General features: G+C 39.7%; 1 protein-coding gene across 1 annotated transcript; it reads left to right on the top strand.

Annotated features, from left to right (window-relative positions):
- Window positions 1-13,218: 13,218 nt before the first annotated feature.
- Window positions 13,219-65,745, top strand: TACR3 (tachykinin receptor 3; the record flags this gene model as incomplete). Its single annotated transcript, XM_081959974.1, has 5 exons — window positions 13,219-13,652; window positions 39,194-39,382; window positions 40,858-41,008; window positions 60,459-60,655; window positions 65,436-65,745. The coding sequence occupies 5 exons, from the start codon at window positions 13,219-13,221 to the stop codon at window positions 65,743-65,745; spliced, it is 1,281 nt and encodes a 426-aa protein (XP_081816100.1).
- Between the last annotated feature and the right edge of the window lie 6,344 nt (window positions 65,746-72,089).

Here is a 72,089-nt window from a genome sequence, read left to right as displayed (position 1 = left end):
ACACAACAAGATGATTTGGAAAGAATAAAAAAGAGACTGTTACATACTAACAGACAGTATGGTAGTTTCCACCAAGGTCCTCTGATCTGGCTGGAAAATACTCAAAGGTGGTTGGTATGACGTCTGACAGCTCCCTAGGAAAGGGCTGCTGCCAGACAGAGTCTTTGCTGGATTGTACATAGTTGTCACTTAATAAAGAACTGTTGTTACTGCAAGCCTGAGTCTGCCTCTTCCATTCACTCAATCTAACAGAAACATTGCTAATAATTCTTTAATCAAATCTCTCTGCATCTAATCAAATATCCCAGCGATATTCATCTTAGCATATTTGAAGCTAAATTCTAAATTAATGGTTTTAGTCCTTCACGATAGATAAACCCTGCCTGAAAAGAATTACCAGGCCTTACCATTATCTTTTTCAATCTCTTAGCAAAAATCCCAGATATTTTAACATCCATGTACATTCATTAAATAGGCTTATAATTAGCACAATGAGTATGACTTTGTGTTTTAGAAATTACTACAAGATAAGCTTCATTACTTCCACGCGGCAGCCTTAAGTTGCTTTTCTCCTGTATCACTTCAGGCTGCTTTATAACTCAACCTCAGAAATTCTGGGCCAGTTGCAATGAGCTGGCAATAGGGCCAGGGTAATGCTCATTAAGGGTTATGGCCCCTACAAACCCTGGTAAGTCATTTGCCTGCTTCTTATTTTTCCCACCCATGCAGGGAAGGCAAACTTTTCTGGCCAGGTCATATTCAATGCCAGATTTCAATTTCAGGATTGTTGCCTCTTAAATCTCTATATCAGTGATGGCTAACCTTTTTGTCCTCACATGCCAAAAACATGCCCATGCCCACACACATAATACAATGTGCATGCCCCACGCAACCCCCATGTGCGTGTGCACATGACCACCACCACCCGTGCCACATTTTGGGCCTAGCAGGCCTTCCTGAAGCCTCCTGGGACCAAACATGGGGCACAGGGGGAGGCGCACCGCCCGCGTTCTCCACCTCCCCCCTCCCCGTGCATTCCTAGGCTGTTACAGGAGTTATGTCCGCCTTGTATGCAGCTTTATACCTCTCTAGCATTCATCTCCATTGTTCAGTGATGCATTTCCTGCCTCTCTAGGATTTACCTCTATCTGTTCCTGTGAGGCACTCCCTGTTCCTGTTGGATGTATATGGCTTGTATAGTGTTTTGCAGAGAGCCGAAAATCAGGCTTGCAGGCTTGGTGGAGCTCAGCTGGGGTTTGCGTGCAGGCAGAGAGGCCTCCACATGCCACCTGTGGCACAGGTGCCATAGGGTTGCCGTCATGGCTCTATATTATACTTTCTCTTTGCTTTGCCACGCTTCCTCCCATCTCCCTTGAGACTTAAGCAGATTCTGTCTACTTATAATTACATTAGGATACACCAAGGCTCTGGAAATTTTTCCCAAGGGGAAGCCAGATGGACATTTTAGCAAATTGTTTTAGACACACTCTCTGTATATCATTCTCTGGCTGGTTTTATCCTTGGCATTTTCATAATTTATATTGTTGCTAGGCTGAAAGACATTATCAAAAGGAAATAAAGAGAAGGGGGTTTCTAGAACGATGAAACTAAAAGCGAAGGAGTACGGATTACGCAACCCAGCTTTGGGCTTGGGCCTGCCCATTGCCAGATTAGCTCAGTGGGAACGAGCCACTACTGAATGAAAGGATCAGTCCTAGAGGCTGATTAGGCTGCTCAGATGCCTTGTGCTGATCTGGGTTACTGATTTGAGTGGAATTTAAGATACCTGATTAAGAAGTGTTAAAGTAACTGGCAACTAGAAAATGATTGCTTGTGCAGATGGCAACACAGGACCTTACACTGATGTTGATGACTTGTCACTCTCTGCTGAGAACATCTTGCTATGTGGGGACAGCCAGAGAATTTCAATAGCTTTGCCATTTTTCAGACTGCTAACCATACAACAAAGCTGATGTTACATTGTTTAGAAGCAAAAGGAACTTCGGGTTTGTGGAATGCATAAAATAAATAAAGCACTATTGCTTTTTTTTCAGCATCAGTAAGTGCTGATACCTCTTGGTATTTCTTTTTTTAATTTTATTTGCCAGATTTGGAACTAATAAACCTCGTCGTCCTCTTCTTTATCTGGCGCAGTCACCATGAAATCAGCATGCTGGTTATAGCATCTGTATAATTAGATGTTTCTCTTTTGTAGAGTGAAGTCTTTATTTCATATAAAAAAGATACAGATTGGAAATATGGTCTGATAAGATAAACACAGCCTAGCCAGAGTGTATGTGCTGTGTTTACACAAACAGCCTATTTTTTAGTGGCAGTGATAGCAGCATAATTCGGTTTCTTTACTGATTAAAAAAAAGTTTCTAATCCTTCAAGTGAATTTGCACTTGAAAGTGTTACAACTGCAAAATACAGATAGGTCACTGAGTAAGTTTTGTAACTATTAGAAGACCTTCAATGTACTGGACTGCCGTTTTCCCTTTTCCGGTAATTGACAGTAATAGAATAAATGAAATATAATAGGAGAGCAAGGTAGAGGTTTGTGCTATGCATAACTGCTTTGTAGAATTTTAATTGCCTAGACTAACATTTATACAATCCTGAAAACATTTGCCATTTTTAATGCAAATTAAATACATTTGCACCAGCCAAATTCATTGAGTGCCAATATTTTCATGAGGTAAGCAAGAATTTTTTTCAATGTTTAATTGAACTATCCACAATGTTTATGGAGATTCTCAGTCATCCAGAATCATGGTTGTCCCAATGGTGTTTTTTTCAGTCAGAAATGAAGAAGCTTCTTGGATGAGATGTGAAACATCTTCAAGGAAAAACAAAGTCTAGTTCTCTTTGGAAAATCATCTTTGTGAGAACTATCCACAAGCACAACCTAGCTGCAAGTTTCAAAAAACAAATCAACCCTAACTTAACTGCACCTTCAAGTATACTAGGACAAGGCTACAAATGAATTTGCTCAGTTCTTGAACATAATAGATGGAGAACTGCTGCAGAATGAGAGAGCTTTCAGTGCAAGGTAGCTTTTATTCCTAACTATGAATTTATTCCCTTTAAAATTTTGATTGGGTCCCTTGATTTTTAGAAATAATGTCAAAATGCCTCTACAACTTAACCTAAAAATATGAGTAATAATCACACAATCTTCTCCAGCCTTATTTTTCTCTGTTGTTTAATCAAATCAAGTTTTAGTGCATAATCTTATTGAGGGAAAGGATCTGACTCCTTTTATTTTATAACATACCATGCATACTCAGAGGGTTACAGAAATAATAATAATGATATATTTTATTATTTCCACTTGTGGTCTACAAGCAGATATTTTAATTCAGTCCAATAAAACTGCTAGCCGACTTCATGCTAAACATAAAAACTGAGTGAATTGCTCTCCATCCACCAAATATTATTGATATCTGGCAGTCAGAGTGTTTCTTTTAATTCAAGAATCAAGAATAATGTATTTCGCTTTTTGAAGATACCTTATATGTCATTCATTCATCTATCCAGTCATTCAATTTATATAGCCACCCATTTAACCCATATAACTCTGTTTTCTCAAATTTACACAAAATTAAGCAAAATCATACTAACAAAATGCAATTAAAGTAATAAAAATTATTAAAACCATTAAACACATACTATAATCAGTGGGAGACATTATTAAAATGTATCTAAAAATTAAAATCCCTATATAGACCCAAATATAAAATAGGATACAGATTTTACATAAAATTTAACTCCTTATGTAAGCTCATCAATATCTTTGGCGTGTCATAGTCAAAGCAACAGCTTATTGTTGTCTTCCTTAATCTGAGATGTCTGATGACTACTCCCCATTATCCTCCAGATAACATCACTGTGAGTGGCCAGGTTGAAGTGAACTATTATCCACCAAAGATATAGCTCTTGGCTTCAGCAAATTTGGAAGGTGGAAGGTGCCGATCCATTTTTAATGGTGTTCTTAAATACTCTCCTGTTATGCAGTAGTCAATAAATGAAGAATGGCTTATTATGAGATTAAAAAGGATGGCATGAACAGCACTGTTTCTAAACATAACATTCTGGTGACATAGAGTATTGCAGTGGGATGGCTTACCTAATCCCCAATATTTATTTTTTGTATGAAGTACAAAGTTCTTTCTAGTATAGCCTAGAATATAGATCAAATCCCATTTTATTTCAGAACCTTCTGATCTCTTCCATTTCCTGAAATAAATTCACAGCTTCAGTTCTAATCAAAAATGTTTTAATAACAGATATTACCAGATTTTTATGTTATGATCAAAGAGTCATAAAATAAAAGTGCACAATTTGTAACCCTAGTAATGCTTTAGCAGAGATGGATTCTTTTCACTGAACTTTAAGGGCAAAAATGACAGCTGTGGAAAACTGAACACAATTCTGGAGAAAAAAAAAATTAGGGCTTAAACTTGGCAAGACATCTTTCCCTTAAACTGTGGTAGAACAAAGAGAAATTATGAAGGGCTTACTAATCCTGAGCTTAGTGAAAGCTTGAGTGAAAAGAAGCTCCAGGTGCATAAAATTTCCCATACTGGAACAAAGCACTCTCTATGCACCTTTGATTATATTAAATATTAGGATTGTATAAATAGTATATAATACTATTCATAGTATTCAATTGTATACAATATAAACAATTACCAAATATTTACCACTTAATACCATAGCAAAAATCTTATGAAGAGCATTCAAAGAAGAAGCAAAGGGCTATAATTTGTAAGTAGATTTCACAACAGTTTCTTACACTCAACAAGAGTCTGTAAAACTTTTTTTTTCTGTTAACTAGATAAAAATTGCACACCAGGGAATAAATTGTAGCTGAGGCTCCACCAACCAATTCCAATATAGTTTTCCACTCTAAGGATTTTTTTTCTCAACACAAAGGTTGACTTTTATTGGAACCTCTTGTCCAACAACTCATGTTTCCAATGAGAGGTAGCTCAGTATTGCAAGTGGTTCTCTTAACTTACAGTTTCCTACAAAAACAATGTATGACTTTTTCATTTTCTCACTGGGCAGGAGGAAAAAGAGTAAAAGGGGAAAGGATGCAAGACAATGTCAAAACATGAAAGAGAAAGAAACGAAGGAGTGGCAGGGAGGAAGCAACTGAATACTTTAATCTTTGGCTCCAGTCATGCTGGGTTTGGCTAACTTACTGATGAAAAGCAGTCCTTGAATGATTATCTGCAGAAATCAGAAAACTGCCTTTGCTTTATGGAAAAATCTGGGCAACCTTTTATTGGGCAGGTGTCATGTGTGAGGTTTTGCAGCAGCCAAGGGGCAAGAATTGAGTGGAGCCTCCAGGTCAACAAAATCATAATGGCAGGTGCAACCAGACAAGTCCTGTTCCTTTTTATGCTACATTCGTGGTGCATGTTATGAGGTGAGGCTTCAGCTACCCAATCACACCCACCATTTTGACTCCCTTTGCAGGTGTCCTTGGGAGCTATTGGTCACCAATGACAGGATGGAATGTTCTATGTAGGATTTATTTTCTTTGTTGATTAAATGGGACATGCCTATTTTAAAACTTAGTACTGTGTCCATGGGACACAGTGGCTCAGTGGCTAAGATGCTGAGCATGTCGCCCAGAAGGGTCGGCAGCTCAGCTGTTCCAATCCCTAGTGCTGCGTAACAGAGTGAGCTCCCATTACTTGCCCCAGCTTCTGCCAACCTAGCACTTCGAAAGCACGTAAAAATGCAAGTAGAAAAATAGGGACCACTTTGCAGCGTTCCGTGTGCCTTTGGCATTGAGTCATGCTGGCCACATGACCATGGAGACATCTTCGGACAGCGCTGGCTCTTCGGCTTTAAAACTGAAATGAGCACCACCCCCTAGAGTCGGGAATAATTAGCACATATGTGCGAGGGGAACCTTTACCTTTAGCTTTATACTGTGTTCACATATTTTCCAACACAGAATGATAAGAACATTTCCCATGAGATTTCAGAATTTATGGGGGCTTACTTTCAGCCCAGGCTGTTTACTCTATTCCAAGGCAAGAGCAAGGGAAAACAAGCTACAATGGAACTGATTAATTCATTTCTCAGGTTAACTGTACAGGTTGCTGTAATTATAATGAATGCCCTGACATGTTCTCTTTCTTTTCATCAGGTTATTTCACACGCATCACAGTTGTTTAAGCATTTTGAGAAGGGCTTTAAAAAATACACATGCAAGAAAAGAAAAGAAAAACCTAGGGAAAATAACGTCCATGACATCTTGCTGTTTTAGAGAACAGCTCCACAGTGAGAAGCAAGTTAGAGCTAACAAGCTCAAGAGAATAATTTCACACAAATAAGGTGCCATAACAAATAAGGTCTCATAGGAACATTTGTGAAGAAAGTAGATAAGCCAATTCTGAAAGCGAAGCAGTGCAAAAACATCCCCAAATGTGTGAGAATATTTTCATCAATCAATTCTCCTGCCAAGAGAGAGATCGTATTTCAAATTCTCTAGCCTGTCATTTGGCCAGAGGATAGAAGACAAGGGATTTAAAGCAGCTTACATGAGAAAAACTGAACCATAAATAGGTAATTTGGCAGGACAAAAGCTTGGAATATTGTCAAAGGCAAGCCAGTCCAAAATGGCAAGTCAGATAGTGAATGGTTTAAATTGGGAATTTATCCTTCAAATCTTATTTATCTGCTTTGGCTTACTATTCAATCATTTAACGCTTTACCCTTATCCTTTGCTATGAAGAGAGTGGGAAGATGGCAGGTTATTTTTCCATGCAACATACCCATTTGAGTCATGCACCTAAGAAGAATTATACTGCACTTGCATAGATTTAGCAATTTCCTGGAAACAATTAGTTCTTAATTATAAATCATTTTGCCCAAATTGATACTAAATTACATTTATATTGTGCTTTTCCTTCTGGAACTCAAGGCATCGTGTAGCCTAGGGATCATCTCTTTTTTAGACACTTAGTGACAATCCCACAAAGTTGATAGATAATGGATAATGTTGATAGATAGATTGAGAGATAATGACAGGCCCCCAATCACTCTGTGAGCTCTGAGATTAAATTGGAATTCAAACCATTCTCAATCCACTAAATCAGGAGTATCAAACTCAAGGCCCATGGAGTGCTTAGATCTGGCCCACGGGACCTCCCTGGAAACAGCAAAGGACCGGTCCACCGTGCCTTTGCTGGTGAAAGCGGATCTTAGGAGGTGTGTGTGTGACCCTTGCAAGCTCCGTTTTCACTGGCAGAGAGTTGCAGGAGGCTGTGGTAGCCGAAAATGGAGCTCGGGAGCCTATTTTCACTGGCAGAGTACTCGGGCCAACGCAGGTGCACCCAACAAGTGTGACGTGAAGCTGGCCACACCCACCCTAGCCACGCCCACCCTGGCTCACCAAATTCAAATAGAACCTTGATGCAGCCCTCAATGAAATTGAGTTTGACACCCCTGCACTAAACCATTCCTGTTTCTGAGCCATGAAAACTGTGTAGTAAAACTAAGAGTCTGGGAGGCCTTTATTTACCCAAGTTTTTTTTTCTTTTTCTTTTTTTTAGCTCTGCCTTCAAATTTGGCAATGTAGAATGGAGTAATTGGTATAAAATAGCAAACATCACCTCAAGGGCAATTAGAAACTTGTAGCTGTATAAATGAGGCCTAGGATTTTGAAACATGGTTATTACCTTGATAAGATTCACTTAGGAACCTGACCTAGAGATTAGGAAAGTGATCCAAGGCATCCTGGACTGAACCAAAGAATGAAAATTCCAGGCAAATTTTAATGTTAAAATCAAATCTAGTAAATGAGCCACAAGTATAAAATGGCCCCTGAGTTTAATTTTTGGTAGAGGGTTGAAAATCCATAGAAAGATCTGTCTGTATAATGAATCCCAAACAGGATAAATCTAAACTCATGTTGCTACCTACTAATCAGTATAAATCAAAATCAGTGGTTTTTGAGATATGTTCATTCTCTCTCTCTCTCTCTCTCTCTCTCTCTCTCTCTCTCTCTCTCTCTCTCTCTCTCTCTCTCTCCCTCTCCCTCCCTCCCTGTCTCTGTCTCTGTCTCTGTCTCTCTGTCTCTCATTTTGATTCATTTTCAGAATGGTCTTTGAAGAACTTTTGTGGCACTTTTAAACTGATAGAAGTCTATGAAGCCAAAGGAAGATTATTTTGGAAGGAAAAACTGTCTTAACTTCCTGATTTGTCATTGTTGGGACTTGAATGTATGAATATACATCATGTAAGAATATAAAATTGAGTACTTGTTTGGGACAATTAGCAACTATAACTATAAAAGGCAAAAGTAGTATAGAATTATAGAAAAGAAAACATCACAATTCATAACCAGCAAAAGAGTTGTAAGGATACTAGCTCAGGTACAGAATGAGGGGGGAAAGAAAGGTCAAAGAAAAAGAATTAGCACAGCAAGCTAAAAAAGCTAACTTTCAGAAAAATCGTTCATGAGATTTTCCTAAATCAGAATTAGCACAGGCTTTGCAGCGGACTGTATCACAATCTACCCCTACAATGTTGGCATTGATTTAGTCCCATTTCCCTGATTGCCAAGCACACCATAGCTTGAAAAAGCATTTGCCACTTATTGAAATCCAATATTGTGCTCATTGCTGCAGTCTATCTCAGTTGTTCAAGACAGGAGTTTTCATAAGCTGCAGAGGTGTAAATCTAGACCAGATATCTCTGACAGGCCAGGTTCCAGCCACACCCATATTGGCTTGGCTTTATTTTTGCCCTGGGACACCGAACAAATTGCCTTAAATTACTTTGCTTCTCCTTTGGATTTGCTCCAGACTGGTGCTTGCTTCTAGAATGGAGGGAGAGGAAAGAGCTAATGAGAGCTGGAAGGAAAACTTGCCAAGAATGATAGAACATGTGTCAGTCAGTTAACATTAGTAGATTAACTATAAACATTCATTGCACACGCACACACAGACCCAGAAAGGGACAATAATTTAAAGAGTTGCAAGGATATTAGCTGAGAAGGAGGGGGGGGGTTGTGCTGCTGCGATTTGTTTCGTGTTCCTTTTCCTTGCTGTTTTTAAATGGCCACATTAGATTATTGAACCTCTGTACTATTGTCTAAACAGCTGTTTGAGTTTTATTGATAGTTATAGATACAATCACTGCATATCTATTTACTATATCACTATAATATTTATAATTATAATAAATTATTATAATTTGCTCTAAAAGAATAGTAGAACCATTCCATATCGAGGCCCAACCCATTATAGAAACTACTTGAGTGATATGATTGTGAAGTACATTTAGCCAACCCAGTCTCAGAAATCAGTCATTCTGTTCATCTTGATGGCCACAATTAATTACTGATTAGTTTGAAATGCCTTCTAATTACTATTTGTCTTATAATTGGTAGCCACCCTTCTCTCATTACTGCTCAAATTAACGCGGCAGCTTGAACAGTACTATTTCCCTTATTACTTGAAATATTTCAGATGCCAACTGAGACAGCCAACTTTTGAACACATTCTATGTCTTCAGATGCTAATTGCCAATCATTTAAATATATAATGCCTTTCTACTTGTCAAGTAGTATCAAAAGTAATGCATGACAATATGAGAAAAATCAAAATACACTATCTAAAAAGTTGTGGTTTTTGTTGTTAAATAAAAAAAGGCAAAGATCCTTAAAAAGTATGATAGTAAAGGAGTAGAAGCTTAGCTGGTGCTATTTCTCTAATCTCTATAATATGCTAAACTATTTCCATAATACACTACAGTGGACTGGTTTGTATGTCAATGTGCTATGCGAACCCAGTAAATGCAATTTGTTTATGGCTTAGTGTGTTCTGTGAATGCAGACTCTTGATTTGGTTAAGTAAATATGGATAAATTAATCACGGATGTGTGTGTGATATGAACACAGTAGATGTGAAGACGATGGGAAAACATACTTTAGGACTCAAGTTTGCTTCCCTGCCCTAGAAGTAAGATTTATTTATTTATTTATTTATTTTATTGAACTTATTAGTCGCCCCCTCTCCCCACAGGGACTCGGGGCGACGTACAGAGCAATAATCAAGATAGCACCATAAAATCGTGCAGAGGAGGTAAAAAAGTCCATAAATAAGCATACTTACAAAGTTTAAAACCCCAAAAATATTAAAAACAAAATTTCCCATTGTAAAATGACCTGGGGTGGCAAGATAGTAACGTTATGCCAGGCCGGCTTGACAAAACAGGTAGGTCTTCAGCTTCATACGGAAGGAGCGAAGATCGGTTGTTGTCCGGATGTCTGGGGGGAGGTCATTCCAAAGGGTAGGGCCCACCACAGAGAAGGCCCTACTCCTGGGCACCGTCCCCAGGCACTCTCTAGAGGACGGCACCCGGAGTAGCCCCTCCCTGTGTGAGCGAGTGGGTCGCAGGGATGTATGGGGCAGGACGCGATCCCGCAGGTAACTAGGCCCTGTGCCATGGAGCGCTTTGAAGATGGTAACCAGTACCTTGAAGCGCACCCGGTAGGCCACAGGAAGCCAGTGCAGCTCGCGCAGGATAGGTGTTATATGGGAGAATCTCGATCTCCCCATAATAACCCGCGCGGCTGCATTCTGGACCAACTGCAGTCTCCGGGCGCACCTCAAGGGGAGCCCCATGTAGAGAGCGTTACAGTAGTCCAGGCGGGACGTCACCAGCGCGTGAGTGACTGTGCGCAAGGCCTCCCGGTCCAAAAGGGGCCGCAACTGGCGCACGAGGCGAACCTGGAGGAACGCCCCCCTTGCCACGGTCGCCACGTGATCTTCTAAGGTCAGCCGATCGTCAAGGAGGACGCCCAAGTTGCGCGCCCCTTCCACCGGGGCTAATTGCTCATCCCCGATGGTCAGCGATGGAATATGCTGATTGAATCGGGAAGCCGGGAACCACAGCCACTCTGTCTTGGAGGGGTTGAGCCTGAGCCTGCTGTCATCCATCCAGACCCGTACGGCTTCCAGACATCGGGTCATCACTTCGACAGCCTCGTTGGGGTGGTTTGGGGTGGAAATGTACAACTGAGTATCATCAGCGTACAGATGGTAACTCACCCCAAAACTACGGATGATCTCGCCCAGCGGCTTCATATATATGTTGAACAAGAGAGGCGAGAGAATCGACCCCTGTGGGACCCCACAAATGAGGGGCCTTGCGGTCGACCTCTGCTCCCCCGTCAACACACATTGCGTTGTAATGTAAAAGAACAGACTACATTTAACACAGGGAAGATTAAGATGAGGCATGACTATCTCTCTTTAAAAGTCATCAAGTAGAGCAGTGTTTCTCAAACTTGGTGACTTTAAGTCCTGTGGACTTCAACTCTCAGAATCCCCCAGCCAGCTGGCTGGGGGATTCTGGGAGTTGAAGTCCACAGGACTTAAAGTCACCAAGTTTGAGAAACACTGAAGTAGAGGATGATATAGACCAGGGCTGTCAAACACCTGGCCCACGCTCTGGCCACACCCATGCCCAGTTTAGTGAAGGGGGGAAGTCACAATACGTCACGTGATGCCACCATGATGATGTGAGTTTGATACCCCTGAAATAGACTTACAGTATTCTGTTTTAGAGCAGAGCAAAAAAAAAAATAGTGTTGAACTACATTTCCAATTTACCTAAGCCAACAAGACCATTATGAAGAGATCTTGGAGTTGTGTATAGCAATATCCAAAGAGCCACCAATCCACCTTTCTGCTCTGGGGAACAAAATTTCCTGGGCAGCTGGATCATCCTGCTCTTCCCAGAGACAAATCAACCTGGGTTTTGAATTTTTTGTGAGATTCTAGAATTTCATAAATGTCAAATAGAGAGCCTGTTCTATAGAGAGCCTGTTCTATTAATGATTTATTATCTTTTTGCTCTGAAAAGCTTCACTTGCTGATACTTACATTCAAATTTAAACACGGGAGAGATAAAAAGCCGCTTTTGTCCCTCTTTGTAATATTCTCATGAGAAATAAGAGATAACCTTAGACACTGAAGCAAATATTCACTGACATTTGATTTCCCGATGATTAGCTGAGGAACTGAGGGTGACGAGGGTGAAATGTATCATCCATTAAACACCTAATACACCAGAACTCGGGTGTCAAAAGCTTGGAGCTTTCCTTCTTCCTTCAGAAATTCTGCTTGAATTCCTAACTTAGCTTCTGCCTCTCCCAGTGGAATATCACAGGTGCCGTTTTTATCTCTATCACACTGATGACTTCTGACTTGAATTTAAAGGAATTTTAGGAGAGTGCAGTAGGAGGTTCCCCCGTTCGATTTTATAGGACACATTTTAGAAGGATCACGAAGAACAAAAAAACAAAAAGAGAGAAGCTGTTATTCAGGAGAATTAAACAATATGCTTGAGAAAAGCAGAGCAACTGTAAATGGAAAACTTACTTGAGCAAGAATTCCATTGAAGAGAGCAAGAGAGAATGTGTTTGTGGGGGGGGATCTGTCTTGGAATGATCAGAGTTATGTAAAATAAAATCTCCTTCAAGTCCTACATGACTCTTGGACCTTTCATGGATTGGCTTCTAAAGGAAAGAGGGGCAGATTTTAATCAATCTCTAGCCCAAACTTCCCATCCAGGTACCAACCAGGTGTTTACTCATCTATGTAGGTGCATTTGACCAGAATCCACGTTCCCTCTGTGAAGTTTGAGTATTTTTAGGTGGAATTTGGGAACATCTTGAGCGGTTAGCCAATCTTTCCTCCTTGGATCCTTAGCCCCGGAGTCCGGGCGAGGGGCTTTTAAGAGTCGCAGGAGAGTTCAGACGGGCGAAAGGTGGGAGAGAAGGGGAGCAGCTGCGTTGCGCCGGCGGTGGGAAAGACGGGCGCCACGGAGGGGGCTTCAGTTAAAGGACCCCCCCCCAAAGCGTTGTTGGTGGGCTTTCCTCGAAGAGACATCCGAGCTCAAAGCGCCAAAGCCAGCCAAGGGGAGGGACCCAACAAAGGAGGGAGGGGAGAAGCCGTCCCAGCAGCCTATGGAGGCGATCATCCTCAACTCCGGATTCCACCAGGCTATATAAGAGGCTTCGACGGCCATTCGCCCCTTTCTCCCACCGGCATTCCGGGGAAGAGCAACCGCCGCGGCGCCCACTCGGGGGGAGGGGGAAACCCTCTGACTTCCCAAGCAGACGCTTGGCCAAATTTCCTGGGTCGGGAGGTGGGGGAAAGCCGGCTGTCCCTCCGAGCCAGAATGACTTCCATCCCCGCGGTCAACTGGAGCGGCGCCGAGCTGGGCGGCTGGAACGAGAGCCTGTCCGCCCCAGCGGGGAATAACTGGTCGTCGCCGCGGGCCAACTTTTCCAACCAGTTCGTGCAGCCGGCGTGGTGCCTGGCGCTCTGGTCCTTGGCTTACAGCGTGGTGGTGGCCGTGGCCGTCTTTGGCAACCTGGTGGTGATCTGGATCATCCTGGCCCACAAGCGCATGCGGACGGTGACCAATTCCTTTCTGGTCAACCTGGCCTTCTCCGACGCCTCGGTGGCCGCCTTCAACACCCTGGTCAACTTTATCTACGCGCTCCACGGCGACTGGTACTTCGGGGAGGCTTACTGCCGCTTCCAGAACTTCTTCCCCATTACCGCCGTCTTCGCCAGCATCTACTCCATGACGGTCATCGCGGTGGACAGGTGAGAGCGGGGCGGCGGGGGAGGGTCGGGGTGACCCACGGTCCGCGCACTGGGTGGGTTGTGGGGGGGGGAGAGGACGCGAGCGATTCCGGACCTCCAGCGTGTTTGCTGGCATCACGCCGCCTTCTCTCTGCCTTTCTTTTATTTATTTATTTTTTGCCCTGAGTTTGCATCAACCTTGGCGCCCCAAAGCTTAGGAAAAAAAACTGAGTGCGTTCAGTAAACAGTAACAGAGTTGGAGGGGATCTTGGAGGTCATCTAATCCAACCCCCTGCTCGCGTAGGAGAGCTGTACTAGGGATTCGAACCGCCGAACTGCCGACCTTTCTGATCGATTCGTCGGGTGGGCAGCTGGTTTTTGCGGTTGGCCATGTGGGACCATGAAGAGGTGCGAAGAGGCGAACCTCCCCTTCCCCTCTTAGGAGGCTCTAACTTAGAGCCTCTCTCCCTTCCCATCCTAGGAGGCTCTATTTAACCATCGCGACAGTTGGCCCATCAGATCTTCTTCAAACTATGCAAGTATGTTCAGCCGCTTCTCCTTCCACCCGGAGCCTTTTCAACACCTTTTCTCCGGACCGATTAGTCCTCACTTGCTGTTGAAGTACCCATAAAGACCGACCAGTTCATCAGTTCTAGGAAACCAAAGCCAAAATCGAAATAAAGGATTCAAATTTCCCTCTTGTCAATGTCATATTTCTTAGCAGAGCTGGAATCCACCCTCTTGAAACTATAGAGGGGACATTGTTGATTTAAACTGAATTTTAAAAAGCTTCACCAACATAGTTTTCTATGTACGCTTTTTCTACCACAGTTCTAATTTCTGTTTTCGTCCCATTTACCCCACTTGGAGATCTGCTGAATTAGTGGTTCCTCCCCCCATAACTGCTTGCAATTATTGTGATCCTGGTGTTTGTGAAAATTGCAAACAGAATAATACCTTCCCTTGTTTTAATTGAAGATAAACATATTGTAATTATATCTAAGTAATAAAGGAGATGCATTCCTTATAGACCAAGGAGCAGGCATTGTTACCTTGCAAATGCATAAATCAGGATTGCACATAGTGGATCAGGTGAGAACTACTGTATGACAATGACTATGGATTTCTCTTGGAAATGAGAAATCTCATTGTTTAAAACTACCTCTCAGGACTATTGTGCTGGTAAAAGGAAGTAAGCCTGATCCTGGTTGGAGGAGTTGAGGAAGGACTGAATAAGACTTGTTGTTCTTGGTAGCCACTTATATATTACATCTTTTGCATTTGTGCTTATTATTTCCTTTTAAATCTAAAGCAAAAGGGCAGTAAACATCATGATTCAGGAAATTCTGTTATCTTTGATATGAAGAAATAATTCTATTTCCTAAAATGTACTGCTAACTGATAAGTAATCCTGTTTGTACATGTCTATTTCTGGGGAAGCTAGAGAGACATAGACATTTATGACTGGGTTTTCCATTCAGGCACTTTCAAGTTCTCAAAAGTATCTTAGTTTTGTTTGTTTGTTTGTTTGTTTGTTTCACTTGGAAATGATGATTAGGACTCTGCAGTGCTTTGAATTTGATACTTTGAAATGCTGAAAATTAGCCCCTCTTTGGAACTCCATACAGCAGTCTAAAAGATATCTCATGAATGACTCACTTCCCTTGGGAGATGCAAAGCCATAGTATATTTGCACACCTGTATCTTCTGAAGTCCCCTTATGGGACTTGAAATAATACCCAGTAATACTGTGGGATGCTGGATCTTGGACTCTTCCTCCCTCCTCCCACTTGCAAAAAAAATAGTGCTGAAAATGAAAATGTCAGGTCAGACAAAAATCCACCTTATTCCACAATCTCAAATATAGTTTTTCTAAAAGTGGTTTACTCTATGAAGTTTTATTAGATAAGCAGAAAACTGCTGTAACTCGGTCTTATAGTTGGAAATGGAGGACATTCAAGGGCATCTGCATATCTAACTCAGGCTAATTTCTAACTAGCGGATCAATGCAAATAATGGATTGCTTATGAATAGGCATATGTTTTTCTTTCAAATGAATGCATGGTGATTGCTAGCATCAGTGCCTGCTGATACTGTTCTGAATTAATCATTTGTATCAGTTTGGTGGCTAGAAAGAGGGAGAAATAACCAAAAACTCACTTGTAATTCCCTTAAAATTTAATCTAAAAGTAACACATTAATTTGCAAATAAATGTCTATTTTAACATTATATCTATCTACCGTATCTATCCATCTATGTATCCATCTATCTATTCATCCATCCATCTATTCCTCCATCCATCTATTCCTCCATCCATCTATCTATCTATCCATCCATCTATTCCTCCATCCATCTATCTATCTATCCATCCATCTATTCCTCCATCCATCTATCTATCCATCCATCCATCTATTTATCCATCTATCTATCTACACAGAGAGAGATTCATTTCATGTTGTGGAGGGTTTCTTTTCCTGTTTTTAAATAATAAAGTGGAGCTGGAATTGAATGCTGAAAACCTGAAGAACATTACAGATGAAGCGACAAGACAACAAACGCAATTTTGATTACATAATCTCAGAGTGTGAGAAATGATAAAAAGATCCATTATTAAATATATTCCATTATTCAGTTTTTAAAAGTAGTAGAATAGGTCTGTCTAATGTTCACCCTGAAGACAGGAAGATTCCATTGAGCTGTGAGATGGAACAAAGACACAATATAATAAAATATATTAAAATAATGTTCTTGAACTGTCCCAGATTTTTATACCAAGACATATTTCTATCCCTTGTATGCTACTTTGAGTTCCAGGATGAAAGAAACTTGTCAGAGAAGAGTCTTAACCAATTGCTCACTTTTTAATACTGATGCAATACAATAGCAACATAATTTAAGATTCTGGATTAAAAACATAAGATATGCATATGCAAAAATAGCTGCAGTCAATGTCAGGATGCTAAATAACTTGCAAACCTAACACTGTCTTATTTTTGGTTTGAAGGAAAGTTGAAAGCAAATATAATAAATAATTTGTAATAGTCATTAACTCAACCAATGCAAGAGATTTTGAAGTCAAGCACAAAGAAAGTGCTTCCACCTGGATTTCTACATCTAGAAAGAAGCTAGAATGACTTTTGGTTGGTAGTGGGTAGAGAGTGTAGGTTAGCTTTTCTCTTATATATAGTATATTATTTTATTCTTTAACATCATCCCCATATCCCTCTTTATAGTATTTGCTGCTCAAGGCATTAGGTAGTTTGCCTAACGGTAGGGTCAATTTTACATCAATTGAATTCCCTTCCTGACCCATTCTGGCTTTACCACTCTTGATGCATTTGAGAAAGATTTGAAAACTTATTTAATAAGACAGACTGGTTATGAGCAGGTGTTCAGAATGGTTAGTAAATGAAGGTGTTGGGGCTGTTTTGCTATAAATATTTCTAGCTGGCAGGGAGAATTGGGTGTATAGATTGAGGATTTCATCACTATATAAGGGTTGTTTTTATGTGGGGGGGGGTGTTTCCCCCCAAATAAGACAGGGTCTTATTTACTGTTAACCCCCAAAATAAGCACTTGGCCTTATTTTTGTGGAAGTCTTATTATTTTTGAGGTGCAGGAGGTGGCGAGTATAGTCACCTCGTGGCTACTGCTGTGTTGCAATATTTTTGGGAAGGGCTTATTTTCGGGTGAAAGATTATTTTAGTGCATGCCCTCAAAAGCTTGATTGGGCTTATTATGCAAGGAGATCTTATTTTGGGGGGAAACTGTGTTTGTGTGTGTATGTGTGTATCAGGGTGTATATAAATTTTGTAGCTTTGGGGCCATTTTGACCTTAACATTCATTCAGTAGTTTGGGTTGCAGTTGGACGGTGTCTTGGAGATATGCACGTTAGAGATACAGTTTTTGTCGTTTGCTGTAATAAATGCTTTAGGTAAAGCAATCAAGAGATTTACACTCGTAAGAAATTCAGTATATCTGTAGCAGCAACTGTTCATTCGTGTTTTAATGGAATGGTGTTTACCATTCCTTCCCTCTGAGCCACTTCATATTGGTGATAGCAGAAATTGAAGTAGGAATTTTCCTAATGCAAAAATGTGCTCTGCATCATCACTCTAGCTCAGGGGTGTCAAAATCAAGGCCTGTTGGCCAGATCTGGTCCGCAGGGCCACCCTGGAAACAGTGAAGGACCGGCCTGCGGTGCCTCTGCCAACAAAAACAGGGCTCAAGAGTCAATTTTTGATGGCAGAGTGCTCAGGCCACCACAGGTTCCTCCCCCCAAGGTGAAACACAACCCTGATGTGGCCCGCAATGAAATCACGTTCGACACCTCTGCTATAGTTGAAGGAAATTAATTAATTGCATCACTTTGGTCTATAAGTGGTGAATAAATGATGAGCAAATACAGACGGCCCACATTTAGCAACTGCCTCGTTTAATGACTGGTGACAGTTATGACAGTGTTGTAATAATAACTGGCCAATCTTTGCATTTACTGTAGGACTTTCACAGGTCTGTAAAGCAAAGGAAAGCTGAAGTAAAGTCATAAGCACAGTCCCAGATTCACTTGGTGACCACTTCACTTAACGGCAAGTTGCAGGTCCCAGACTTGGGGTCTACATGATGACTCTCCACAAGTCAGTTCAGCAGTACATTCCCGTCAGTCACCTTAGCTGCCAATGAAGAAGGCTGAATGTAAATCCTTGTTTGACGCTAAGATGAATGTTGTCTCTTTCAAATATTTAGCTGATTCTGCTATATTTCTATAATCTTCTTGCAAAGCTTACTCCATCAGAATAACGGAAAGGATTATGAAGCATGCTTCATTAAATTAATTATTCTGTAATCATGCTGAGAGATGTGTTTATCCAGGAATAATTTTTTTTTCTATGCAGATGCAATGTCATATGGTCCATTAAGCTTACAAACGGACTGATTTGTTCTGCTACATTGCCACTGATTGGTGTTAAAACAGGGAGTGTTTTTGCTGGAGATGCAACCACAAGCCTGGAACATTCTATCACATGTGGTGGACGTGCCCCATCACAAGGAAGTACTGGTGCAAAATTCGGAAGTGGTTAAAAGAAATTGCTGAGCGAAAAATAGAACTCAAACCAGAAACATTCTTATTAGGACTGCTGGATCAAAAAATGGACAAACAATCTCAATACATAATCATACACATACTCACTGCGGCCAGGATTGCCTTCGCACAAAACTGGAAAAAAATCAATACACCCTCAGATGAAACTACAATCAGGAAAATACTCGAATGCGCAGAAATGGATAAAATGACAATAGAACTAAAAGAAAGAGAAGAATTGGACTTCTATAAAGTATGGAATAAAATGTACAAGTGGCTAGAAAACAGAAGCCAAGACAGAAAATAGAGAATACATATATATGGATATAAATAATGAATACTATTATAAGTGTTAATACTATGTTTGTTAAATCATAGGACAAGGTTATAGTGAGAGGAAGGCAATGCAGAAGGGAGAATTATAAAAGCTAAGAAGGAAAGCCTATAGAGAAAGCTATAAAATTATTGTATATTGTTATGTATGTTCTGTGTTTTGTTTTGTCTTATTGTGTTTTTTTCCTCTGCTGTGTCTTCCCTATTGTTTTTAAAGATCAAAACATTTAATAAAAATTATTTATAAAAATAAAATAAAATAGGGAGTGTTTTTAATGGATCAAAACAATATTCTCAGAACTCAGCATATTGTTTGCTGAAAAAGCCAAACTGATGTCTTTATTAATGATATTTCCTCTGTTTTAATCCCTTATCTTGGTAGCAAGAGAATCAGCTGTTGTTAATGATAGATGATGCTTAAGATCTGCACATCTATAAATCTTTACATCCTTGGCTGCTTGATTCACTTGTGCCAAAGAGCCCTCAATTTCCCCCAAGTTCATAGAAGCTCATAAAAATAAAGTATCTTAAAAATGTAAAAGAAAACTTCCAATTAATCTATATTCAATTGGCTTGAAATATTGACAGAGAAAAATGGCGTTTGAGCCTTCTCCCTTTTTGTTGATGTTAAAATGTATACATTTCTGTAATACACGTGGAAAGGTGCATCCATAGCCTCTTGAAATTCTTTCTCTCAGTTGTGTGCAGAGTAAGGAGGAAGAAAAATTCAAATTTCTTCAGTGCTCAACTTTAACATTAATATTGATTGTTGTCTCCAACAATACATTTTTATTGATTGGCTACCTCTTTTTTTCATTGTCCTCCCAGCCATTAGGGAGGGGAAGCTCTGGTTAAAATTCCCCTTTGACTGTAAAGAATTCATTCTCTCTCTCTCTCTCACTCACTCACTCACTCTCTCTCTCTCTCTCTCTCTCCCTCCCCCCCTCTGTCCCCCCCCCTCTTCCAATTCTCAGAGACTACTTATATAGTCCTTGACTTGTGTCCATCTTATTAACAGGCATTCTGTTTGAATGGCATGCAGTAGATCAGACAATTGTTCTTATCTGCATGTAGTTGTTTAGCATATGCAACAACAACTTTGTTCTCCACCTTTCAAGTTATACTTCAGGTAATCATGAAGTTGGGCTAGTGATAGAATGATGAGATCCGTTCAGTATCCTGATTAAATTCCTGGACTTCTTTCATTGTTTGGGTATGCATCTATTGAACTGAGTTCAGTTGGTTGGTCCATCACTTCAAAGTAAAGATTTTTGACCAGCCAAGGGCTGACCAATCTCTGGTGATTGAGGCTTTCGAAATATTTTACAAGTGACAGTCAGAAAGCCAGCTGATAGGGAAAGTAACTTGCTAAACTTATCTCGAAATTCATTTCATTTTCCATGAAACTCTTTGGATACTTCATCTAAGGAGTGAATCTTCTTTTCACTTGCTTTGACTTTGCTGGAGGGAAGGTTTTGATATTCTATTTTCATAACTTGGGTGCAAAGCAGACTAATTGCATATATTTCTCCATTGTCATGCTGTCTTTTCCCCCCTCTGATATACTTTTTTTATAATATGTCATTCTTTATAGAGAAGGCTTAAGATGTTTTGACGCCTCAAGCACATTTTCCAATTACTGTTTTTTAAAATAAAAAAGACTACATTAAAAATAAAATTAAGATAGTGTGCTCTCATTTTACATATTTTAAAATGCTTTCTCTGAGACAGATGACTTCAATCAGTTTCTTTTATTCCTCATCACTTGATTATAATCCCTGGCTAAAAAAATAGCAAAGCGTTCTTACTATTCAACCAATCCATCCTTCCTTCTTCTCTCTTGTCTACTTCTGGCTACTAGTTATAGTCTAGGAAAGAAGAAACAGGGGAGCCAGTTGGGAGTACAAAATTATGTTGGACAAGGGAAGAGATGAGGTTAGGGAAGGAGAGTCCATTGCTATCCAAATTCAGAGCAGGTTTGAGTGCAGCTTTAAAAGAGGAGAACGGAAAGCAGTTCAAGTTGAAGATTTTATTGTATTTATTATTAAATTTGTACACTGCCCAATTTTATTTGTGGGGGCTCACAAATAAAAACATTTTTAAAAGGACACAATCAGAACACGTATGTATGTGTGTTTGTGATTGTGTGTGCTGCATTTTTGCTGATAAATAAATGATAAGGGAGGAGAGCTTGTGGCTTAGAGGTTAATATGACTGCCTAATATGTAAAAACAGCCCAAGTTCGAATCCCAGTAAGGGTATGGCTAGCTGATGAGAGCTAATTAGCTTGAAATAGATCTATACTAATCTCCCTTTATTTATTTATCAGCAAAAATGTCACACAAAAATAGTTCTTCTGCCTGGAAGGTTCCTGGAGTGGGGCTGAAAGGCAAAAGGGAAGCATCATGCTCCCTCCCATATTTGGGCATACCAAGTGCTTTGACAAACACACACACACACACACACACACACACACACACATATATGTGTGTGTGTGTGTGTGTGTGTGTTGTATAGGCATACCAGGGGTTGTAACACATATATATATATATATATATATATATATATATATATATATATATATATATATATATATATATATATATATATATATATATATATATATATATATATATATATATATATATATATATATATATATATATATATATATATATATATATATGTATACACACTTTACTTTACTTTACTTTATTTCGTATTTTTAGACCGCCCCCTCTCCCAAAAGGGACTCACACACACACATATACATACATACAGTACATACAATACATACATACAATACAATACAATACAATACATACATACATACATACATACATACATACATACATACATACAAAAATAGTGTGTATTGTTTGATGTTTCAGAAGGAGAGTGATCTAAGTAGATTTTTGTGGCTAGGGGAGGTAGCATAGAAGAAATCCAAGGAATAGGATAGGTGGAGATTCAGAAGGGAGAGAGAAACAAATCTTGGTGGATATATGTTTGTTCATGGCAGGTGACATGTCTTTAGGAGTTATCTTCAATTAGAAAAATGTACAAAGGGGCAGTTTTGTGATTTGACATCCAGAGTCCACTTTTGCTTTGGATTCATGTTTCTGAGTAAGTTATTTTTCATAACTTACTTAACCAACTTTTTGTGAAATGGGCATTTTTTATCTGGATGTCCCAGCACAGCATTTAATTTATGAAACAGCATTTTTTCATTCATGTAGAGTCGCCCTTTCATTATAACGTTCCCAAATGGTAACATTTGGAGATACTTCAGTTAGATGTGGAGAAAATTCTTCTGTGTGTGAGTTCAGCGGATACCTGTCTTTCTGAACAAGTTTTGAATTTCGGCATTCTGAAATGTTTTTGACCTCTTTTGATTCGTGCGACTGTCAAATAATGAGAGAAATGTATTACAGTCCTACTAGTGCAAGACAAATATTCCCAGTACCATTCAGCAAACACGAGATTGCTGTTACACAAGTTTAACCTTTAAGCATATTCTGTAAGCCAAAGTACTGAGAACTATTTCCAGCCTCGGGCCAGAAAATCAGAAATCATTGAAAACCACCTCCAACCTCCAGGAGTAATTCTTAAAGGCTTAAAATAACATTAGTGCAACTTCCAGAGTAAATGTTGCCATTCAATAATGCACTTCTCTCCCAGTCTTCCTCACTGTAATATATACTTACTTCCTTTTGATTTTTTTAAGGGTGTTTTTTTGCATGGTCAGGATTATACATGAACAAATGTTCTTTTATTATGGAGACAGTAAAGCTTTCCAGCTAGAATGGAGTAAGTCTTTCGCATCAATTTTATTGCTGGCTCTGGATAGTGACCTCAGAAATAGTATTTGGTGGGTCCTTGATGCTCTGTAAGCTTGGTTGTTTTCTTATAGATGTTCTTATAGATGTTCATATAAAAAAGATGTTGAGACTCTAGAAGGAATGCAGAGAAGAGCAACAAAGATGATCAGGGGACTGGATGATAAAACAAATGAAGAGCAGTTGCAATTAGTTATGCCTAGTTTAATGAAAAGAAGGAGTAGGGGTGATATGATAGCAGTGTTCCAATATTTCAGGGGCTGCCAGAAAAATGAGGGGATCAACCTATTCTTCAAAGCACCTGAACAAGAAGCAATGGATGGAAACTATTCAAGGAGAGAGCCAACCTAAAACTAAGGAGAATTTCCTAACACTGAGAACAATTAATCAGTGGAACAATTTCCCTCCAGAAGTTGTGGATGGTGTAACACTGTAGGATTTTAAGAAAGTATTGGACAACCATTTGTCTGAAATAGTATAGGATTTCCTGAGCAGGGATTGGATTAGAAAATCTTCAAAGTCCTTTCCAATTCTTAAATTATTCTCTTAAAATAATTCCTTTGTTTAAATGAAGGATCTTTGCCAAAGCCACCTTTAATTGCCTACAACAAAGATCCTTAATGGTCAGTTCTTAGCATCTGAGTGCTTGCCAGTACAAGTAGTCCTTGCCTTATGATCATAATTGGGACCAGAATGTCTAATGCTAAACAAGGCGGATGTTAAGTGAGACATGCCAACTTTTACTAGCTGTTTCCTTCAGCACAAAAACTGTAAAATTAATTCTGACACACTGCACAAAACACACAGGCTGGTAAAAGAACTCCCTTCACAGCAGTTCCTAAAATCACACAAAAACACTTGAAGACATCAGATGGAGATCTGGATTGAGCTGTAACTGGCATGCAAGCTACAGCACACTCTTCTTTCTATCACATCCTAGAGAGTCTGTTTCTATTCTGAATTACTACTGGTTGTAATTACAGCGTAATGAGGGCAAATTGAAGTTTAATCCAGATAAATTAGAGCTTTAGGCAAGACAAGTTTTCCAGGATACGAAGATTTTTGGGTGAGATAGCATTTACCTTTAGAATCAAACATCACAGCTTATTGATCCTTAATAATTGTTTTTTTATCACCGAGTTTGCAACTGGACAGATAGATTTTGTCCAGTTTTAGCCAATATGCCACCTAGCAGACCCTGCTTCTATTTAGCCTTGGTGGCACATTTCTTTTAGACTTGAGTTATTATTGTTATACATTTTCTAACAGGCTGCCTTTAGTTGGTCCAGATTGAACAGAAAGTTAGCTGATGCTCCCATACGTGAGGATATGATGAAAACAGTTGTACTGGTTACCAATTTTTTTAGTATAATTCAAGCCATGTTGGCACCATCATTGCAGAAGTGTCTTCAGACTATACAGATTCTCTCGACTAAGAAATAGAGATGAGTACCAACCAGAGATGGTATTCAGCAGGTTCTGACAGTTCTGGAGAACCGGTAGCAGAAATTTTGAGTAGTTCAGAGAACCAGTAAATACCACCTCTGGCTGGCCACACCCCCATCTATTCTCTGCCTCCCGAGCCCAGCTGATTGGGAGGCAATGGGGATTTTGCAGTATCCTTCCACTGGAATGGGGTAGGAATGGAGATTTTACAGTACCCTTCCCCTGCCACACCCACCAAGCCACACCCACCAAGCCACGCCCACAGAACCGGTAGTAAAAACATTTGAATCCCACCACTGGTACTAATCCCTAGAGTTGGACATGACTGGACAGGGGAAACCTTTACCTTTATAATTCAAGGTGGCTAGTGATTTCTGTTAAAATCTCCAACGCTGGTTACAGTAGAACATACTTTCAAGCCTCTAAGTTATGGAATTCTTACTTCTTGCCGCTCAAGCTCTTCCAACTGCCTAGCTAAGAAACTTTCCAAATTCAGATAAGTTTTTAAAGCCAAGTTTTGATGTTGTAATTGGTTTCCTTAACTGCCCTCTTTTATTGCTTGCTTTAAAAATAATGGGATTTATTTTCAACCATGTCCATCACAAATGCTGTTTTTATTTTTTTTTCATGTGACAGGGCAGGATAAAATATTTCTATAATAATAGTGTATTTCACAGAGAAGGAAGATAAAAGTCTGAATAACATTATTTCGTTTCCAATAGTAAAGGGGCAGAGATTTAAAGAGTTCATTTCAAGAGGATGAAGAGAATAAATATTGCTAGTCAATGTAAAACACAGCAGTTCTTCCAAATTATTGCTTTGCTTGAGCTGTAATGCATGAAAGGGAACAGGAATGACCACTGCTGCCGGTTGTAGCAAGAACACTAATTTTCTAGCAACTTTATTTTAATTGATTTTATGGTAAAAGAGCAAAGCATATGAACCGGAAAAAGAGAGAGATGTTCATATTAACATAGCTAAAGAACAATAAATAAAAACGTACATAGACGGGCAAATCAATTTTTTAAAAAAACATGCAAATTAACAAAATTGCTAGACAGTTAAATGTCTAACAGTTGCAGCAATTAGAACACACTGTATGATCCCTCTGGAAATACCTGGTGATTTGTCAGTGACGGGGAAGCTAATAATCTCCTCCCCTGAGCTAACATGACTGTAGATGGAGAATGCATGATTAATTCAGTTTGCTAAACTGTGCATATGGGGCATTGCAAGAACACACAAGAAACTCCCTTTCTTCCAGCAGACAAGAACAAAGCCAGTCTTACACAGGAATATTATGAAAGGTTCTTTCTTCCAGAAAAATTGGCAGGATGCTGTAACAGGCAAGGGCCATGATGGAGAACCTATGGCACACGTGTCCAAAGTGGCACATGAAGCCATGCACATTCTGTGCAGCCTTGCCTCTCTTCCAGGTTTCTGGCACGCGTGCACATGTGATGATCAGCTGTCCTTCACGTGCGCAGCAGTGCCGAAAACCAGCCTGTGCAAGTACACCAGCCAGCTGATTGATGGGTGTGCATGTGCACTAGAACCCAGAAGTTTGGCTTTTCCAGAGTGCGATCCCTTTGCATACATGGGAGTGCCAAAAACCTGCCTGCGCATTCATGCCAGCCAGCTGATCGTCAGGTGTGCATGCATGCTAGAACCCGGAAGTTTGGCTTTTCCAGAGTGTGATCCCTTTGTGCGCATGGCAGTACCAAAAACTGGCTTGCGCATGCACACTGGCCAGCTGATTGTTTGGTTTTTCCGGAGTGTGGCCCTGATGAACGTGCAACATTTCCACGTGAACTTTTCAGAACTTGGTGCTGCAAAGGTTCACCATCACTGGGCAAGGGGAAAGCTGTGTTCAAAAGATACTTGTTGAATAGTTAACATTAGATAAATAATTCCACTGCAATATTGGCACACATGAACAAAGTGGGAAGGGGCTTTAGTGAAACCATATCAAATTTCTGGGTGAAGGACTCATTGTTCCAATTCGGACAAGCATCTCCTGGAACTAAATGGTACCAAATAATGAAGTGAAAGTCTTTAAATATTTAAGTTTGCCGCAATCTGTCTATATCTATAAGGATATAAAAACATGCTGCACAATCGATCAGGTGAGGATGCTGCCCAGAAAAATTACACTGTAATTTAAATCAGTGCATCAATCCAGCAAAGCATCTAGTCGATATGCAGAGATAATCCTTAGATTTCGATCACAGCAGAGCATTCAGAGCAAAACTTAGATTTGGACTGGGCTGCCCTACTAGAACCTAAGTCATGAATGTGACAAGTCCTTGTGCCACATGGCAGGGGATTGATTCTTAGTTCTGAAACTGAGTTCATTGGTGACAGTTTAGAAATACTGTAGTTAAGTCCATTACGTTTAGCCAAATGCAGAATGGCCCTTGAAAGATTATGAGGTTAGTGAAATCAACACCCACCTCCAGTAATATAATAAACAATGGAGTATGATTATTGAAATAAATATTCAGGACACCTGTGGCTATCTTTGCATTTCGGTTAAATTTGTTGAAGGCCTTTGAGGTAGACCAGGCTAGGAAACAAAATTTACGAATGCACTACTTTTTTGATAGGGTTACAATAAAAGATTCTTGCAAAGTCTGAATGCACCTCTACTCTCCGTTCCTTCATCTGTAAAGGAACTAGAAAGGATCAAACCTGAGACACTTTCTCAAATTATCTTCTTTTCCTCTGACTCAAATGGTTTTTGTCTGACCATTGTCTTGGTTGTGCCTCTTTCTCCTATTCCTCAATGTTACTCTTAGAGCACATTACAACATGTCATATACAGCAGTACGGAGTACTACTCTTTAACTAAAGAGGATCATTTTTCATATATAGGTAAAGGTTCCCCTTGCACATACGTGCTAGTCATTCCCGACTCTAGGGGGCGGTGCTCATCTCTATTTCAAAACCAAAAAGCCAGCGCTGTCCAATGACGTTTCTGTGGTCATGTGGCTGGCATGACTAAATGCCGAAGGCGCACGGAGCGTTGTTACCTTCTCACCAAAGGTGGTTCCTATTTTTCTACTTGCATTTTTACATGCTTTGAAACTGCTAGGTTGGCAGAAGCTGGGACAAGTAATAATAAGTTTGAATTTAATAATAAGTTTGAATTTATTAGCCGCTCCCTTTCCAAGTAGGACTCGGGGCGGCGTACAATGGGGCATATAAAACACAGAAAATATATAAAACACATAGGCGTACATACAAAACATACATACAGATACACAAACACGGACTCGGAGGAGGTAAACAATTTACATCATATAGACAGTTAAAAGACCCGCATTAAAATACCCCAGTTGTAAAAACCCGATATAAAAATAAGATTTAACGTTTAAAATACAATTTAAAACAGTTAGGAGGAATAAGAATAATTACGATTGAGCCAGGCCAGATAATTGAAAGAGGTGGGTCTTCAGCTGTACACGGAAGGAGCGGAGATCGGAAGTAATCCTGATGTCACGGGGGAGGTCATTCCACAAGTAACGGGAACTCACTCTGTTACGCAGTGCTAGGGATTCGAACCACCGAACCACCAACCTTTCTGATCAAGAAGCCCCCGTCTTCCTTATTTTCATACACACACACACGAATGATATCAACGTCAGCGCAAAGCTCATCCCCTGATGGCTATATGAATATCATTCTCAAAGTTTTCTATTATTAGGACTTCTGATTCAGAGGTGAAAAGAAGTGTCAGAGAATATTGTGGTGTGTACATGGCACCCAAGTGCAACTCTTTAAAGCATTTGCAAGAGTGTCTGCAGCACAATTACAGGAATATATGTGTTGCGCTGAAGAATGTATAAGCCTGTGCTACATGCATTCTTATGAGGGCTCCATGCCATATTTCTACCGTCAAATCCTCATTGTGGCACATTATGTGCACTACAATATTTTGCTAATGTCATCAGAAGTTTTATGACTTTCAGAATTGTCCATCAGACAATTTTTCTTTCTGCATCCATTTCAAAGCTGGCGTCAGTATAAAGTCAGGAGGGAACTGCTGAAAATGCAGCTCAATCTTCTAATTTCTACTTGGAAAAGTTCTGGATTGGCTAGGCTCCATGGAGTATTGCATCTCTATATGAATAGCACAGTTTAAGGATTCAAACACATGCAATAAAGTTGATTTGGGAACCATCACATTAGTATCTCTTCACTTCCTTAGAGTTTATGCATCACTGAAGCTCTGTGAAGATGTGACGTGCTGTCGTTGCTCTTGATCTCCTAAGACAAATCCCAGGGTATCAATCTTGTGACATTGCTCAGCTTGTGACAATAGCAGAGAAAGAAATCTGTCTTATCTTTTGTTTTGGCAGCAATTAACAAGTAGCTATGAGGGATAGAATTGCAATCAGGTTTCTAATTTAGTATGTGATCACTAGTAAACCATCAAAACATTTGTCACCATCTTGTGTAGCTATAACTGATATAATTCCCTGCAACAATATATGGCAATGCCCAAGGATAATATGACTTTAAAGAGGTAATTATAAAAAATAAAGAATGGAAAATAAGGCCACTGGAGTTTATTCATTGTGATAGTTATTTAGTCATGTTTATAGGCAACATGAGTCTGAATTACCATAGCTAGCAACTATTCTATTAAGACATTGTAGTCCTTCTGTCTTGCTTTTCTTCACTAAACCATCAGTTGGCCAATGTCAAGAAACATTGCTGGCTATGATCCAAGTCATATATTCTTGGCTAACATAAGATGGTGGTGTTGGAATCCATTTTTGATACATCTTTGATACAGTGACGTGCGGTGAGCTTTACAGCTGGTGAGGCTGGTGACGTCATCAGCGTGAGCCGCGGTCCCCTTCATGTTGACTCAGGAGTCAGGAAGGAGGGGAATTCCCCTCCTTCCTGACTCCTGAGTCAACATGAAGGGGACGCTCCGCGGGACCGCGGCTCACGCTGCACGATCCCTCCAGCCTCCCTCCTGCGCACGTCCCATTCCCCACCTTCCTAAGTCAACATGAAGGGGACCACGGAGCGTGCTCCGCGGAACCGCGGCTCACGCTCCGCGATCCCTCCAGCCTCCCTCCTGCGCACGTCACATTCCCCGCCTTCCTAAGTCAACAAGAAGGGGACCGCGGCTCCGTGGTCCCCTTCATGTTGACTTAGGAAGGCGGGGAATGGGACGTGCGCAGGAGGGAGGCTGAGGCTAGAGGAGCCTCCTGCACACGTGGTCCCATTCCCCTCCTTCCTGACTCCTGAGTCAACATGAACGGGACCACGGAGCGCTCCCATTCCCGACCACGTGTGCAGAAGGCTCCTCAGCATCTTTTCCCTTTTCCCTTTTTTTTAAAATTTCCTTAATGAGAGCGGTGCGGCTCTGCCTCCCCTGCCTCCCCTGACTGCACGTCCCTGCTTTGATATATGTTTGTATATTTCAGTTTGTTTAATTAAAAGATCAGGAGAATGGAACTCTTCTGCTTTGGTTGCCATGCAGTATAAATCTCACTAGAGTACAAACTATATATTAAAAAAATACGATCCTGTTTGGATGGGTATGGAAGCTCTTTTGAGTTGAATTCTTTTTTCCTACATCTGGCTTATGTGCATTATTTTTAAGCTAGTGTTCAAGCCTTCCAACTGTGATATATTTTCTTCTCTTCCTTGCAGTTCTCTATTCCTTGCAAGTTGTATATAGATAGTAATGGACAGATTTTGAAAGAATAAAATTTGCCGAGGTCCCTGATGTTTGCATTACTAAAGCTGTGGGAAGCCTAAGTTGATGGTTTTTCCTCCATTTGGACAAAAGAGTATTCATACTTTTTAAAGTGAAGTGTTCCAAGACATGGGTGCTAAAGAAGATTAGTTCTTTCTCTTTTTAATATCCCCCCTTGAGATCCTTGCAATTGTTTTTGTTCATGAGAAATCATTTTATGGGTAATTAATTTTATATGCCTCCAGTGTACTCAATGCATATCATGGGTGTCTCTTTTGCTGATCTTTATAGTAATGAGAATGAGTTAACATTTGGGTTTTTTTTACAAATAGTAAAACTGAATGGGCCACTGACTGCTAGAATCAAAAAGGGAGGGAATTTAAAAGATAAGGGAAAATATATTTGATGCTTCATGCATAGAATATTGGAATGAGAATCTCTTCAATTAAAACATGTCCCAGTTGTGAGTTGTCTAATCAAAGGAAATGCTTCTTCAATAATTTATCTCAAATTCTCTTCAAATAAAATTCACCAGGGCAGAAATCTGCAGCTCACTTTGTTGTTCTATAATGCTTCACACATAATCATTTTGATGAGTATTAAAGTACCTCTGGGGAAGAAAATTGAAGTTTATTGCATTGTTGATGGTTTAGTTGCCTGGGAAAAGCAAAATGTTGCCTTCAGGTAAGTAACCTTTGGCTTAAGCTTCAAACAGATGCTTTATTCACAGACCTTTTCTGATTCCGTGCAGACTAATTCCCAGGTACCATGTCCTTTGCAAATGATTGTATTGTTACTGTTAGTTGCGAAGTCATGTCTGACCCATCACGACCCAATGGACAATGTTCTTCCAGATCTTCCTGTCCTCTACCATCCTCTGGAGTCCATTTAAGTTCATGCCTACTGCTTCGGTGACTCCATCCAGCCACCTCAATCTCTGTCGTCTCTTTCTTCTCTTGCCCTCAATCGTTCCCAGCATTAGGCTCTTCTCCAGTGAGTCCTTCCTTCTCTTTAGGTGGCCAAAGTATTTGAGTTTCATCTTCAGGATCTGGCCTTCTAAAGAGCAGTCAGGGTTGATCTCCTCTAGGGCTGACCAGTTTGATCGCCTTGCAGTCCAAGGGACTCACAGGAGTTTTCTCCAGCACCATAGTTCAAAGGCCTCAATTCTTTGGTGCTCAGCCTTTCTTATAGTCCAACTTTCACAACCATACATTGCAACTGGAAAAACCATAGCCTTGACTATACACACTTTTGTTGGCAAGGTGATGTCTCTGGTTTTTAGTATGCTGTCTAGCTTTCCTCCCCAGGAGCAAACGTCTTTTAATTTCTTGGCTGCAGTCCCCATCTGTAGTGGTCTTGGAGGCTAGGAAAATAAAATCTGTCACTACCTCCATTTCTTCCCCATATTTGCATCATTGTGACTTGTTCTAGAAACCTATTGTTATCTCCCTCACTATTCAGAATATACCGTAGTTTGTTCTGCTCTAATGCTTTTTCTAAGTGGAACTAAACAGACTCATAAAATCTTTAGGTGTTTAGGTACAGCGATGTTAAGTTTCATAAAGATCATCTCTCCTTCCCTCCACCTACCATCCAATGCTCATGATAATGATTACAGGTCTCTGAACATGGTAAACAATGTCTGTTCTCCTGTCTCTCTTCCTTCATTGTTTGAGATTTCTCTCCTTATGGAGAAATAGGAATAAGTTATTTGTGCTGTGGCAATTACAGCCTTTAAATTTCTGGTGTATTGAGGGAAAATACATACATACATACTGTACATACATACATACATACATACATACATACATACATACATACATACATACATAGAATCTTAGAAAGCATAGGTGGTATGTGACCCAAGCACAGGCTCCATATGCTTCTTAGCCTCGTTTAGATGGATCTGAGCCTATGTGTTTGAAAACATTCCATTCTTTTAAATTATGTGATGCAAGTGCATTCCTGTTTATCCTGTTTGAATAAATGGAGCTTTTAATATAGTAGTATTTAGCACTCTTTTAATGTCTCCAAGTATATTATTTTCATTAAACTGTAAGAATTGTCGGTAAGCAGGGTAACCCTATAATTTTGAACCTGTGGCTTGCCCTAGTTCTTGTAATGGATAGCACATACTTAGAAGGGTTCAGATTAAAGTAATATCCTAGAAATATCTCCCTGAGGGAAGTAAAAGTGGATTTTGCATAATAATAATAATAATTATTATTATTATTATTATTATTATTATTATTATTATTATTATTATTATTATTATTATTATTATTTCTTAGCCGCACCCTCTCCCGAAGGACTCAGGGCGGCGTACAATAAAAGCATGTACACACATATAAAAGGATAAGGAGGAGCAGCAAGCAAAATCAGTTGTAATCTTACATAGCTGTTGACAAAGTCACTAGATCCAATCACAGCACTCCAAATCTTCCAGAGACAGGTATCTATGGGACATACTTCCAAATTGTGAGATATGCGATTTCTTCTGAGAAGTATGTAGGTAGGAGTGCTTGTGAGACAATAAGGCATATATCACTAGATATGTATAATTCATGAGTTTGTTAAGCCATGCCAACCTTAGGAAGTTAATGGAGGTTGGAGGACAAGCTGCTGCTTAAGATCCTAGGACTTTAGTAGGCAATACAGCAATAGGGAGAAATAGTATGGTGAAGTCAGGGATAAGAACACAATCAAAAAATACAGCATTAGGTACACTGCAGTGGTGGGTTCCAAATCCTGTTGCAACTGGTACGCTACAATGGGGCGAGGCGTCCACCACATGCACACGTGCAATGCACGCATGCATACTTACTATCCGCGATGCTCCAGCTGCTCGGCAGAGCGCCACGCAGGTGCCATATGCTCCCTGCACCTGTGTAGAAGCCCTGATCAAATACAGGTAAAGAGGGCGGGTGGGTGGGCCCTCCAGAGCACCATACTGAAATGGTACCAGGGTGTACAGGTCGTATCCCACCGCCGGTACATTGTCATGCTTCAGATAGGTTACCCAGAGCCATGGCTGGACCGAAGGACGGAGCCTTCAAGGAACACCCACTATTAAGTGACTAAACTTAATAGAATGCAGTAAGACAATGTACTTCATTGTCTTACTGTATCACTATTTGGTTGCATCTTCTTATGTTGTTAGTTCCTTTAGGTATTGGCGATGGCAGTTTGAAAGGTAAGAGTTTAGGTGAAAACAGGCAATTCATTATTAGTGAATTATAATTAACTTTGGTTACCCAAGTAATTCTTCATTTAACTGGAGATACAGCTCATCCGGTCAATGGCGGTAGCATCTGTTCTCTCTTAAGCAACTTAACTATCATGAGGTTCTTCTAAGAAATGTATACATTTAAAACTTGGAATGCGGTATAGAACATTTCAACAGATGGTGGATTCAGATGAACAGAAAAAGGCGAAAGATTTATACGATCTGAAGAGAAACCAGAGTGAGGGTGATCTGGCTGTGAGATCTGTCACCCCATTGATCGCTAGGGTTGATTTCGCTGATCTGGCTGGCTAGGCGGGTGTCCCTTTCCTCCCTCACCGCTCCATGTGTGTCCCTCCCGAAGCTGCGTGCTCGGTGGAAGAAGACGACCATCCCAGATGGAAGGAGTGTACCGATCTTCGGTCAAGGGATTCAGATGAACAGAAAAAATATTACATGTATCTTAAACCAGCCTACTATTCTGGACTGCAGAAATGTAGAGAACTAATACAGGGGGCAAAAAAATGTAATTTTGTATATCTCTTTGTCACCATCTAAGATTATTCCGCCTTTTGCAATCGAGGTCTGATAGCTCCCTCTTATACTAACAAATGGATCTAATTTCTCATTGATTGAATTCAGGCCAGTATTTCTGATCCTATCAACACTATTAATTAATCACTCAGCACAACAATACCTGTGCTGCATCTATAGCTTTTCCTAGGTTTATAATGTCTAATGCCACAATCTGTTTTACTTTCCTTTCTAGCCCCTGCTCCCCCCAACTCCTTAAAACTGATTGTCTATTTAAACTCCTTTCTCGACAAGGAAGAACAAACACCACCATGGATTTTCTGACTTTTTCAATAGTCAAATGCTCTTATTTGCAAAGATGTGATTACTCTGGAAATGAGATTCTTTGTTATACTTAATATGATTTAGCATCCCTTTGTTATTCTTAATATGATTTAGCATCCCTTTGCCTCCATACACCTGATAAAACTAAACTGATACACACAAAAAAGCATGAGGATTCTTGACTTTTGAAAATGTTACTAGTGCAAACACTTTAGCTCAAGCATGGTTGAGTGCAACATTAGCCTGGGGAAAACAGTCTGCAGAATGTATGGCTTTTTCACCATCCAATGGAGTGTATTATACTTATAACCATGAAGCTTCATAAGAGCTACCTAGTAAAACAACAGTCAGGAGGAAAATGAAGAAGTGTTAAAACTGTTGAAATAAGAATGCCTTTTTCCTAGAAAATTGGAAAGGACATGATCTGGGGATGAAGTTTATCCCTCTCCTCAAACCAGACGTGGTATTATTCATCAAGGACACTCTGTGCATGTGGAGAAGCGCCCCACTCACATGCACTCCCAGTTCTGAACCAGTAGCGAAGATGATAGCATTTCATGCCTGCTATCAGCGATCCAAATATCATCCAAAATTAAATCAGAGTTCAAGGCAAAGTAATCCTCAAAGTTCCAATTTATTAAGAGAGACATGTTGGCACATCTGTGGAAACCCGAACCTGAAAACTTCCTGGGGTTCCCACCCAGTTGAAAGTTCATGAACTTGTGCCCACACCCACAAGTCCATCACATGGTCCAATCTGCCACTGTCATGCTGGCATTTCCACCCATCTAGTTCCAGTCAGGGGCAGAAGTGAAGAGGCAAAGGATGACCTTGAGCTTCTAGAAAGGAATGTTTTATTTTGACAACAGTGCATTCTACTCCTTACTATTCCCCCTCCCAATTACCCCACTAATGAAACAGCATAGTAAACTAATAGAGAATGTGGCAGGCCAAAGATCCTAAAAGGCATATGACTGCAGGCCTGACTCCTGCCTCAAACCCTAAGTTGTAATTTCTGAAGCGTTATTTTGTAGTCCCAAGAGATATTTTGTTCTGATAATGGCTACACCTAGGGATAAAAGATTTCTTGTATAACTTGCCCAGGCCAAGAAAAGTTTCAACTCCTTTGTTAATAGAAAAAATAAAGTTAGGGAGTCACATTTTTTTAAAAAAGTGCTCATCTCCATTTCAAAGCCAAAGAGCCAGCACTGTCCGAAGACGTCTCCATGGTCATGTGACCAGCATGACTAAATGCTAAAGGCTCACAGAGCACTTTTACCTTCCCACCAAAGATGGTTCCTATTTTGCTACTTGCATTTTTACATGCTTTCAAACTGCTAGGTTGGTAGAAACTGGGACAGATAATGGGAGCTCATTCCATTACGCGGTGCCGAACTGCTGACCTTTCTGATCGACAAGGTCAACGTCTTACCCCTGAGGCACCACATCCCAAGCCACTGTATATTTGGCAATTCTCTTCATATCCATGGGAGACAGGTTATGCTGACTAATACTAGTTTTCCCGAGCCCGGGAACCATTGGTTCCTGCATTACTCAGTTCAATTCCTGACAATAATTATGTAATGTTTGTTACATTGTATACTCAAGCAGACGCTGTCAAAAAATACATAATTGATTGCCATTTTGTGAACTCTCTTTATCCCCATGTATATTTATAAGGTACCTTTAGTTTATCCATATAAAGCAGTCACTAACAGAGTATTATATTATCAAAGTATAGATTCAGTTTTTATTGGCAAATTTTATCACCCGTAGAAATCCAGGCAGCAACTAAAGCAGAAAAAAATTAAATCTTTATGAATATAATAAAGATGTTTGATAGAACAAAAAGGATTGGGAAAATTCTGGAGACTGTGAGTGTTAACATTACCATTTCTATCTTAGAAGCAGAGCTTTTCCTGAGAAGGAAAAAAGTTACTCCAATAATAATACAAAAATGGACATAATTTCTCAAAATCATCCTGAAATTTTGCTTGTCTAGTCAATCTGCTCAGGAATGAACTCAGGTGTCATATTTTTAAAGCAGACATAGAAAACTAGATCAGGAAAACATTGAATTCACAAAATTAATATTCAGCAATTGTTTCTTTGAAAAATGGCTAAAAATATCCTATACTTTTCTTTGAATAACCTGGGGAGTTACCAATGTAGCAAATATTACTTTTGAGAAAAGAGCCATGCAATTTAAGGTTTTTCCTTCAGAAATCACCCTTTTGTATAGTTTACTTTTCTGAGGCAAATTATCTTTCATTTTTTATTTTTCAATTCAGATGGAAGTCTGTCCTATAAACACATGCAATGCTCTCAGCATTCCTGGAGGTCCTTAGAAATAATATATTTCCCAGGTCAGAGGTTACCTACTTGTGGGTTCCCAAATGCCACCATCAAATTGGTCACAAAACAGCCATGATGTAATTATTCCAAAAATTAAATCTTTCTGACCATGTTGTGCATTTAAAATTCCCAAACAGAGAGGGTTGGAGCAGTATAGGAGAGCAAGAACCAGAGGTGGGTTGCTCCCGGTTCGCACCGGTTCGTGTGAACCGGTAGTGGAAATTGGGACTGGGTCACAGAACCGGTAGGGACAGCAGGCTGGACACGCCCCCAAATTGGTTCTCATCCCATGCAACATGTTGATGGCATGTTTCTTAGTCATTTTATAATGTTCTGTCCATGCACAGAACAATGTACAGGCAACTGCGCATGTGCAAGCAACGTGCGGTAGGCGCGCACACAAAGCAAACTAGCAGTAACGCTGTAAGCAACCCATCCCTGGCAAGAACCCCAATCTGACCATGCAAACCAAGGCCTTTGAACAGGCTTTTACTGTGAATGAGGCGATGCATATGTATATGTCATGGAGAAAGTAGAGTTCCCCTTAATTTTTATAGATTTATGTTACAAGCCTTGGACAACAATGTTTTTTAATGTATAATGAAATAATCCAATGCAACAAAGAAAGAATGGAGAAAGAATTAGAACCAAGATTTGTTTATGTTTTCCTCAAATTTATTTCCTGTCTTCCACATACATTAGTATAATGAAGGCAGCTTAAAATACAATGTTGTTTCTTTTTTTGCTCACATTTTACGATATTAACATCTGGATAGATACGCTGTCCCTTTAGAGATTTATAATTATTATTATTTTAAAAAATCTATCTAGCAATCATTAAAAAAAATATTGGATTTAGCAAGTAAAACAGTAAATAAGGTATGCAGCATTGCTATAGATAAAATTAAGTTAGTTAAAATGTGCATATGTTTGCAAGCCATGGAAAATAAAAAGAGTAATGATTGGTATAGTAACAGAACATCAGAGAAGTCACACTGGGGATATGATTTTCATAAGTTGGATACCATCACTAAAAAGTCTCTTTCCCAATATGGTAGTCATATATGCATCTCCCTTCTCAGACCTACTCACAGAACAACGCCTAAGGAGGATTATAAAGTATATCTGGAATGAAGTAAAATTTAGGTACTCCTTAAAGGTCAAGCCAGTACCTTGTATTAGATTAATAACTAATTACAGAAGGTTAACAACAGCAATTTAGATGGAAAGGGTAACCATGCTCCAGGTCCCATTCAGAGGTAGGTTTTTGCCAGTTTGGCCCAGATCGGGTGAACCAGTAGTGGCAGCTGCAGGAGGCTATTCCCATCCTGCACAAGCATGTGCAAAAGCGTCATGTGCACGAGCGAATCAGTAGTAATATAAATTTAAATCCACCACTGGTCCCATTCCTTAAGTCAGGGATGACAAAACCAAGGCTCCAGGGGCAGGATCCGGGCAGTGGGGACCTGCAAGGCTGCCCGGCCCGTGATGCCTCTGCTAGCAAAAACAGAGCTCAGGAGGGCTGTGTGCAGAGGGTTGCATGAGGCTGTCACAGCTGAAAACGGAGCTCACAAGGGCCACCTGCAGCTCTCACGAGCTCCATTTTTGTTGGGAGGGGGTTGCAGGAGACTGTTGCAGTCAAAAACAGAGCTTGGGAATCGGTTTTCGCTGGCAGAGTGCTCTGGCCACCACAGGCGCTCTGACACGAGTGACATCGAGCTGTCCATGTCCACCCTGGCCACACTGACCCCATCCCCCCTAGGTCAAACACAACCCTCAATGAAATCAAGTTTAACACCCCTGCCTTAAGTGCTGCCATCTTAAATGGAATCCAGGAAGCATGGCTTTCTGTAGTAGGATTTCCACAGTGGATCTACCTTCCCCCTGGGATCTGACAGCTCCATCACCCCACTTTTAGCCTTCCATAAAGCTGTGAAGATCTGTATTTCCCCCAAAGTCCCTAGTACAGGATAAGAATTGTATGGATTGACAAATTGGTGATGGTAGGTCAAGCTACCTGATTTTCTTGGTTTCCATGCTTTTGGCGTTATTATCACTGTGAGCCATCCAGAGTTGTGTTTTACAAGATGGGCAGCCATATAACTCTTTTAAATAAAAAAAAGTAAGGGAATTTTGAAAGGGAATTATAAAAAGAGAACAGATGAACCAAAAAAGAAGTTCAAAGGAAGAACTTTTTTATATTGAAATATAGCATTAGTGAATTTGCATAGGCTTCACTCATACAGAAAAGTAGCTATTGTCTTGTGAATGGCAGCCCTCAGCCAAGCCTGATGATTGGAGACATTGTCAGAGATTATCACGAGGCACATAATCAGAGAGTCGTCTATGTGTTGGAATCGAACTCACAGAGCCAGGCATGCAGAGAATTGCAATGTGGCATTCTGCAAGGGTCACATTGAAGAAGCCTATCGTGATTCAGCACGAAACAGCAGCCCTCAAGTTACAATTTCCTACTATCTATTTGTTGTTGTTAGCTGCAAAGTCATGTCCGACCCATCGCGATCCCATGGACAATGTTCCTCCAGGCCTTCTTGTCCTCTAACATCCCCCGGAATCCATTTAAGCTCACGCCTACTGCTTCAGTGACTCAATCCAGCCACCTCATTCTGCTACTATCTATACTTCTGTAATAATTTCTTGCTGTTCACTAGTTGTTGCTTTGTTTGTTTGTTTGTTTTAACAGATACATGGCCATTATTGATCCTTTGAAGCCCAGGCTGTCTGCCACTGCTACAAAAGTAGTGATTGCAAGTATATGGATTCTAGCCTTCCTCCTTGCATTTCCTCAGTGTCTCTTTGCTAAGACTCAAGTGGTGCCAGGACGAATTCTGTGCTATGTTTCTTGGCCAGGTGGTATGAAACAACGTTTTACGTAAGTCAATACTTTAAATAGTTGTGTATTTTTGCATGCTTCTTTTGCATAGAAATATAACACCTGTCATAGCAGTTCAAACTAAAGATGACAGCTTTCAGAGAACTGAAAACGTCATCCAAGTCTATCATGTTCATAATTGCACTTCATTGTGATAGTAGTGGAAGAAGTCAAGGGTGCGTTCCTGAACCGGTTATTATTGGTTCTCTGTGCGCATGTGCACACTGGCCATGCATTGATCGTGCATGCGTATTTGACTAAAAATTGTTCTACGCATGCAGAGAAACATGCCAGCAAAGCCACTGGAGAACCGGTTCGGGGACGTGGCCAGCCTGGGTCGCTGCCGGTTCTGCGACCCAAGCAAAAATAGCACTACCGGTTCAGCTGAATTGGGCCAAACCGGGAGCAACCAACCTCTGGAAGAAGAAGATTGCAAATCTCAGATGTTATGAAATAAGATCGTTCCAAATCAGATTCTTAAATTAGCCATTCTCAAAACAGAATCACGAAGACTTGGAGAAGTGTTACATGGCTTTGGTTTTCCATCTGTGAAAACTCATATAGACTTCTGTATCACTTTAAATAGGAGTAGGTTTGTTACTATGTACCGTGTTTTTCAGAGCATAAGACGCACCAAGATTTTGAAGAGACAATTTTTTGTACTCTGCAGATCTCCCAAAAACGGCCCATTTTTCGTGAAAATGGGCATATTTTTGTCAAAAAAATGACATGCATAGTGTTTTGGAGGCTTGTAGAGTGCTCCTGAGGGCTGGGGGGCAAAAACAAGCAAAAAAACGGTCCATTTCTCACTCATTTTTGCTCTTCCCAGCCCCCAGGAGGACTCAGGAAACCTCCTAAAGGCTATACACAGCCATTTTTGCAAAGGGGGCGAGGTTTTGGGAGGCCAAAAATGCTGTATTCAGTGTATAAGACGCACCCAGATTTTCACCCTCTTTTTTGGGGGGGTGAGAGGTGAGTCTTATACTCTGAAAAATACAGTAACTGGTAACGTAGCATATTACAGTTCATCAGATGCATGGAATATTGTGTTATAGAGGTGACTGCATTTGTGTGTCTGAATGGGTTGTGTGGAGGGGAAAGGAGTATGATGACAGAATAGAGTATAAAACAGAATAGAAGCATTAAGAAATGGTAGATATGACACAGACATGCTAAGCATTGGGGAGCTGGTTTGCATATTATGGCAAATCATGGTCTATGTGTGAATTCGTGAGACATTACATCTTTGAAATTCTTAATTCCACTCTTTTGTAATGAAATCAATCTTTGTAATTATTTTATTTAATGATAGCTATATTGAAATCAATACTATTTGAAATGTTCCCTACTGATTTTGAACTATTGCGAGTTCTGATATTATATTCACGAGGAATGCTGGTTGCTTTTAAGAGCACAAATGACAGCATTATTTTAAATGCATGTTTTTGGTGTCAGCTCATGTTCTTCTCTTCTAGGTATCATATCATTGTGATTGCGTTAGTCTATTGTTTCCCGCTGCTTGTCATGGGCATCACTTATACAATTGTTGGAATCACCCTGTGGGGTGGAGAGATCCCAGGTGATACTTCTGACAAATACCATGAGCAGTTGAAAGCTAAGAGAAAGGTACTGTAAAACTTCAGCTTTTTTGTTGACCAGTTATTAATGGATTTTACAATATTTATAAACTACCCCTATCTTCAGGCTGTAAGTGGTGTACAAAATATTATGAAATCGTTAAAAATAAGGTCATGAGATAAAGGATGGCTGCTCAAATTTTCATTCCGGGCCAAAATCTCACTGAAAAACTAGAGAATGGGACAACTTGCTGCAAGCAACATTGCCAACTGACCGCAGGGTTACTCGCTGCAGGACATTTTAGCAATTCCATTTAATTATTTAAATTAAATAAAAATATTTTAATTTTTGCCATTCACATTTCATTTTGTCTCTCCTTTTGCATCCTTTCTTTAAGTATTGTATTTCACCATTTCTTTGATATTAGTGTAACTCTTATCCCACAGTGAGTTGGGCGTCCTCCTAGATGCCCGGCTGTCTATGGATGACCATGTGGCAGCCGTGGCAAGGGGGGCGTTCCACCAGGTTCACCTGGTGCGCCAATTGCGCCCCCTATTGGACTGGGATGCCCTTCGCACAGTCACTCATGCGCTGGTGACGTCCCGTCTGGACTACTGCAATGCTCTCTACATGGGGATCCCCTTGAGATGCACCCGGGGACTACAGCTGGTCCAGAATGCGGCCGCGCGGGCAATTATGGGGAGTACAAGATACTCCCATGGAACACCTCTCCTGCGCGAGCTGCACTGGCTCCCTGTGGTCTACCGAGTGTGTTTCAAGGTGTTGATTACCATCTTTAAAGCGCTCCATGGCACAGGACGTAGTTACCTGCGAGATCGCATCCTGCCCCATACATCCCTGCGACCAATTCGCTCTCACAGAGAGGGACTCCTCCGGGTGCTGTCCACTAAGCAGTGCCAGAGGGCGGCGCCCAGGAGTAGGGCCTTCTCTGTGATGGGCCCAGCCCTCTGGAATGACCTCCCCCCCGACATTAGGACAACTACTGATCTCCGCTCCTTCCGTAAGAAACTCAAGACCCACCTGTTCCAACTAGCCGGCCTGGCTTAATTAGAACTTTATTCTCTAATCCCCCTGGCAATTTTAAATTGTAAATTTTAAATTTTAGGGTATTTTAATTGTTTTTTAACTTTATTGTTACTGTCTTTTAACTTTGTGGCTATTGTTATTTATGAACTGTAAAAATGTTTTTATGTATATACCTCCTCCTGTGCCATATGCTTGTGTATTTAATTGTATGCCGCCCCGAGTCCCTTCGTGGAGAGGGAGCGACTTATAAATTGAATAAATAAAATAAATAAATAAATAAATAAATAAATAAATAAATAAATAAATAAATAAATAAATAGTTGACCTGCAGCAAGTTGGCCATGTTGAGTTGGCCATGGTGAATTGTCATAGACTCACAACATAATGGTCTTACAGCATCTTCTGTAAGGTCAGAAGGATTGATACCATGTAGTTCTCCAATGAGAACATGTTCCACAATGTAGGAGCAGCTGCAGAAAAGACATATCCTCTGATCCACACACTTCTTACTTCATTTAAGGTTGGGATGTTCAGCAAGCCCCTCGGTGATCAGAATGGGCAGGAAGAGCCATATTCAGTGAGAAAGTGTCTGATTTGTAGCAACAATAATTTATGCAGCTTCCCAGGCTTTTATCATTCAAAACCATTGGTGTTTTTTTTTTAACCATCTCGCTGCACCACTTTTCATGCAAATATTAAACTTAATTTAAGACAAATAGAACACTGTATTGACATTGCCTATGATTCATTTCTTTATTGCCTCATTTATTTTCCGGCTGTCATGTTACGTAGTATCTTCCCTTTAAAAGAAAAACTTTAATGAAGTTTTCAGGATTTAAGTTATATTGGTAGGCACTTACATATAAACGGTTTCTAATGCATTTGGAATTGGAAATATCAGGTGAGAGAAATTTTATGAAGCGTAACTGACTAATTCCATGGTGCATTCCAGTACAACCTCGTGTGATGATTTCCTGATTAAAGTCCTAAATCTCTAACTTTTGTCTCATTTAATAGACCTTTCTTCTTTGAATGTAATAAAACAGGAGTCTAGACCTTGATGTTCTAAGAATGTCAGGGAGTTCTCTTTTCTCCTCTTGGCTGTAACCTATTATAATATAAAATGTGTTCTTGGTATGTTTTAGTGGTTGCTGCTAGCAGGGGCAAGCAATGCAGTAAGATATCTATCTGTCTGAAACGGTATAGGGTTTCCTGCCTAGGCAGGGGGTTGGACTAGAAGGCCTCCAAGGTCCCTTCCAACTCTACTATTGTATTGTATTGTATTGTATTGTATTGTATTGTATTGTATATTGTCGTATCTTCCATTTTGTTTTGCTACTTATTTCCCAAGAAAGGAAAATACAGTTTCTTATGCAGTAATGTGCTGAATATGGCTCACACCAGCTCACTAGAGCCAATTGTTAATTCTGGAATGTGGTGACCCAGCTGACAGCTGAGGTCATCTGAGGTGCATTAATCAGTGATTGAAATACAGGTGGCAAAAGTGGTTTTTAAATATTTAGCAGCAAATGTTATGTTTTATAGGAAGTAATAATTTTGTTATTGTTGTTAGTTGCAAAGTCGTGTTCTGCCCATCGAAACCCCATGGACAACGTTCCTCCAGGCCTTCCTGTCCTCTACCATCCTCTGGAGTCCATTTAAGCTCACACCTACTGCTTCGGTGACTCCATCCAGCCACCTGGTTCTCTGTTGTCCCATTCGTCTTTTGCCCTCAATCTTTCCCAGGATAAGGCTCATGTGCATATGTAGATTGTATTCATTCATAAATTTAAAAATTGCTATTCATTTAAAACAATTGTGTCTTGTAACAAAGGAGAAGACTAGTTAGATAACTTGCCTTTCTGCTCATTGATTGATTATGTGCCATCAAGTCAAGTTTCGATTCCTAGTGATCACTTAGGTAAATTTTCTTCATGACAATCTGTTCCTAACCTGGTCTTCCAGCAGTATAACTGAATCTATCCACCTTGATGCCAGTTGTTATCTTCTCTCCTTCCTTCCACCTTTCCCAGTTTGAGAACCTTTTCCTGAAAGCCAGGTCCTTGCATAATATGTCAGAAGTAGGATAATGCGAGCCTTGATTGACAACTCTAGGTAGATTTCTTCTGTGATTCTTTAGCTTGTTTTCTTGGCTGTTGAAGGCATTCTTGGGAGTCTTCTTTAGGGACAACTTTAGAATCTGTTTATCATTAAATTGTATTTGGATGGAGATGCTTACAACCTTTGCAGTTTTGAATTGCAGCTATCAGAGCCTCACCATTGACCATGCTAGGTGGAGTTAATAGGGGTCATACTTCAATATCTGGAGTGCGCCAGATTCCCTACCCTTCAAAACAAGATGCTGCAAATGGAAGATTCTTCTCTAGTGAACCTGCCAATAGAGCTTGTCCTTTGTAAAGGAAGAGGGATGACTACACTGGCATTAAATCATCCCCTAAAGCATCTAATTCCACTCCAAGTCACTATTTTCCAATACCGACAGCATTAAACCTTGACCATGCAGAGTAATATTGATCGGTCATTTCATTTTGTCAATAAAGAACAAGTTTATACAGGGAGAACTAACACGTTTAATCAATCCAAAATTGTAAATCCAGGATGGCACTGTCTTTCCATTGTAAAATCCTATTTATTTGAAACCTTGCAAGTAGCTGATAATAATCTGTTATTGTTTATTATCTATTATTAAATAGTGTTTAATAATCTGTTTTAAAAATGCATTTCAATATTGAGAGCAATTCAAGAATTTTAGATGACCCTAGTGAGAATAAAACATTCTGCCATTACACTGTTGTGGGCAATCCAAATTTCCACTGCAAATATTTAAATATTTGATCAATAACATTTAATCGGTAATGAAGAGGTCTAAAGTGTGAATTCCACAAAATATGCATGAATCATATGAATAGAGATCAATTTTTTTTTACTATGTTACCTTTTTCCCCATTCGCTTATTAATTTTCTTTTTCTCCTTTGTTTCTTTTCGTCTCTATGATGAAGAGATTTTTTTCAAATGTCCCAATTATGCTTAAAATGAACTCATATTCAGTTACTACTTTAATAATGCAGGATCTTGGACCATAACCCTCTCCATTGTTCTGACTCTGGCTTTGCTATGGATTTTTAAATGCTCTGAATAAAATGAACAAATCACCCCAGGTCCCATTTATCAATTTGTTTTTGTCCATGGCTTTAATGGCATCTTGTTTCTTCTTGACAGGATATGTATATGGCCTTTTGCATAACACGTGGGACGAAACATTTGGGTGTTAAGTTTCCCCATTTTCATTAGTGGAACATTGTCAATTTCAGAAGCACAGCTAGCACTTTTCTGTCTCAACATGCATTTGATGACTGATTGGAGAACAGCAGTTTTGGAGAGAAGCAATAAATGTACAGTGCCTACAATTTCTCTGAATCTGAGCTTCATAAAAATACCACCAAAGAAATCACCTTAAGCGATCAGAATTGAAAACTTTTGATTTTCTAGTTATTTTGCTGAGTAACTGGAAAGGAATGGTGGCCCAATGAGGTTTTGGGAGGTTCGTGAATGGTTTATGGTAGGAAATGGCCCCCCTGTTCTCCTTCAACTGTTTTGTCAATGGGATTGAAACAGTCTAAGATGGTGTTTCTCAACCTTGGCAACTTGAAGGTGGGTGGCCTTCAATTCTGGAATTTGAAGGCCACCCATTTTCAAGTTGCCAAGGTTGAGGAACATTGATATAAGAGAATTGGGACTGCAGAAGACAGTGGATCCATGAAAATCAGTTAATATGGGGAACTCAAGAAGGGTATGCATACTAAAATCTTCAACTGGAGAAAATTAAGGAGGCATATCTATTTTTGTTAATTCTTTTCATGTAGCATTACCTTGACTATTTGTTTATTTATTATCTAGATTAACTTTTCTACTTGGGAATAACTAACAAAACTACACAGAATTAAACATACAGAGACAGGCTGATGTTGTGTTAAGCCATCAGGTTAAAAACCAAGAGGCCGTGAGTTCATGTCCCCACTTAGGCACAAAGGTAGCTGGATGGCCTTGGGCCAGTCCCTCTCTTAGCCCTACAGTATGAAGGAGGCAATGGAAAATAATTTACAAAATCTTTCCAGGAAAATTTCAGGGACTTCCACAGGCAATCAGCATGAATCAACACATACTTGAAAGATCCAAAACAAACCCAGACATATAGTCCATATATAATATATCAGGAACGTCAGATGCAAATCGATGGTTCTTTTTTTCCTGCAAAATAAATGTCATTGAAATATGATGCACCTGATACAAAGTTTGTCTCTCTTTTTCTCACGCTGAAATTTTCATGGGTACGCTGCTAAAAATGATTTTAGTAACATTTAACTTAAGTCAAGATCTTAGGCTTCTTCTGCTTAGCTGACAAATGTAACATTTAAAAGATGAGCAGCTAGTTTAATAACTTGGCTACAGAGACAGCAGCGCTGCACTGGTTAGAAAAGGGCGAGGCTCTCTGAAACCATGATTCAAATTCAAGTATAAACATTTGAAATGCATTTTTGATGAAAATCCAGTTTCTACTGCTCATGTTCTAATGACATACATACATACATACATACATACATACATACATACATACATACATACATACATACATACATACATACATACATACCAGTAGTGGGATTCAGCCAGTTTGCACCTATTTGGGAGAACTGGTTGTTAACTTTCTAAGCAGTTCAGAGAACCAGTTGTTGGAAGAAATCTCCTTTTGTTTTTTTCTACTTTACAGAGCTAATCCTATAAGGAAGGCAGGAAGGAAACATTCTGGTGTTGTTTCTAGCCTCATGTTTATTGCCCTGCTTACAGAAACTGCCTCTCCAATTAACCCTTATTACATTGTAACAGCTAAGGTGAAGCACCCATCGACCTGAGTGATGTTGAGTTGGCCATGCCCACCCAATCACATGACCACCGAGCCATGCCTAGCCAGCTGGTCATTAGAGCAGAGAACCGGTTGTTAAGTTATTGGAATCTCACCACTGATACATACACCAGGAATTACCTGGGGGCTGACTATGAAGATAAAGTGGAAAGGCCACTTAGTGTGACAGAGGAAAAGTTTGGGGCCATATTTGATAGCAAAATGAATATTTTACAAATACCATAAACCATAAATGTATGCCCAAGGTTGACAAAAATATAATCACTCAACATAGCTTATTCTGAGATTCTTACCAATCAACATAAGACACATTACATTTTTTTGAAAAAAAGTTTTTTATTTTTCCTTTCAAATTCATTCTTAAATATACATTCTTATAATTGCTATTTAACATTTATCAATTCATATCATTTTTCTGCCTGTATATTTACATTTTCATACTTTCTTATTTCCCCTCCCCCTGATTTAATAATGTGTTGTCTGAGTTATTTGTTTTGTGCTTTGTTCCTTTCTCTTTCTATTTGTATCTTTTTTCAAGCCAATCATAAAATCCCTCCCATGACCTGTAGTACACTGATTCCTCTTTGTCCTTTATTCTCAATGTCAACCTATTCATTTCTGCACAATCTAATATCTTCTTTATTATCTCTCCTTCTGATGGGATTTTGTCTGCTTTCCAATTTTGTGCAAATCCAATTCTAGCTGCTGTTATTATTTGTACAATCACATATGAGTCTTCTTTAGTATATTTCTCTGGTAGAATACCCAATAAGAATATCTCTGGCTCAAATTCTATGGGCTGATGTATCATTTTCTCTAACCATGATTGTATTTTAACCCAATAGCTTTTTGCATCTCTATATGTCCACCACATATGATAATATGTTCCTGGTAGTTGGTGACATTTCCAAAGTTTGGTGCCATATTTGATAGCAAAATGAATATTTTACAAATTCCATAAACCTTAAATGTATGCCCAAGGTTGACAAAAATATAATCATTAAACATATCTTATTCTGAGATTCTTACCAATCAAAGTAAGACACATTACATTTGAGCACCAACTCTGGTGCTTCAGAGTTTGGATGTAGTCCCTCAAGCCCTTCTAAACTTTGCTAGGAAAGTACAATTTTTACTAAGGGAGAATTTATACTTTACTAAGTGATTATATAGGGAGTAATAAAATTAACTGGATATCATTAGTACAGTTTAGTTATCATACAGAGGCACTCATTACAAAATGGCATTACGACATCAGACGAATGACATCATGATGTTTGATGCATGTATGCAAAGCTTGCTGCTTACACAATGATGTCATGCCATGTCAAATGATGTCATCATTTGTTTCCACGCCCCCATCTTCTTGAGATGCCTAATTATGGAGCTAAATAGAGTTGTTGATATCCTCTCAAAGTCCCATTCTTTTGCTTAATATTGAAAGTTCTGCCTTCTAGAAGCTTATTCACTCCTTGAATATATTTAAATATTTCAATCATGTTATCCCTTTCCCTTCTGTCCTCCAAGCTGCATCTATTCAGTTCCTCCAATCCCGGGGTGAAATTCAAAATTTTTCCCTACAGGTTCTGTGGGCATGGCTTGGTAGGCATGGCTTGGTGGGGGTGGGGGGTCATGTGACTGAGTGGGCATGGCCAGCGAGGAAGCACTGCGGAGCCAAGCTCTTCATACCCATATCCAGCCTGCCGGAATTCATTGCGTCGGGGCAGGATTCAGGAATGATTCCTGTGGACAGTCTGGACCCCGCTGCTGAGGAGGAGAAAAACTGTGGGGGAGGTAGCTAGGCAAGAAGCAAGGGAAGACTCACCAGGCAGAGATCAGCTGGGCCCCATAGTCGAGGCAAATGAAGGAACCAGGGAGCAGCAGCACCTCTGCGTCGGGTGTGGCTTTAGGCAGTCGAGGTGCGAAAAGGAGTGATTGGGAGGGAAGGGACCAGTCAGTGGTGTGATTTACCAGTTCTCCGAACTGCACATCATCACTGTCAATGGTTCTATAGAACTTGTCCGAAGCTGCTGAATCTGACCCCTGCTCCAATCTCTCCTACATATTTTGTCCCTCAGACCTTGCACCATTTTTGTTGCCCATCTCTAAATTCACTCAATCTTAGCGATATCTTTTTTTAAGTGAGGTTTCCAGAACTGGACAGAGTATTCCAAATGGAGTCTGGCTAAAGCCCTATATAGCAGGATCAGGGCCTCTTTCTTGCTGGTGGATCTTACTCTGCTATTAAGTCTTTACCTAGCCCTTGCATTAATTGTCAAACAATGAAAGGAAAATATATTACGGATCAAGATTTCAATGGTCACCATGTGTCCTCACAAGAATAAAACTCTTGGACTACCTCTGAGCTGCCAAAGCTGTAGAACAATTATATGGAGCAGAGAGAGGCAGGAAGGTCTAATTCTGTGGGGCTACCTCCTGGTCATCCAGATTTTTTTTAATCTAACTTTGGTTGTCCTACAAGAGAAGGAATTAATTAAATCTATCTAACTCTTAAAATATGTTATAAAAAATACATCATGTTTACACTACAGTGCAGTTTGCTGATTCACTCTTGCTTAAACATTAGAGTAATTTGAATGGTGACCATATAACAACAGCCAGTCATATGATTTCACTGCATAAATTTGCACACAGATTTTTTCCAGGAGATTATATGAGAGTAGCAGGATTCTCTGTCTGAATAATTATTGTCCAAATTCCAGAGATAATGAAAAAAGACACTGGAGAAAGCACAGCAAATGCACTATTCTTTACTCTCACATGCAAAGTTTTTTTTAAAAAAAGTAATCTTTATTGGTTATACATTTTCCTTTTAATAAGACGTACAAATACAGCTTTAAACATACAAACCCAAAGTTTTAATTGTTTAGCAGACGTTAACACTTGTATAATTCTACAATGATGATTGTCAAAAATTTTAAACTGCATCCTAGAAATGTCCACAATTTAAATAGATACAACAACTAATCCTAAATTATATTAGGAAAACCAGGATGTTGCTTTGCCACATTATTTATGAATTCCATCTGTACTTCTCTTGTATTTCAGCTTCCAAGCCTGGTGTTCACCAAATCTGTTAGATTTTAATTGGCAAAATCCCACGGTGGGCTTTTTAATTATCATTCTGGCTGGAAGTTGAGGAAATTGAAGTCCAAGAATCTGGAGATGACCAGATTAGGTTTGGGTACCCTATTTCCTATCCCCATATTAATTATAGATGGTCTTTTTGGTCGGGTCATTCTGTGAAAGGGAGACTCTCTCTGTATTTGCGGGGGGGAGTCTGATTATGCTTTCAAAGATTTCTGGTCACAATCCTTTCTCTGAATCATTAATAGGCTTCTTTGGATGTCATTTTGCTTAAAACTAGCCAAGTCCAGAAGGGAGACGATGCATTGGATTAGAAGCAATTTAAGCAGTGGCTATAACTAAGAACCTTTTGTAACCTTCTGCCAACCTAGCACTTCTGCCAACCTAGCAGTTTGAAAGCACATAAAAATGCAAGTAGAACAATAGGGACCACTTTTGTTGGGAAGGTAACAATGTTCCATGCGCCTTTAGCATTTAGTCATACCGGCCACATGACCACAGAGACGTCTTCGGACAGCGCTGGTTCTTCGGCTTTGAAACGGAGATGAGCACTGCCTCCTAGAGTTGGGAATGACTAGTACGCATGTGCAGGGGATCCTTTACCTTTACCTATAACTAAGAAGCTGGAACCGTGTTCATAACTGCATTCCTATTCTCCTCTGTGTGTTCATAGCACCAGACGTGTGTGAACCATTTGTGTGAGATCTTTCTTTTTTAGACCTAAGAAATTTGACCTAAAGGAAATAGCACCCACAATTGTTATGAAGGTATGTAGTTGTGAAGCTTTCTTTAGTTCTTAGTTCTAGTGGGATTTACCAAAAGAGAATCATGAAGCTAACTTAGACATGATATATTTGAGATTTAGGGCAAGTTTTCTTACCAAAGCACTTCCTCTGTTGACTACTGCTACCGAGAATAGTCATTATACAGCTCTATGAGTAGCCTAGGAACGATTATACAGCTGAATCTGATCAGGTTAATGAATGTATGAGAGACTAACAAAAAAAAAACCTTGCATCATCTTCTTAAGTATCTGAGTAAATAACTATACAGGAAGATCAGCCATGTCATAAGATACAATATATGAATAAAATTACGAATGACTCTCTTAAGCTGGGCTTCTAACTAGCAAATATTTCACGGATATTGGATCTGCGCACCTAGATGGTTATAAATGGGGCATATCAAAGGTGAGTTCCTACCATTTCGGCCCGGTTCCACCGAGTAGATAGTAACTCGGTTTGCCACACCCCTGAACCAGTTGTCTTGTTTTTTGCTGCTTATGTGCAGAAGCATTTTTAGTACTGCACATTCACATGTGCACATTAAGTGTGCACATGCAGCACATCCCTGAGCAAACGGACAGTAGCAACAGTTGGAACCCACCCCTGGGGCATAGATAGATTAAAGGAAGTCAGGCCTGTTGATGTCAATTAGCTTGGAGAACAATATGGAACAACACTGTTAGGCAGAAGCTTTGGATTTACAGGCTCCAAGGACTCTTTTTCCCTAGACCCACCCAAGAGGGGAGAGTATAGTATATTATCCCTAGAAGAGTATAAAATTGGATTTTCAGTTCTTTCAGTGGGAGGCAAACAATTAATCTTCCGGGTGCAATTCAAGGTGTTGGTAATCACTTTTAAAGCCCTTCATGGGCATGGGTCCAGGTTATTTGAGGGATCATCTCACCCAGGGGTGGGTTCCGGCAGGCACTACTACCAGTTTGCTCATGGGCATGCAGTGCACACATGCGCAATGCAATAAAAATTGTTCTGAGCATGTGCAGAAGTGAAAAACAAGATGGTGCCGCCTATGGCGCAACTAAAAGAACCGGTTTGGGGGCATGACAGGCCTGGGTCGTTGCCAGTTCCAGTGACCCAGGCTGCCAAAACACTACCGGTTTGGCCAAACTATTGGGATTGGCCCGTGCCACTTGTGCTGGCCAAGGAGAAGTCCTGTGGATTCCATCAGCTCAATTATTCTGGCTGGCAGGGTCCAGGAGGATGACCTGCTCTGCTGTTGCTCCTGCCCTCTGAACATCTGGCTTCAACCCTCCTAGATTTCTGTAAGGGCTTAGAGATGTGGCTGTGCCCCAGTGGTGAAACAGCACAATGGAGGTGGTTGATTGAGTAATACCACCTCCCTCCACGCACTCCACCCCCCACCCTCCCCATGGGTCTTTAGTTTTAAGGTTTGATTTTAACATTTTTATTTTAATTAAGATGTAACTGTAAGCTCAGAGTTACCCTATGGTAAAATGGGAAGCCAATAAATGTAATAAATAACTATAACATAATAAATAAATAACTACAATATAATAAATAACTATAATATAATAAATATAATATAATAAATATAATATAATAAATAAATAAGTAAATATAATAAATAAATAATAAGAGAAATAGAGCAAGGAAATGTCTTCCAATATTGCTCATTACCTTTGGAATAATAAGTGAAACTTCAGCTTCTATCTATAAGCACATTCATTCTGTTTCAGTAATATTGGCTGTATTTAGTCTATGGCCACAAGTTTTTTTTCCCACCTAATTGTGGAAGCTCATCCTTCTAAATGCAATATGGTTAGTTATTTGTGTTGCTTTTATTTTCATCAGTCTCAGTGGAGGAGATGCCTTGAAATAATTGATTTTGCTCCTATCTTTCCCCGAGATCAGGACTCCATTCTATATATTAATTACTGTTTACAGAATTTACAATAGTAGAGTTGGAAGGGACCTTGGAGGTCTTCTAGTCCAAGAAGTTAGTAACACTGTTAAGTAAGTAAGCTCCCCGTTAGGAGAACGAGTGTGCAGAGAAGCGTAATGAGAGTGGTAGGGAAGAACACGTACAAACCAGCATACAGGGACACTGAATAGTATAAAATATAGTAGTTTAGTATGTGGAAATGTAGAGGTATTCAGAGTCCAGTTAACAGTCCAAGTCATACACGGTTCAGTCATTCAGTTATCAAATAGTCAGTCTAGCATACAAAACAGCTAACAGTAGCAAACCACAGTACCTCACGATACACTGATCAGCGTCTAACAAACAGAGAGATAACAGTCATTCTGGCTCCCTCTTATGGCTGCTTGAGGTAACAAACCAATTACATCTCTCTAGCATTTAAAGTAACAGATACATTTGTTACGATCATAGCTTATATACATTGCCAAGCCAAGCCTAGGGTTACATCCCTAACAATTACCCTCTATTTTTTTTCTCATTCCAAGTATAAGAAAGGCAAGAGAATCATCTGCATTGTCATTCTCACCTCTAATTCAAATTAAGCTTGCTAATTCCTTCATTTCTGCACTTGCATGCTCCTTGCACATCATTTCCTTGTATTATGCTGATATCTGTAACTGCAGACAAAATAACAATGTACTAAATTTCCAGCATTTAATCTATGATTTATACACTTAATGAGGCAACGTGCCATTGATGTGTAACCTAGTACTTAATTGTTTTCAAGCATGATGATGCAGATATGTTTCCACGCACTGGAACACTTCCCTAATGTCAATGGAAGAGAATATATTTCCTAATGCTTCATCCATTCAATTCCAGCTAATATTCCAAATAAATGACGGACGTGTGTCAGATCAGCACAGTTTTCAGTGATGAATCACATCTGCAAGGGGGGGAAATGAATCTATCTTGTAGAATCAGTACTGGCAATGTTTCAAATACACAGCGGCATTCTGCAATATTCTTTGGCAACTGATAAATGTCTCGCGGTGGGCAGTTCCACATTGCCAAATAAATGTCATCATAAAATAAGACAAAAGATGGTACAGATGTACCTTATCATGGCGCAGAAGAATTAAGAACAAATATCTGATCATCACTGCTGTCCTCCGGATACACTCACTGACTCTTTTAGGCCGTCTAATCTGACTTTGCACGGGAAAGGAAAATTTAAGACCGATGGGAGGTGATCATTTATAAGAGATAAATGCTGATGAATAGAAAGTAGACAATCCTCTCCTGCTATTGTTTCACATTGTAAAAACTTCCTAATCAGCATGCAAAGTAGATAAATCCCATGTTGAGGCAATACTGTATTTCCCATAAACAGATATTGTTAAGAAGTAAGAATTAATAAGGAAATGAGTTTGTTCAGGGAAGGAGAGCCTCTGATAATATCTTAATAATGTTTCTTTACCTAGAGCAGTTATGGCTAACCTTTTCCCCATCGCGTACCGAGTGCAAGGGGATTGTGCATGGGCATGCCCACACCCATAATACTATGCGCACGTGGCCCGTGCCCACACACTCCCCACACTTTTGGCCCATGATGGACCCACTTCTTATCCTCCCCAAACTCCAGAAGCTTTCTAGGAGCCTGGGGAGGGTGAAAATGGCATCCCCTGCCCCATCCGGAGGGCAAAAAACAGCTCTATGGGCAAACCAGAAGTTCGGGAACGGATTTCTGGTTTGCCCGTATAGCTGTTTTTTGCTTTCCAGAGGCTTCAGAAGGATTTCCTGAAGCCTATGGAGGGAAAAAGTGGCCCAACATGCAAACCAGAGGTCTGTTCCCAAACTTCCAGTTTGCGTGTTGGGTTGTTTTTGCGTCCTCTGGAGGCTTCAGGGAAGCCTCCGGAGGGTGAAAAACGGCCAAAGATGAAAGCCGAAGTCAGTTGGCCAGCACATGCATTCGCACTGGAGCTGACAAGGCAACATCTCGCATGCCCTAACAAATGGCTCCCCATGACACCTGTGGCACATGTGCCATAGGTTCACCCATCACGGACCTAGAGAGTTCCACATATAAATACATAATTTTGTATTCCTTAATTTCTGATGTAATTCATCTTTCAAGAATCCCTGACTGAAAAGGTTTTTTTTAATCCACTGTCACATCTTTCACCAAAAATGCTGATTATTACCTGCAGATTGGCAGGTCAGAAATGTAGGAAGAATACATTTTCATTTTTTTAGTCCAATTGATTAGAGGAAATAAAGTTAGACTGATTATCATGACTGGATACATTTTTAAGGTGTTTCAACAAAGATTTCAGGAAAGCACACTCGGAAGCTGCTTTTATGAAATATGAAATAGGGTATCTTCTTTGCTTCTTGGAGTGAAATAGCACCAGCACTTAGAGTTAGATACTGCTTCATGGTGCTTTTACAGCCCTCTCTAAGCAGTTTACAGAGTCAGCATATTGCCCCCAACAATCTGGGTCCTCATTTTACGTACCTCAGAAGGATGGAAGGCTGAGTCAGCCTTGAGCCTGGTGAGATTTGAACTGACAAATTGAAGGCAGCTGGCAGTCAGAAGTACCCTCCAGTAAGGTAAAGGTTTTCCTCGCACATATGTGATACTCGTTCCTGACTCTAGAGGGCGGTGCTCATCTCTGTTTCAAAGCCAAAGAGCCAGCGCTGTCCGAAGACATCTCTGTGGTCATGTGGCTGGCATGACTAAATGCCAAGGCGCACGGAACGCTGTTACCTTCCCACCAAAAGTGGTTCCTATTTTTCTACTTGCATTTTTACGTGCTTTCGAACTGCAAGGTTGGCAGAAGCTGGGACAAATAATGGGAGCTCACTCCGTTACGCGGTGCTAGGGATTCAAACCTCTGAACTGCTGACCTGTCTGATCGACAAGCTCAGCTTCTTAGCCACTGAGCCACCATGTCCCTCTTGTCTTCCTTAGAAGAGATAAAAAGTTTTGCAGATCATCCTCTATGCGCACAGCTTGCAGCCTAAATTCTTTTGCCCACTGATAGCAAACCCATCACATTACTGCTTATTTTCCTCTTTGTTATCTCTTCCATTCATGAAGCACATTTGCATATCTATGGGAGAGTAGATGTTATGAAAGAATAAGCATTGTTGGCAGGAAAGTAAAAAAAGAAAAAGAAAGAACCCCTTCACAAATATAGTCATTACAATATTTAATTATTCATCATTCATTCATTTTCTATTCATTTATTTTAATCTTTTTGGTTTAGTGATTGATCCCTTTTGCAATGGGCCTTTCCCAACATAAGGTCACTGACACAATAAAAGTGTGTGTTTGAGGAATAAAGGTTGTGTGAGGGAGCTGCAGGCCATACAGCAGCCAACTGAAAAATGTGCATTATGCACATAATAAAATATGTGCATAAGCTCCTAAATATGAGCTAAAATATTGAGTTAAGTGGGATTCCATGCAAAAAAATTTCATGTAAGAGCTCCTGTTCACAGTTCTCTACAGCCGCAGCTGGCTTTGAGTCAGAGCTTCCTGTGCCAAATCCATTCTCTGAACTCCCTTGCATGTGCTTGCAATGAAGACTATTATTCAAGTTTGCTTCAGATTTTATTATTTGCGGTAATCATTCTCATAAAGTTAATGTGGGGCAAATTGTGAGCAAGTCCCATAACATCCTTTGCTTATTTTGAAAAATAATAATAAACCATATTTTAATGCAGCGTACAGGGTGCAAAGGGTACGCAGTGGCTCAGTGGCTAAGGCGCTGAGCTTGTTGATCAGAAAGGTTGGTAGTTCGGTGGTTCAAATCCCTAGCGCCGTGTAACAGGGTGAGCTCCCGTTACTTGTCCCAGCTTCTGCCAACCTAGCAGTTCGAAAGCATGTAAGAGTGAAAGTAGAAAAATAGGAACCACCTTTGGTGGGAAGGTAACAGCGTTCTGTGCACCTTCAGCGTTTAGTCATGCCGGCCACATGACCATGGAGACATCTTCGGACAGCGCTGGCTCTTCGGCTTTGAAACAGAGATGAGCACTGCCCTCTAGAGTCAGGAATGACTAGCACATATGTGCGAGGGGAACTTTTACCTTTTTTACCTTACAGGATGCAGCCATCAGAGAGGAAATGTTATCTTTTGAACAGCTTTCATTCCTACTTCACTTTCTTTCTTCTCATCAATCTAATCTTGCAATAACTGTCATAATCGCAGCTTCACAAAACAGATTAGAGAATGACATACTGATTGGCCCAAAATTGTTGCTCTGTGACCTTGAAGACTGAGTGGCGATTTGAACAATCTTGTCAGAAAAACAAATGTATGCATAGAGAAATATATATTTACATGCTTTGTACTTTAAATTGAAAAACTGAATGTTCAGTTAAAAACCATTACCTGTTTCTTATGAAACAAAGCAAAGGAAGCATTTTACAGAGCCATTGAATCAATTTGACCGATCACCAAAGGCTTTCTCATTTTGATGAATGAAGCTGTAATTCTTCCAGTTATGTGCATGGAATGATGTTTCCTCTTGGGACAAGGAGTAATGGAGTGTAGAGATGTAATTTACCTTGGAAATTATGTTATGATTTATGCCCCAAAATCATTTTCAGCAGCATTCTGTTCAATAAAGATGCCATAATGTGCTCAGAAAAGTAAACACTTCTGAATATTAAGACAGATGAAAAATTTTATAAGAAAACAGTACTCTATGGGCCACCTAGACGTGGCCCAGGAATGCCATGAAGTTTAAAGATGAATGAACTAGTGTCTTGAAGTGGAACACTAACATCAAAAAAGTTGATTCTAAGATGAATATTTCTATTTCACCATAAAGAGGACCACAGAGGAGTCACCTTTGTATAAGTTTGGCATTTGGGAAATTATACATATATATTGATATTATTTCTCTAATTTTGAATATTTAAAACAATAGTAATCAATGTAGAGGTTTAAAGGCTTCTTTTAAGAATAGGTGATATCTTATTGATACATGTTACTTATATATTATGATTTGGACACACTTCAGTTGGGTTTTAGGTCAGAATGTCATGTCAAAATGACGTTGATCACTCTTTGATTATCATTTTGGAATATAGATGGGAATGGTGCATCTATCCTTGTCCTCAATGTCTATGGAGATTCTCAGTCATCCAGGTCGTGGTTGTTCCAAAGGTGTTTTTTTTTTCAAGAGGCAATTGGACTTTCTGGTTTTTCTTTGAAGATGTTTTGTTTCTCATCCAAGAAGCTTCTTCAGCTCTGACTGGATGGTGGAGAATGGAAGGTTTTATACTCCTTACAGACTGATGGTCAATTGCATTATTTTAGTGAGTCATTAAGGTCACCTGGAGGTTTATCTGTGTCATCAGGGTCACCTGAGTGGTGCACATAGGTGTGGAGTCTTCTTGGAACTGTTGAAATAGATAGATGAGATAGATGATGTTGTATTCCTCCCCATCTGTTGAGAGAGGGCTGTTCAGTTTTGACATAGATGGCACTCTTCCTCAGTGGTTTTCCTTCTTCTGGGGCCAGTTCCAGTAAATGTTGATGGGGATAGATGTTGAACTAATGGACTGCCTTGGAGCTCAATGCCCTCTACTCTCCCATTTAACATTTAGATAAAAACAATGCCTGAGTTATCCATTGGTTTAGGATCTAATATATCAGTACACCATGCTACCTAGTATACTTCTTGACCCCAGGCTGTCCAAGTGATGCTTTCAATGCCAGAAACCAATATTTGAAGGATACTTGGATTTAGGTGGGAAGAAACAAGCTCAGTGTCAATTGTGCTAAGATCAAGTAACTGTAGTTATTTAGGGCCCTAGATCTGGGGATTTTTAATCTTTGGTCTTGGGTGGAATTGTGCATCCCAATTTGAAATTAATATGAAATTAGAGGGACATCCTGAACTCACAGCTCAAAGTAGACAGCAGCTGTAGCCAGGAGGGTCTTTACAAGATCCATCTTATGTACCACTTACACCCATTCTGAGAACATAATCCTTCAGCCAGGCATGGCATTTGTGGGTTTGCCCAAACGGGCAGAATCCTAGCTAGAGGATCGCCCAAACCCGTGTGAGCCCCCAGCCGCGCACCCCTGTGGAATCTGTTAGAAAAAAAGATAGAAAGCGAGTTATGGAAACCTTTCATCCTACAGTTCTGTATGGAACTGATAGACAACACAAATGGGGAAACTAGATGGGAGCAAACATCAGTGTGAGTATTGTGCAGTATAACAAAGAAGCCACAGGTCCATCAGGTATCAACCAAAGAAACATGCCAGGGAGAGAAATGGGGTTCTTTCAAAGATTTTAATCACTGATTACTAAGTGTTTTCCTTAAGAGGTATGCAATCTTTTAATAGCTGAGTGGGTGGGGCTGGAACTGGAGCCCTTGTCTTTGTTTTTCAATTGTGAGGAAATTATTTTAGGGATTATATTTTTATGGCACAACCAATACAAACTATGAAAATGATAACGCTACCATAAATAAAAACATTTCAGAAACAACCAACAGTCACAACCACATGATATCACTGTAGCACATAAACTGACACCTTTCAAAACATCCTAAGCAAACGAAAAAAACGTGTTGCCATTTTTTAAAAAAAACAACAGCAGTCAACTACAATATACAGTGGAAGGTGTAACATTCACTACATAGGCAGAAAACATCTATGAACGCCAACTAGCACATCCATGAACATATCCATGAATATCAGCTTGCAGTCCTATAAACACAAGAAAAATTCTTTAATCTCACAACATATGAGCAGCCACAGTTTCAACTGGGAAACTATTAGCATCTTTTTTCTTCTTCTTCAGTAGTGTCCAATTTTTGGAAACTGAGCCTAGACAAATCTAAATCCCAAAACGCCAGGGGAATTTTGGAAATTTCTGACAAATCAGACACCAGTAGACACACTGAGCTAAAGCATATTTATATACCATTCAAAAGAGACAATAAAAAGCTAAGAAACAAAAATATCAGAACTCATCCTTTCCAGCAGCCAGCACTCAGATAAGCAAAGATTAGCACCAGACAAACAATCAAGCAGAAAACAATATTTTCTAATCCAGGAACTACCCAGAAGAAAACCACACCCCCGCCAAAACTGGCAGGGCAAACTATTGTATATAAACAGGGAGAAAGCCTCATACTCATTCACACTTATGATGTTACCTAGTTGGACAATGAAATGTCTGCAAATGAACAACCAAGCTCAGAGAACACCCAGAATTTCATAATTCAACTCTACGCAACATTATTTCCTTTATTGGAATTTCCCATCTATCTGAATATTCCCAAGAGATGTCATCTGTGGTACCATATGTTAAGCTGCTATTTTATTTATTCATTTTACACCAATGGTTATTTGATTCAGCTATCCTGTAAAGCACAACAGCTATCTAGCCATATGTCAGACTTAATCATTCAGGCCATAAGTAAAGTGCAGAAGGCTCAAATCCATATCAAAATACTCTCTGCTATCTGTGCAAAGCAAAGGGGGAAATGTCAAAATAAATTAATTCCTTTTATATCATTCTGTTTTGTTTTTCCAAATTATTAACTATCTATATAAATTTAATATTCCAGCCAGAGCAACCTAAAGTCTAGTGTTGGTAATATTAAAAGGCACTTACAGACTACAGAGTTGTAAAAATTAGGAAAATCCTTTTTTTCCCCCCCTCCATCTGTTTGCTTCCAGGTTGTAAAAATGATGATTGTGGTTGTATTGACATTTGCCATCTGCTGGTTGCCATATCACATTTACTTCATTCTTACTGGAATCTATGAAAATTGGAATCGGTGGAAATACATTCAGCAGATCTACCTAGCAACGTTTTGGCTCGCTATGAGTTCAACTATGTATAATCCCATTATCTACTGCTGTCTCAATAAAAGGTAAGGTCGTAATTTAAGAATAATCTATTTAGAGTTGGGAAGCCTGAAAATTTTTCTTTTTTCATTCTTCTATATTAAATGAATTTCATTTATTCATTGATCATCCTGGAAATCAAGAGAGAAGGAAAAAGGGTACTATAGATCTCTTCATTATAAAAAAAAAAGTTTAGATCCTTAGAGCAGTTGTTTAGAAATATGCATTTCTTTTTATTGTTATTATTTTATTCATACATACATGTATACATACATACATACATACAGTTTTACCCAAATTTCTCTTTACATTGGCTTATTTATACTTCTGTTGATTATATTGGCATATTTATAATTATGTATCATCTTTATATTTAATTCATATATAGCAATGAACTTTCTTCACCTAATTTCGACCTCTTGTCTCTAACCACTCATAAAATCTGATCCATATCAAATAATATTCTGTGTCCTCCTTATATACACTTCTATTGACATTCTTCAATCTATATTCATTTCCTTCCTGTATCCTTTTTGTCACCTTTTACAGGTAATCCTCCCATTATGACAGTTCACAGTGATCATTCGAAGTTACAAATCCCTGCCAAAAGTACTTAGAACTGGGTCCCAAAGTTACATCTTTTGCAGCATCACAGCAGTCGTTCACACTTACAAATGATGCCAGAGATGCTGCAATATGCTCCTTTGGTGCCATGACTGAGAGCCCTGCGCTGCCCATGCTCCTTTGGGTGCCAGAGCCCTTATCCAGGCAGGTGGAGACGCGCCAGGCTGGCCTCTCTCCTTCCCTGCTGAGCTACAAACTCTCTCACAAATGGGTGCAGCCCTGCCCAGCTGTTTGCTGGAATGCCAAACCTGTCTGGATTTAACAAATTGTGCCACCAAGGAATTGCAGAGCTTGGCGCACCATCCCTCTGCTTCCCTCGCTTGCCAAAGGCGCTCCTTAAAAATTGCAAGAGTGGTTTCCAAGCAAACCTGCTTTACAGCTCCATGGTGTTTCTCCCCACAGCTCAAGATACTCTTCTTTCACTGGAGAAATGGAAAAACTGGGTTGCCAATGAAAGAAACGTGTAGGGAAACCCCAAAAGTTCATTTTTGGGCTAAAAAAGAAGGTAAAATCAGACCTTCCAACCTCACGAGAAAAAAGTAAGATCCCGCAAAGTTGGAAGAAAGGCTGATTTTACTTTTCTGTAAACTCTAAAGTGCAATATGACCTATGGAAACTAGAAATTCTCTCCTTTGAAATGTTATAATTTATTTATCATTGAATTTATATTGCTGCCTATTCGCCCGTGACGACTCAAGGTGGCTTTCAAAGTATAAAACCCCATTTAAAACAGTAAAACTAATAAAAAGACTCCAATAAATTAATATGATGAAATCACCTCCCACCCCAGCGACAGCAAATCACAGGAGCCATTTAATGGGCTCCATCCTGCTCTGGGTTCCTCAGGCCCTCTGGCAGAACCAGGTCTTCAGCACCTTCCAAAAGAGTGTTAGAGTGGGGGCCATTCTAATCTCAGGGGGAATGGTGTTCCAGAGAGAGGGAGCTACCACAGAGAAGGCCCTTCTTCTGGGTCCCACCAGATGTACCTCCCTCCGGGATGGGACCCACAACTGCCTCCCCCCTCTGATGGGTTGGGTAGATGTGAAATAATGTTTAAACCAAATTGAATTTCATAAACAAAATTTGAACCAATAGGAAAACATACAGTCGATACGAGAAGATTTATTTACTAGCACAGGCATGGTATATCAAAATCAATATTTTAAAAAGGTAGTGACAAGGCATTTTCTCTGTCTTGTACAAAGCCAATGTTATCTGATTATTTTTAAAAATGCTACTTGAATCTTTAACTCTCTGAGCACTTACATGAAATAGCAAATGCTTACAACACATAAATACAATTGCATTACATTTATATGTGATATAAATAAAATATAAATGGAAAACAATTCACATATGAAAGGGATATAAGACCCCTCATCAATCTTGTGATTCTTTTGGTCAGATGTTTTAAGTAAAAGATGCTGTCTGAGAGAATCTGTCTAATATTACATGATACCTTACCTGAGAGCCAGCAAAATTCAAAAATACACATGGGAATAGTCGACTTGTCTGTGCAATACAGGCAAAATTGATATACAAACAAAAATCAGAACCTAATTCCATTTTGATAGGCATTTCAAAGGAGACATTAATTCCTGCCATATATATGCAAATATTTTTAGATGATAGCAGAAACGTAACAAGCACAGCCTTTCAGCATCTTGTTCAAACACCTGCCTGTTGCAATCTTATTTAACACCCACATAATCCCATCAGGATTTGCATCTGGCACAGAAATGCTGCTGTGTTGTTCTTTCTGTCTTCCCATCCAAACTGAAAATGTATTAAAACATTTATTATTTATCCCCAAAAATTCACGATGAATTTATATTGCAAGGAATCTGTCTAAAGAGAGCTTCCTTTCCGTGCTTTTTTTTTTTTTTTTTTGTATTCCGCGGTGTTATTTGCAATATTGCTTTGCACATTCAAGCTACAATTAGGCATTAGTTGAATCAACTCAGCAGTAATTGAAATGGATGAGTCAGTGTTTGTTGTGTTCAGGTCTATGTCCATTCCATAAAATAGGGGTGTCCAAACTTGGGAACTTTAAGACTTGTGGACTTCAACTCTCAGAATTCCCCAGCCAGCCATGCTGGCTGGGGAATTCTGGGAGTTGAAGTCCACAAGTCTTAAAGTTCCCAAGTTTGGACACCCCTGCCATAAACAGTCTTATAGTTTTCACTTAACAAACTTCAGCCACTCAATATTTGCTTTCAAACGATACGCATGAAGTTTTATTTTGATTTACTCAACTTGTTATATTGTCATCTGCTCTCAGTCTGCGTGTATTTTAAATACTTCCCTTTAAAAGTATCTTTTTCAAAATTACTGCTAAAACATTACATTTTCTACACATTCCTCTTCAAGATAGGCACTTTTATAATTACCACTGCAAAATTCCAGAAAGCATCCAATTTGAACTGCCTTCTCATCCACATTTTTATTTATTTATTTATTTATTTATTACTTGTATACACCACTCACCTGATCCATATATAAGTCAGGGACTGCAAATTATGTTGTTTTTTAAAAAAACAAATTGTAGTCAAAATTATCCAGTCTCTGAAGTGGTATTTCAAGGTAGTTATTTAGGACACAAATAGGACCTGCTAGCCGAAAGGGCAGGAGGGACCCAATTCATCAGAGATGCTTGATCGTATTTTGAAATAAGTGTTGGATTTTTTTATAATGAGGGCAATGCTACAAGTTATAAACACATTTTCTTCAACTGTATTACTTTTTTTGGATGGAGCAATGGCGTTTTGTGATTCTGCACACATACAAAAGTATAAGAAAGTACATGTCTGTACAATTCCAAGAAGTTTTGCCCCTTTTGTTTCCTATATGAAGGGTGTTTAATCGACAGAAAATACAGGTAGTCCTTGTTTAGTGACTGCCATGTTTAGCAACTGTTTACAGTTACAACGGTGATAAAAAAAATTTCTTTGCAACCAGTCCTTCTATCTACAAACTTGACAGGTATTGTTCGTAAAGCAAAGAAAAAATAAAGTTAGATCATATGCACAGTTGTGGTTTCACTTAGCCACCCCTTCACTAAAACCAGGTTGCCTGTTGCAAAGATAATCATTAGGACAGGGGTGTCCAAACTTGGGAACTTTAAGACTTGTGGACTTCAACTCCCAGAATTCCCCAGCCAGCTTTAGGACGTGTGAAATACCACCTAAGAACAATATTAATCTTAAATCACATCTAATATACTGTATATATCATGGATTGGCAACCTTAAACACTCAAAGAGCCACAAAGGTCATAACTGGAAGCCCCGCATTCAATTCTGAGCCGACCAGAAGTCCAATTCCCCCCACCATAGAGCCTCCTCCTAGCACGGCATCTTTTTTCCTCTACCTCTCCTAACTCAAAGCCCTATCCATTGTGGAGCCAACCGGTGACAGGGAGCCACAACAGAGGGATGAAAGAGCCACGTGCAGCTCCAGAGCCGCAGGTTGCCAACCCCTCGTATGTGTAAACCAGCTCTAAATTAACCAGCTGAAAGGGAGGAGGGGCTGCTAAAACATCCAATCCATAACTTTTCAGATGATTATTTCCGCTCTTCTGATGACGTTGTGCATTAAAGAAATTGTGAATTAGCCCCTGATAGCTGGGCAGCACAGTCTGACACTCACTTTGAAATTAGATGCAGAGATGCAGCTGCATTTGCATTCTGTTTTATTAGGTTTCTAGTAGTTTCAGCAGATGGGAATCCAGTCCTTTTTTTCAATCCTGCTATTAAGAAGTCTCTACGCATCTGTTACAATTAGAAAGTTTCTTCTTTTGTTGAGCCAAGTTCATTACAATTTTTGTCCATTAGCTCTAATTCTACCCTCTGGAGTAATCAAGAGCAGGTTGCTTCCGTCTTCTGATGTTTAAAGGCCGCTATCAAGTTCCTCTTTTAATTTTTTCCCCCCGCTAGGCTTAATATCTCTAAGCCATTCCACAATTGACAATCTCTATCATATTCATTTCTCATGCTGGACATACTTCAGTTTGTATACAGTCCTGAAACTGTGAAGCCCAGAACTAAACTCAGATATCTAGAAATGTGCATTTGATTAACTCGCCTCTTTTAAAAAAAATGTTTTCTATGAGATATCTCAAATATAAAGTACACACCCTATGTATGTGGTATGTATATATGTACTATGTGCATGTGTTTTTCAGGTTCCGAGCTGGTTTCAAGAGAGCTTTTCAATGGTGTCCTTTCATTGAAGTATCTAGTTATGATGAACTGGAGCTTAAGGCAACAAGATTCCATCCTACCAGGCAAAGCAGTTTATACACCGTTACCAGGATGGAATCCAGTATGTCGGTAGTGTTTGAATCTGGTGATGGTGAAAGCAGCAAGTCCATGCGCAAGAAAGGAGCACAAGAAGCCAACACAAATGGGTATTCATGCAAGAGTTCCAAAGCTAGTTCAGCAGTGTCAAGTTACATCAATTCTCCATGTACATCAGCGGACGAGTACTCCTAAAAGCCTTTCATGCATTTATAAGAGATGTGAGACAAAGTCACATAGCTAAGAAATAAGACAATGCTATTCTGCCTTAGGATCAAACATCTGGAAAGCAACCATGCTTTAAAAAGGGAGCACTAACTGCATGTGTATATATCTTGCCTATTATCATCAACTTTCTTTGATCCAACCTGGGTTTGTGTGTGTGTGTGTGTGTGTGTGTGTGTGTGTGTGTGTGTGTGTTGGAAAAGGCAAAGACAGAGCCTTGTTTACATTAACGTTGTGACTTAGTGCCATGGGATAAACTGGAATCTCCATTGTAAATTATGTAAAACAGGTGCGATTAAGAACAATTCATATCCCACTGAAATGAGCAGCAAAAAAATGTGTCATGTTTTCAATGTTACTTAAATAGTTGCTCTGAATCTACAGCTTATGAAACAACAATATATGGGTTGGATCTGTTCTTTGGAATTAAGATTAATCTGATATTTATTTATTTGTTTGTTTGTTTGTTTGTTTGTTTGTTTGTTTGTTTGTTTATCCATTCATCCATCCATCCATCCATCCTCCCATCTCAGCAAATGACTTTGGGGTGGCTCACAACTCAATGTACCTGATTTGTATCATGCAAGGGTTCTAAGAGGATAACTTGATTTTAACGCTGAGGTAGGTGAATTGCTACTGTCCTTCTGAAAACCTGAGATTGTTTAACAGCTCCACTGTTTGCAGTCTTAAGTGAGGAAGAGCCTCGCTTTGAGTACAAGGGCTCCAAACTGTCAAGATACAACTCTGAAATTCACTGCAACACATGAAGACTGTTCACTAAGCATGAGACACAGCAGTTGTTGACATTTTTTAATCATTCTGCATCTGATTATCTGCCTCCTCAACTGTACAGCAGGTACAGAACATATTCATGAAATGGACTAGAATGAGCAGGTCTTCCCATTTGTTGTTTTCATAGGCATACAAATGTCTGGCTTGTATTCAAATAGAAAAAAAGTCAACAAGTGCTTTTCACTGTATCACACTAGATCTTCAGGTTAGCTTGTGTGATAGCTTTCTTAACTCTGTCAATCACATTGATATCCATAGGTATCCAATACAAATTGCTATGTCATGGAAAATGACAAAACATACATTCCAATTAAGTCACGATGTAACTCCCTGGGCTTTCCTACTTGCATCTTGTGGTTGTGTGCAAGCATGTTATTTGTATGATTTGCATTTCAATGTGTGTTTCATCATCTGCAAACACCTTGGCTCCCTTCTGCAGTGTGGAATCCTCTTGGAATTGATGGTATCGTTTAATTATCAGCAAAATATCTTCTAGCAACATTGCTGCTCCTGTACTGCAGTTTGGAAATAACAGCTAAAGATTTTTTTTTTTATAATTGACCTTCTTAACATTTATTTCATCTTTCCATCAGTTTTCACATTTTGAACAGTGTTCTCTCCAAGTCAAATATAACTGCTAAAAGTCCTGGGCAAAAGTTCTCTTCTCATTGTTAGCCCTGTTTCCAGTGTGTTCCAACAGTTCAAGAGATTTAGAATTACTCCATCACCCCCAATTGCCCAGGATATCATCCAATCCTTGTTTCAACACTTTGCATCCTTTTGGGGCCATAAGAGGATGAAAGTCACTCATTACGGTGGGGTGGTGTTTAGATGATGGCTAGTTTTGTGAGTGCCACAAAACAACCTGACTGTCCTTGTGAGCTGTGGAAGATGCTATCTCGTTGCAGTATTAAGTGTCCAATTTCCAGTCCCGTGGGCTTTTAAACTTGTGAGTCATTGCATTTACATGTGTTGTAAATGTTTTAAAATGCTTCGTGCATGCATTTTAGAGATTGTGAAATAATGAATTACCCATAATCTTGCAGAGCTGCAGCATATTTTAAGCATAATTTGTCTGTACTAATCTACAATGGGGTCTTACATTCTAATTAGGAAGAATTATTTTCCAAATCATGAGGAAAAATAAATGCTGCGTAGAAATATCCTTGGCACAGCCACAGTCCGCTTCCCAAAAGCAGAGAGAGTTCAATTTTAGATATCAGCATGAATTGCAGGAGATAAACTTCAGAAATAAAGGACAGTGCTTAAGACTCAAGTTCTAGGATACATAGACATTTGCCCAAGGAGTGCCAGTAACTCAGGGTGTGAAACTCGCAGCCCTTGGGCCGGATGCATCATGTGCTGGCCACGCCCACCCGCAGTTTAGCAAGTGAGGGGAAATTGCAACACATCATGTGACAACAATGTGTTATCACGAGTTTGACACCTCTGTGTTCTGACCTAGGCTTCCCAAGAGCATGAAGCAAACTCCTAATCCCAACAAAAACCCCTTTTATTAATCTACTGTGAATTTTGCTCATTTGCGTACAGCAAAGGAGGATTTATAGTCACAGACCTTATCTGGCTTGGAGAGCTGCCAGGACAATATCTGCAAAATGTGGCAAGGAGTCTCAGAGAGTCATGAGCCCATTAAGCGAACTAATTGTCTCCTGCAAACTCCATTCCCCTTTCGCTTCTCTTTCATTTCCTCTGAGAGGGGCCATTCATTGTTCACCTGTCGCCTTACTCCCACGTCGACCGCTGTTCTTTAGCTGTTCCCTTTGTCTAGCAACTCTATGCATGCGCACACTGGGAACAGGCTCCAGCTGTTCATCTGCCTCATTGATGTCTGACTCTGAAGGCAGCTGATAACTGGCATACGGCTCTGGCCCCCTCTCTGCCTCTAACACAGAGCCTTCCCCAGACTCCAAGACTGGCCTATGTTCCTCCCCAACCTCCTCACTGTCCGAATCTGCTGGCTGCTTGTAGGCCACAACACCCTGCAGTAATTGGATATTCTCCTTCAATTTGGTTTAGGTGGCAGAGACTTTATTCAATATTTGATTCCATAAGGAACCATTTTGCAACTTAGAACCCTCCAAGATCCATCACCAAAAATTTGCAGGTTTTGGAGGCTTTTTCTTTGATGGATTGGTTGAGAGTATTTGTCCAAAATAAGGCTTGGTACACCTATTTGTCACATTGATGATAAGTGAAAATAAACCTTTCAAATTTGCAAACATCCCTTAAAGCAGGAAAAAAAATCCGTCTCAACCCCTCTCACTATGCTACACATTATCACCATGTCCCTGTAATGCTCTAAACATTGTAAATAGGTAACAAAATGCAACACTTAGGCAAAAGATAATTGGCTATTTCTGGTGTGCTTCAGCATTATTTGGGCCATTACCTACTAGAATAGCATGTTATTTATCTCTGCCACTTTCAGTACTCATGAGAGCTGTTAGCCTCTCTTGATATACTCACTCCAATAGCTTTGCAAAATAATGCATTTAGAGCACCAGACAGTTCTAACCAACACAAATGAAATGTGGCAGTTGTACTCAGTGACTGAGGAATACTACCTATGTATTGTGAAACAGAAGATTATGAACTACTAGAAGTTCTCAAATTATGACCACAACTGAGCCCAAAGTTTCTGTTGCTAAACGAGACATTTGTTAAATGAATTTTGCCTCATTTTACAGCCTTTCTTTCCACAGCTGTTAAGTGAATCACAGCAGTGGTTAAGTTAGTAAACTAGCTGTTAAGTGAACCTGGCTAATGCATTGACTTTGCTTGTCAGAAGGTCATTAAATGTGAACCCATGACTCTAGAATGCTGCAATAGTCATAAATATAAGTCAGTTGCCAAGCGTCTGAATTTTGATGGGGATGCTGCAACTGTCATAAGTGTGAAAAATTGTCATAAGTCACTCTTTTCAGTGCTGTTGTAACTTTGGACGGTCACTAAATGAACAATTGCAAGTCGAGGACTACCTGTATGATTGCATATTTTACAGAGATGTTTTTTCTCCTTTAATGTAATTTAAAGCCAATTTGTTTGTAAAGGTTTGATATTTTATGGTTTAATGGACCTTCTGTATATAAAAGAAGCATTTATTGGTAGAACTTTGCTATTTTGCTTGAGAGAGCCTGAGTTTCAAATTTATCAGATCTGTATTTGTTATATTGGTATGTGAAACTTTGTGAAATTTTATTTTTTGCTAAAATCTGGAAGAATAGCTGAGAAGGTCTCCTAAGAGCTGGGAATTCCCACAGCATGCCCATCAAATCTTTTTTGTTTGTTTGTTTCTTCACAAATTATACTGTTGGATTTAAAGATCAGCATTAATGTAAGATGGGGAGAGTAATATATTACGTGCTTTGATTAATCCAAGGACTTTAAAAGAGAGATGACAGAATTTAATATATTGTATCTGAGAATCAGGGTCTTAAATCAAAATGAGTGATGAAAACAAGGAGCTCCAGGAAGATTATGAAAGCCTTAGGAAATGACACGGTGCTACCTCTAAATAACAGGAGGATATACTAAATTTGGATGGTCTTCACTGTTTCAAGGTACAGCAGGATCAACGTGAAGTGGTCCTAGCCAGAACCAGGATCTTTAGAAAGCTTCAAACACAATTTGACTCCTTAAGAGTCCTGCAAAAGGGAACACAATGCAGCTGCAAAGATTTTGTTCTCAACAATTGATCAGCTTGGCTGATCTTGAAAAGCTTCACTTGTTAGATCTCATTGTTATGTGGGATAAGGGACCACTAGAGTGGGTGGAGCAGGCTCTGTCATGTTCTCAAGATAGCTACATAGTAGTGTCCAGAGGCCGAACTCAAACTCGAAGGGAATTTATCTTTATCTTCTCAGAAGAATTTGTGTGAAGAGAAATGAGTGGCTCTGACTAGCTGGTCTCCCAATAGTAGCATTTTGAATTCTTTACTACTGTGCGGCTTAGTTCGGCTAGCTTGTGCAGTCTGTTTGTTTTGTCCAATTTAAATAGTTGTTCTATTGCTAATCTTGTTGTTCATCCTTTCTTCTTTTCCTTTCTATTCCTTGCCAATCATTTCTTCTTGGTGTTTTATAATAATTACTTTTCCAACTCTATTTTGTAACAATAAAAGGGGAGGAATCAGCAATGTAAGTTTAATGATTCAAAGCATTTTTAAAACATTGTAATGGAATACTAAACACTAAACAACAATGCCACCTGTTACTCATTGCTGCATAAGGCACACACTAGTGTTTCAGGAGGCAACATAAGGTTATATGGGTTATTGTTATATTATCTGTACTACATTTTTTCTAAATACATATGAGAGGTTATTAAAATGGTATCTATCTTGTGTTTACCATGATAAACATAATAATATACCAGTCCTGGGTATTTATATAACTTTCATACTTATTGATTCCTCTTAATTTTTAAACTCTCTTTAAAATCAAAGAAAACATGCACTGGGTTAATATGTCATGCTAAATCCTGATTTGTTTTGAACCTGATTCATTGAACGAGTTATATAGCCATGATGGCGAACCTATGGCACACGTGCCGGAAGTGGCACACAGAGCCATTCCGTGCGGGATACGCAGCCTCACTGGCTCCTGTTCGGCGTTCCTTTGCACACACATGCATCGGTCAGCTGGCCTTCTTGTGCATGTGCGCCGTAACCCAAAAGAACAGCACTCCGGCGTGCATGCGCGTGCCGGCACCCAAACTTCCGGGTTTCTGTCGCGCATAGGCGCAACGGGCAGCTGTTTGTCAGGCACGCACCTGCACCAGAAACTGGAAGTTTGGGTGCCAGCACACGTATGCTGCTCTTCCAGGTTTTAGCACTCTCATGTGAGAAAAGGCCAGCAAGGCTGCACAGTCCAGGCAGGATGGTTTTGCATGTCATTTCCAGCACACAGGTTGACACATGGTGATGTAAAAGGTTAGCCATCACTGTTATAGAGGACTTATATGGTCTATTTTAATTTTGATTTAGCCATGGTTTATTTGTGGGTTACTAAAACCGATAGAGCATAAACTACCTTGTGTCTCAGGAGCAAGGAATCTCTAAGCCATCCTTTCTTGCCCTTCAAACAAGTGGAAATCCACTTCCATAATCCCCAGTCAGCACAATTTTTCAATGGTCAATGGTTATCTGGAATTATGGAAACAACTACATAGAGCTGAGGCCACTTTAGATTAATTAGTCCACTTGTAATACATATAATAGAAAAGAACAAAGAACAAAATCAACACTTGTCCTTTTCTGTGTTCAAAAGTAATTCTATGATTTTGGAAACCAGAAGTTTATGCATGTTTTTATTAAGAGTAATTTTTGAAATCACCCAAGTAAAATATCATAGTAGAATCATTATGACATACGCTCAAGAGTAAAGTCTTTTGCCATTAGGAAACTACATAAAGGAGATCTTAATTAAAAGCCCAGGTTTGCAGCTGTTCTTCTCCAAGTGCCTTGTATTATTCTGCATAAGATACTTGAGTCCTTTTAATCTTTC

The sequence above is a fragment of the Natrix helvetica genome, assembly GCF_964273705.1.
Source record: "Natrix helvetica genome assembly, chromosome: 7".
NCBI classification, from domain to species: domain Eukaryota; kingdom Metazoa; phylum Chordata; class Lepidosauria; order Squamata; family Natricidae; genus Natrix; species Natrix helvetica.
This window is presented reverse-complemented; position numbering and strand designations above follow the sequence as displayed.